This window comes from Haliotis cracherodii, unplaced genomic scaffold (genome assembly GCF_022045235.1).
Source record: "Haliotis cracherodii isolate W230 unplaced genomic scaffold, xgHalCrac1.p SCAF_8, whole genome shotgun sequence".
NCBI lineage: Eukaryota > Metazoa > Mollusca > Gastropoda > Lepetellida > Haliotidae > Haliotis > Haliotis cracherodii.
The window spans coordinates 9,767,423-9,836,950 of NW_027266341.1; the positions used below are offsets into that span (position 1 = coordinate 9,767,423).

A 69,528-nucleotide genomic window follows, 5' to 3' on the forward strand; every position below is an offset into this window, starting at 1 on the left:
ACTACACCCTCCATCATAAACAAGCATTTATTAAGGAGTTTATCATTGTTACATAACGGAAATCATATCATATCTCAATTTCAGTTTTATTCAAATATGCCTCGATTAGTTTACTCCTCATTCGTTTGAGACATTTAGCCTCCAAAGTACTTTACACGGTGAGTGCAACGCGAACAATCATTGAGAACGACAATCCCTAAAAATCTACTCGTGCAATCGAAAATCTAAATGGGTTTATGAACTAAGTAAATATTTATCTTTTTAGAATAAACACATAGGGTATGCCTAGCGCCTCGATTCTGTGCACGTTCATCTCAATTATTGTAACAGAGGGTATTGATTAAGCTGAAGATGGTGAAATTGCATGTAATCACCCGACCCGCGTCACCACCATAGCAGTCACGCTCCGATTTGTTTGCACTCGAGTTTAATCACCGTGTGCTTGTTTGGTAAAGCAACGTTAGGACAACCACATCAGGACGTTTAGAAACTCCTTCGTAAAGCAGTGTCATAGGTTTGATCTTTCAGAATGTAAGGACTGTTAACAAACTGCCGAAAAAACGCCTCCAAGAGCTTCATAAAAAGGTGATGAAGCGGTTGGCATCATGTTGTAGATAACATACCATTCCATCGATCTATTTTTCGCTCATCTGTTGAGCGTTTAACCCCACATTCAAAGTTGCGATGCGATTGCCAACATGCGGCCTTTATCACAGCAATCAATACAGAGAAGGCGTATAGAAATTAACTTTATGAGCGAGTGCCAAAAGTGAGCTCGGACGCAGAGCATCCTTCGCCACCAAAACTCCAACGTGCTTGCGTTTGTTTAATCATTTATGAATATATGTCACATGGGCATTCTTCGGAACATTTCCTGATTTCGGATGGTTTCCTTCTCTTGACAAAATGTAATTTATCTGCTGTGCGTTTATTTCATTATATATCAAGCTTACGACAGCGGTGTCACTGAACACCGTATGAGAAAATCAGTACCGAATCGTGTTGGAGACCTGGCTAAACGTGTGCAGTACTGATTAGGTGGCTCAGTCCAGAATGCCACAATGTTAATATTTGCACACAATTTTCTGCTGTTTGACTTGGAACCGCTGGCTCCTTTCACCCAATCGGCGTCCCATCAATGGCGAGTTCTGCTCATTGAACTTGGGAACTGACATAATCTAGTCGGGACCTTGCAGCATTTTGGGCAGCTTTGTACAAGTTCTACAAATATCCAATTACTTCCTTCATCCAAGCTATCTCGATGGTGCATGTATGGATATTCGTACTCATCTTCATATTTGGTATCATTCCCGAGGGCCACAATTCATCACAGAAAGTACCCATTGGTAAGTACACTGTCCTTTCTTTATATACTTCCTTGCAGAGCAAGACAAGCTTATCCTGTTCGCGAACACCAGGTGTCATCTCTGATTTTCTATGATCCATTCATATAACTGTCACCACTGTTTTGTCTTTTACACCCAATGGGATCTGTTTCGGCAGATAATCGAGACTGATCATTCTCTAGCCTTGACGTTATATATGGTGTCTGCTTTTCCGTTTCTTCACCTCAACATTTTATGGTATATACTGGTAATGCTTATTATGTATAGTCTGGCTGTCGTACCCGGGACAAATTTGTATCATTATATCATCTACATGCATATCATGTTCATATCGGTTTAATATAGAGGTTCTGTATTAATTATATGCATGTCAATATGCCATGTACGATACAGTCACTTTACCTTCGTCCGAATTAACTAAGGACCATCATTTCCTGCTCATGTCGATGTACATAACAGTTCTATATTGAATAGTGTACACAGATTAACAGTGTATCATAAAAAGGAACAAGAATACCTTCGTCCGAATTAACTAAGAACCATCAGTTCCTGCTCATGTCGATGTACATAACACTTCTATATTGAATAGTGTACACAGATTAACAGTGTATCATAAAAAGGAACAAGAATACCTTCGTCCGAATTAACTAAGAACCATCAGTTCCTGCTCATGTCGATGTACATAACAGTTCTATATTGAATAGTGTACACAGATTAACAGTGTATGATACATAGGAACAAGAATACCTTCGTCCGAATTAACTAAGAACCATCATTTCATGCTCATGTCGATGTACATAACAGTTCTATATTGAATAGTGTACACAGATTAACATTGTATCATAAAAAGGAACAAGAATACCTTCGTCCGAATTAACTAAGAACCATCAGTTCCTGCTCATGTCGATGTACATTACAGTTATATATTGAATAGTGTACAGAGATAAACAGTGTACGATAAATAGGAACAAGAATACCTTCGTAAGGATTAAATAACAAAATGCATGGTATGCACATATTAGATTGATCTAGAGGTTATATATTGAATATTATATAGACGTTAACAATCAATGTATGATAAATATGAATCAGATTACCTTCGTCATTTTTAACAATGAAAATGAATGGTATGCCAATACTGGTTTTACACTGGAAACTGCATAGTATGCCCATGAGATTGACGTTCACTGTAGACACCTATGACTCTCTTGACTCACTTCAATGTTCAAATGACGATGATGCAGGACTATTTTGTCATGATCCTTTATAAGCTTATAAGTAATAAGCTTTTATTAATTGTTTTGTTGCCATTATATTGTTTTATTGCTGTATTGTATTACTCCCATACATTTCAAACCAGTTGAATGGTATTGATATTGATACTGACGCATTTAATTATCCATTGAGCGGTGTATGGTATTCGCGATAGAACTTGTGTATAATTAATGGTATTATTGACAGCTTGAATTTACTTCTATACCTGCTTTTGTCTAATAGTACTAAATTATCAATAGCGGGTGTATCTGTCGTGATGGAACCCTTTTGGGTGTAAAATGAATCATGTCTGTAAATGGTTAATGTTTTATTGTCATATTGACATACATGAAAGCAACATACCAAAAAATAATAACATGGCATCTCTTTGTCCATTGTAGAATTCTGACTGTATCATGAACAGAATAGTGTTCAAATAGTGATGATACCAGGTGTTCGCCAAGAGGTGAACATATACTGTCCCAACGGTGACACCTGTGCCAAGCACATGCATGAACACATAGAAATGACATAGAAAGAGTATTGTAAACATTAGATAAAATAGAGTACCTCTTGTTTAGATATTCTGTTTTCCCTGCAATTAACTGCATGAATAACAACACGTTTGCTGCATCCATATCAGCTTCATCAATGCATTGTAGCTTATACTTTCCTCATAGGTTTAAAAAACTATGTGTGTGTGATGCGTGCGCGCGCGCGTGCGTGCGTGCGTGCGTGCGTGCGTGCGTGCGTGCGTGCGTGCGTGCGTGCGTGCGTGCGTGCGTGCGTGCGTGCGTGTGTGTGTGTGTGTGTGTGTTTTAGAGTGATTTCCACATGATTGAGTATGTGAGTAAAGTTTGACACTAAGCAATATTCGATCCATATCTTAAAGGAAAAGAAACCAGAAATGGGCTTCACACATTTTACCCTTATGGGCAGATGACCCATGGTCCTCGACGTGACGAACCAACGCTTTAACCACTGGAAATACCCTAACGTCCCTATGTCCAAACTAGAAACGAACCTAAATTCATCGTCTTTGAGAATACTATTGAACACAACATGATCACGCCATGATCCTCATCACTTATTCACCATAATGACAGCGCGTCTTAAGGGTTAACTCGTGGATATATTTACTGTTTAATAAATATGGAGATAGTCAATACATCAATATCCTGCCGAACAGTGTCATACCATCCCTCAAATGGTGATATCTATGTTACCATACTATTAGAAAGAAACATTGTGAGACGCATTTGCAAACATTTACTGGGGTCCATGGATTATACCAGTTACTCATTTTGGGGGTCAACTATTTATATTCATGGTGAGATAAGGTAGCCGAGTGGTCAATGTGTCATCGTGTCACGCATATGACTCTGGTTTGATTCTGCCAGTGTATGCAATATGGAACGTTTCGCTTACTTATCAGATATGCCTTGAACATATCAGCAACAGAAGCGAGTCTGTTGCCACTGTTCAGAGGACACTTTATTGTGTTACTGCAAGAAAATAAGAAGAGAAAACGTCAGTGCAGACTGGAAAACGCCATTGCAGATACCGTTGATTCAACACAGAAACATTTAATGTATGCAACCACACACGCACGCACACACACCACACACAAACACACACACACACTCACACTCACTCACTCACTCACTCACACACACACACACACACACACACACACACACACACATTACAGACACAGGTGTGGGGACCCGGTTAAGAACAGGGCCACCTCTCATGATCTACGTTTGGTACTGTTGGCGTAAATGGCAAATAAACTGGATGGTCAGTCGGACCCTGTTTACTTGGCTGATTGCGTGTCGTTGTTCCCCAGAATAGTGTTCTAATAGTGATGATACCAGGTGTTCGCCAAGAGGTGAACATATACTGTCCCAACGGTGACACCCGTGCCAAACACATGCATGAACACATAGAAATGACCATGTTTACTTGGCTGATTGCGTGTCGTTTACTTGGCAAATAAACTGGATGGTCAGTCGGACCCTGTTTACTTGGCTGATTGCGAGTCGTTGTTCCCCAGAATAGTGTTCTAATAGTGATGATACCAGGTGTTCGCCAAGAGGTGAACATATACTGTCCCAACGGTGACACCCGTGCCAAACACATGCATGAACACATAGAAATGACCCTGTTTACTTGGCTGATTGCGTGTCGTTTACTTGGCAAATAAACTGGATGGTCAGTCGGACCCTGTTTACTTGGCTGATTGCGTGTCGTTTTTCCCCGTTTTTGTAGAAGGTTGAGGGGGCAGGGCTGGTCCAGTCGTCTAAGGTGCCGCGATTCGCTGTGCAGAGTTGCGTCCCTTGGGCACGCCAGAAACCTATTGTTGTTGGTTCGAATAGCGGTCCGCCCCGATTATGTTTCTAGGTTTGTCAGCACCACACCCGTGTTCGTGGGTTTCACCGAAGTGGTGCATCACTTCGGCCTTTCCTCCCATATTAAGCTGACACGACGTGATATAACTGTAATAATGTTAATAGGCGGGGTTAAACCCAACTCACTAACACTCAATTGTAGAAGGTTGATCATAATATCAACCACTGGTTTGTTTGTATAAACATATGATATGTACACACTTAAAATTCTGTTCATTTGTTATCTGTCAGCTTTACTTGATTATTCCAAAACAACCAGAAAATGACAAAGTGTTTGACCGAGGTTTACAACTCTTTCCATGATCATAAACTAACGACAAATCCTTTTCATAATCATAAGAAATATCTGCAAAAAGCACAGCCCATTGTTCAATACCGACTACATCATATAAAGCATGTGTGTATGAATCACTATCAAATAGGGAATGATACCAGGTGTTCACGAAAAGGGAAGCTTATCCTGCCCATACCGGTGACACACGTCACAAACACATGTAAAGGCTGTAAAACATGGGAATTTAAGGTCCAAGTCCGAATAAGGATTTGCATCGGAAAACATGTTTGTCACTGAGGAATGCGGCATGACTCCAAATGCCTACAAAACAACTTTTTGAAAGTTTTACTGAGACCTTAAATTGAAACCCTCATCATACAACTTTTGACAAAGAGTCGTTTATCGTTGCCTGTAATCTTCTTAGAGAAGGCATGCTCAATTGAAATTCGAGTGTAGACACACCAAAGGCTAGATCTGCTCGAATATTGCTCGACATAAAGGGAAAGATGACATACATATACGTGACTAATGATAGAATAACAGCCTGACGAATCGATGGCACACAATGACACATTTACGAGAGTGAGAAAGAGGAGTGTGGAAGGTGTAATGTTTGGGTCTTCATATATGTACACAGTCATAATTTGATTTGCTTGTAGATTTCGTTATCCAGCGGGTCATAGGCACAAGGGAAATTAAGGTCAGGTTGTGGTTTGGTATGGCGTTAATACTAACCCCATATTATCGACATGATTGATAATCTGAACATGTAATGTATGTGCACATGTGATTGTATTTCGTTGTTGATTGGCCATTGGTCTACAAAATAGACATTCAGAAAACCATTTCCATCATTTCAAAAACAAGGTATTACTTCAAAGGGTATATTCTAGCTAGCACTGACAGACGCAATCCCATGTTGAGAAGCTCTGTACACTTTTCAGTAGCACCCTCTGTGTCATGATCTCAGAGTTTCTCCTGACCTCATGCTACTTGTTGAATAAGGAAGGCTGTCTTTTTAGTAAACAAAGACGACTAAAATGAAAAGTTTAAAATCTTCTACAAATGAATTCGATCTAACCTATAATAACACAGAAAGAAAAACCTGGTGAACTTACACCTTCACTAAAACCAGTCACTCTGTCGGTTGGATACAACCAAGGCTGACTCAAACAGAGTCATTAAACACAGCCAGAAGGCGTGAACCAAGGCGAGAGCTTTGTCTTTAGCAACCAAGGCGTGAAAAACTGGAGTACACGATAAAAGAAATTTTCCTCTCCACCACTTGCAACAGTCCGGGACATATCTGGTGAGATGGTGTTTTGAAAACACACGCTCTTGGGACTATATAATCTTCTTAGGGGTCCATTCGACAATGAATTATTCAGGACTGAATCTAGAAGTCTGGTTTGCTTCGTTACGAGCGATTTGACCTTGATATCAGGATCTGCCACCAAGTACCACCTCTGGAACAGGCTAATTGTCAAACCTCAGTGGTATTTAAATTTAGTTTTAAAATGTAGTTTCATGTATAAACATTTTCTCTATAGGAATTGTTTTATTTTTCCATTCCATAGTTGTCTAAGCCTCTTGGGAAACAAAATAATTGTTTCTGTCATGTTCTGTTTTCTGAGGTTTCTCCTGGGCTTAAAAGTGAATTGGTCATGTTTGCATAGGGTAATAACCGCTCAGAAACAATGAAAGCGCTTACTGCAATAGCAGTACAAACTACACACGTGGTCCCTGGAGAAATGTTCTGAAAGCTTCACTTCTTAAAGATAAGTTGTTTCATAACGCATGTTTACATTGGCCCTTGGATCCACTTCATGGTTGTACAGCTGTGCCCTCATGCTCGTGCTTCAGCTGTAGAGGCCATGTTTGCAATTGGTTGATGTTCATCTGCTACTTTGCTACATTGCTGATGTGTCTTTCTACAAAAACATAAGCGACAAAACCCTTTCATAACCATAAGAAAGTTCTTTGTACGATTCCGGCTGTCACAAGGATGTGAATTACAATCAAATAGTGAAAATACCATGGTGTTCGCGAAAAGGTGAGCGTATCCTTCCCCACTGGTGACAACCGTCACAAACACATTCAAGGGCAAGGTAAGTGTTCACCTGAAAAAATAAAGAACGCATCACAGAAACATGTGTAACAATGGTTCCGCCCAGAAGACAATGACACGATGTGGATCCGAACTTTTTAATTGTATGTGAGTGCGTTAGGGAGTTTGGTTGAACACCACTTTGATTTGTTTGTTGTTTAAAGCCACAGTCAGCAATATCCCAGCTTTATGAATGCGGTCTGTAAAATGAATCTGAATCAGACAAGCCAATTAGGTAAGATAACAGCTCTACACAGTGAAAAGTAACGCCTTGGCCATTGCGTTACCTTATACTCCAACACGATTTGTGACTTTTGCGTTATTTACAGGACCATAACGTGTCAGATACAGCTGAACATGGAAAACAATATATTACAGGAGATTTGATAATAGTAGAGACACGACTAAAGCACAAATAATATTAACTGATTATTTTTCCAGTACAATATTATCCGACAAATCAGGTTCCTTGTCAATATTCACCGCCTCCGTGGTCTAGTAGTAGAGCGTGCGCCCGGTGAGCGGAAGGTCCGGGGTTCTTGTTGTTTAGGGAACTTGTTGTTACCCTGGCGCTCGGCGTTGAGGGGTTAAAAGAAAGACTGGTCGGCTCGGAGTCAGTATACTGTGTCTGAGTGGGGTATTCGTGTTAAACTGCGGCATGGTATCTCAGTGGGCTAGCACTATAAATCGGCATCAGTCCGGATTAGCACGACACACACACACACACACACACACACACACACACACACACACACACACACACACACACGTGCATGCACATCGCTATATAAGTGCAATTATCTTGGACTAAGCTTGAACCCCATTTCATCTCACCTCATCGTGTCAATAATCAGTTATCAATATCACAATGTATCACAATCTCACAATGTGAAAAATCAATCTCTCCTGGGTAACATTATGGGCATCATGTAGCATAACAATTTTAATTACCAATATACAACAATAGTTAATATTTATATACGCTCAATAATATTATCAAAGACATTATTGTACAGTCGCATATACACTTTCTATGACATAGTCAGTGTAGATTGTACAGTCGAGTGGAAACATTGATTCCAAAATCTGGCAACACGGTTCAGCTCACGTTGTCCATACGAGTCAAACTTTCCAAAGCATCACCACCAGATACCGCCCAACAATTGAATTACCACCAACGTATCAATGGCTCATGTCACAAACTTTAACATCCTCTGTTTAATTTGTGTCCTGGTAGGATTCTATATAGGTCTACAGTAGCCCACGCTTGTCGCAAGAGTTTTTCAATATGAGGATCATCTTTGAACATCCCGATCGAATATGTGGATCTCCTGTTGGTATACCAGGACATCTAGGTCTTCAGAAACCCATTCTTGTGGTCACAGGACCCTAATATGAGGATATACTGTTGGTATACCAGGACATCAAGGTCTTCAATAACCCATTCTTGTGGTCACAGGACTCTGATATGAGGATCTTCTGTTGGCATACCAGGACATCTAGGTCTTCAGTAACCCATTTCTGTGGTCACAAGACTCTAATATGAGGATATACTGTTGGTATACCAGGACATCTAGGTCTTCAATAACCCATTCTTGTGGTCACAGGACTCTGACATGAGGATCTCCTGTTGGTATACCAGGACATCTAGGTCTTCAGTAACCCATTCCTGTTGTCACAAGACTCTAATATGAGGATATACTGTTGGTATACCAGGACATCTAGGTCTTCAGTAACCCATTCCTGTGGTCACAAGACTCTAATATGAAGATATACTGTTGGTATACCAGGACATCTAGGTCTCCAGTAACCCATTCTTGTGATCACAGGACTCTGACATGAGGATCTCCTGTTGGTATGCCAGGACATCTAGGCCTTCAGTAACCCATTCTTGTGGTCACAGGACTCGAATATGAGGATCTCCTGTTGGTATACCAGGACATCAAGGTCTTCAGTAACCCATTCTTGTGGTCACAGGACCCTAATATGAGGATCTCCTGTTGGTATACCAGGACATCAAGGCCTTCAGTAACCCATTCTTGTGGTCACAGGACTCTGATATGAAAATCTCCTGCTGGTACACCAGGAAAGATAGTTTTCAGTAACCTACTCTAGTAGGGTCTTCTTAATGAGAACCCGTAGGGATTCAGGGTTAGAATAAATCCCTAGTACTCCACGCTTATCTTTAGATTCTTCTGATATGAGGATATGGTTTGCAGAGAGCCAATGGAGTCTTAGTTAGAATAGGTTTTCATATGCCCCATGCTTATCCATACCATGAGAGGCGAGTAGGCACGTAGGCACGTAGGCACGTAGGCACGCTTGGTGACTAACTTCATTGCGTGTTATCGTACCAAGAAGGAGTGAGTTTTGGACTATGTGTTCATCCACTTGCCTGTATGATCCACGATTATTTGCACGTCGTACTGTTATTTTGGCTTACAAAAATATTCACTCACGCACTCCTTCTAAGAGCTAGACTTGGTTTGGGGACAAAAAGGGTATGAGGTATTATGAAATGTGTGCACTGAGACAGGTAATGTAAAGAAGGGTCAGAAACAGGTGTTGTTACTTTTATGAGTGAGTGAGTATGGTTTTACGCCGCTTTTAGCAATATTCCAGCAATATCACAGCAGGGGACAACAGTAATGGGCTTCACACATTGTACCCATGTCGGGAATCGAGCCCGGGTCCTCGGCGTGACGAGCCAACGCTTTAACCACTAGGCTACCCGACCGCCCCGTTACTTTTATGAACTGAGATGCCAGGTTACATGTATGGTTTCAGCCTGTTGCTTGGCAATACATTGATCTGTTTTCTGTAAGCTTTTTCTGTCATCTATCAGCTGCTGGTTTGTCTTGGTACAGAGAGAAGATATTTCTTATGATTATGGAAATGCCTTGTGTCACTTTTATTCACAGTTTGTACTAATGTAGGGAATCGAAGCTGGAACACGAGGACCGAATGCTGCAACAAAGCTGAGCTAGTCCCAGTAACCCCTTATCAGATCCATCTGCATATGAAGGAGATACATGAGGTATAAGTGTTTGCAAATGAAGCTTCGGTCCTTTTGTCGCTTGTTTCTCTATCTTACGGGCAGTGGGGTAGCCTGATGGTTAAAGCGTTTGATCGTCACGTCGAAGACCCGGGTTCGATTCCCCACATGGGTATAATGTGTGAAGCCCATTTCTGGTGTCCCCCACCGTGATATTGCTGGAATATTGCTAAAAGCGGCGTAAAACCATACTCACCCACTCACTTACATATTTTTAACGCCAGCCAGGAACCTCACGCTTTCTTTCTTGAAACCTGCGAATTATTAAACACGCCAAAGGGTTAACGGCACACAATAGACATCCTGGGGGAATAATTAGGTCGGAAGACGATGATTTAATGGTTCTTGGTTGGTTGCCAAGTATGCCCACGCATGAATAACGAGATATGTAATTGTCACGAGGCGTGCGTGTATCGCTTAAGGTTGGCCTTGGCGTATATTCCTGTACACAGAGGGCAAGTTTCCGAGTGTACAAAGAGTTCATGTTCATGTACAAAGAAGGCATGCTCGTGTACAAAGAAGGCATGTTCATGTACAAAGAACGCATGTCCATGTACAAAGAGTTCATGTTCATGAACAAAGAAGACATGCTCATGCACAAAGAAGGCATGCTCATGTATAAAGAGGGTATGTTCCTGTACAAGAGGACTTGTTCATGAACAAAGAGCGCATGTCCATGTACAAAGAACGCATGTTCATGTACAAAGAGTGCATGTCCATGTACAAAGAACACATGTTCATGTACAAAGAGCTCATGTTCATGAACAAAAAGGGCATGTTCATGTAGAAAGAGCGCATGTGAGTGAATAAGTTGAGTTTAACGCCACTTTTAACAGTATTCCACTTGTATCACAGCGTGTCAGCTTAATGTGGAAGGAGAGCCCGAAGTGATGCATGTCTCAGACGTTTACCCTTTCGATAAAACCCACGAACACGAGTATGGTGCTAACGAACCTAGAAACATAATCGGAGAGAACCGAGATTCTAACCCACAATCATAGGCTTCTGGCGTACCCAAGGGACACAACCCTGCACAGCGAATCGCGGCGCCTTAGGCGACTGGGCCACCCGTGCCCCCAAAGACCGCCTGTTCATGTACAAAGAAGGCATGTCCATGTACAATTATTATGAGGGCGTGTTCATGTGCAAAGAGCGCATCTTCGTGTACAAAGAGGGCGTGCTCCTGAACAAGGAACCTGTGAAGATCAGCCACCAATACTTTCATAAGAGGCAACAAATAGGACCGGCTGGTCAGGCTCGCTGACTTGGTTGATGTATGTCATCCTAACTGCATAGATCGATGCTCATTATGTCAGTCACTGGGTTGTCTGCTCCGGATACGTGTACAAGTATATCTGACAAGTGATGGTCATGTGGTCATGTGAATAACGCAAATCGTGTTGAAGTATCCGGTGACCCAATGGTCTCAGGCGCTACTTTTCACTGTGTAGAAATGTCATCGTATCCCAATTGGGTAGATCGATGCTCATGACGTCAATCACTGGATTGTCTGGTCCAGACTCGATTATTTACAGACCGCCGTCATATAACTGGAATATTGCTGAGTGCGGCGTTAAACAACAATCAACATCCACATACTATACAAAAAGGGCATGTCCGTGTACAAATAGTGCATACTCATGCACCAAGAGCAAACGTTACACAATCCGCGGCCGTGTCCCCTTTGGTTATCGTTATTTATGAAAACATTTAAGATTCAGATATTTTGACATGTTTCGTGACTAGGGGTTTTTCAGAACCTTCTCAATAATTTTAGCGACCAGCTGTCTCTTTTCATACAAATTTGATTTAAATTATGAGCTCTGTGGTCCCATGCACAAACCGCCCTGATTGCCCATTTACTGTCCATTATATTTATGCAGGGAATACCTCATAATGCTGTGGCTCGGAAATTTAATGAATTCTGGCGTCTGCTGTCCACATTGGGCGTCCTTCACACAACGTCATATCGTGAAAACTGACGGAATTATAATAATGTGACATGCGATACTACGAAGATTGTCTGGATATCTTCAAGGACAATATGCAGATGGCGTCATGGGACTTGGAGTAAAGAAATGATACGGAGCCCTTAATGTTATTAAAATGGGTAAATAAGATCCTGGTGGTAATATTTATGAAGCACTGTGTGATCAAATATCAAAATCCCCACTGAACTTCTGTTCAGTGTTACGTTTGACAAGACAGTTATGTAGTGGGTAGATGCTTTATTCGATTCAGCACATGAGTGACTAGAGCTTGAATAGTGTGATGAACGCGATCCTTGGAATGTGGGTTGACACATTTGCCTCTCTCGTATAAAGTACAGTAAACTACGGTTATAACAAACTCAAAGGGCCCACTTATTTTGGTTCGTTATAACCGTAGTTCGTTATAAGCATGTATCCAGCGTATATACAACAAATGAACGGGACCAAAAATATACAGTTCGTTATATCCGTCAGTTAGTTATAAGCGTGTTCGTTTTAACCGTAGTTTATTGTATAAGAATTTAATTTGCACTACAATGTTCCCATACCAATGACGACAATACATTGTAACCCCGGTAGTAAGGATATTACGTCTCGTATATACTAATTCCTCAAGTATATAGTTGCGCATATGTGGGTGTCTGAAATGGGCTTCACACATATTACTAATGTTTGGAATCGAACCCGGAAAGTCAGAGCGTTTTAAACACCACCCCTTATCAGGATCAGCTGAATATGAAGGATATATAATTGTCAGTGAAGAGGTATCCTGATGGCGATAGTTATTATCTCACGGATTACATCTTTCTCAATGAACATTCCACGTTCCCATGAGTCATGTTTTTAGAATACGTCTCCAGCAGTCTATTCCGGTCGTTAGAGGCTAAATGTATGTCAGATGGCTTTGAAGATCCTGGGTGGAATAGGTCTTCAGCAACCCATGCTTGCTGTAAAAGGCCACTATGCTTTCTGTGAGAGGCGACTGACGGGATCGGGTGGTCAGACTCGCTGACTTGGCCGAATGCATGTCATCATACCCTGATCTCCTGGATCGATGCTCAGTATCAATCACTGGATTTGTCTGGTCCAGACTCAAATGCAGCCAGCCGTCATATACATGCAGCTGGAATAATGCTGAATGCCGCGTTTAATAACAAAGCAAAGAAAAACATGTACCTATGGTTTAAGAAGGATCTTCGGCTAACATCCTGATAGGTAGGAGCATGTGAACAGGTTATGTCATTCAGGTAATCCTTCTGCCCCAATGCATCTAGAATGGCGTCTACCATAACACCGCAACTTAACCTCTGGAGACTTGGAAACCCAATACTGTTGAGGTATGGTATCTCTCCAATCTACTCTCTGGCATTTTATTGGCAACCACGAACGATGCGTGTCGGGAGGGTCTGGGTCAAATAGAAAGATCTCCAACCATTGCCAGCTATTGGCCACCTTGAATTGGAAGAGGCTCTTGAAAGGGCAGAAGGCAGGGCTATGTTTCATCCTGTAAGAGACAAACGTTGTCCACGTCAAAGGCAATGAGGTTGCTGACAAGACAAGATTGATCTGTGTGACTTTATTGCTCGCAAACATTAACGGTTTCATCATTAGTTCCTTGTGCACATATCAGAAGTCATGAATCCTTGTCAGACCGATAGGGAGACGTGACAGTTCGTCTTGTTCTAGAAATCGATTCAGGACCTCACCACACTTCTTCACGGAAAATTTCCCATCCCATGTTGCAATATCTTCTCAAAGAAGTCAAATATTTGTCAGACTCTCTCCGAGAAGACTTCCTCATTCCTTTGACTTGAATACAGCTGCTATTGGAATATTCTGGTTTCCAGATGGCCCTCTTTCCAGTTGTGCTTCCTTCAAGTTGTCATATTCTGTCAACATTGAAGGTTAGGAATCAAAGCGAGCCTAAGCCTATCGCATTTGTTTGAATGTTTTATGAAACGTAACTGAAGTTTTAAAAGCACATTTCGCCTGTCACGCCGAAGGCCCGAGTTAGATTCCACACAACGTGTGAAGCTCTGTGTCAGTTGCCGTGATATTGCTTCAATATTGCTAATAGTGGCGTAAATCCAAACTCAGTCGATCTGAAAACACAAATCAAACTCAAAATGCATGGCAATGAAGAAGCCTTCACGTAACTAAAAGAAGGTAGCATCCCCATTATAGATAAATTGAAACATCAACGGGGCCATGCAATAGATTCAGGATATTATGATGAGACAGCAATACGATTTGCTGAGCCTAATAGAAAGTTTGTCTGTTAACGCCGATTTGCACATTATATCACGGCATGTCTGTTTAATAATGGGAAAAATATCTACGTGGCGTATGAAGGAAGTATAACGGCAGATCATAATTAGGGAGAATCTAAGAGTCGATGTCTTGTGCGGAACCGTAGCGACATCTGAGACAATGTGCCCAACTCCCCCTCCCACCCCCTACCCCGTGTTCCATTGTATACATTGCTATAACGTCTGACGTTTATTTAAAGGTGATCAGATTTGCAATAGATTCTATGAACTTCCTGTTTTCTTTCATCTTTTTGGGAACACTTGCGAGTGGTTGAAATTGTGTACTAACGAAACTATGTTTCATTTAACTCATCATCCATCTTGACGTCAAATTTCTTGTGGATAGTAGTGAAACGTAACTGTCGAGCAAAAGAAATAATACACTTAGAAATTGTATTTGACCACAAAAATACTAACGCTTTAAAAAAAAAGCCCACATACTGCAGTCCTGAAGTTCAAAACACAGTTATGAAACCCGTAGCAAACACATCACAATCGAATAATCATTATATGTTTATTTCATAGTTAGCCACCATCAAACATATGTGTATACGCCTTGTGCCCGGCAGTTTATAATAAATCATACGTGTCCACAAATGTCCATCTATGACTGATTTGTGTACACAGGAGTGACCCTCTGTGACCCTCTCTGAAAAATGTTTTTTTGCTGACTGATGTTTGTCTGCAGCAGAGACCTTTGATGATAAATGTTCACGTGTTCTCTTATCTGTTACTCAGGTGTGATCCTTGACGATGCCTCCTCCGAGGTGCGAAGGGAAATACAGAAAGCTATTGACTTCAACAACCTCAACAACTCTCGCTCCCGTATCATCATCAACGCTTCATACAGCATCATCAACATCCGAGACAGCTACCAGCTTAGTGCCGCCAGTGAGTCTGTAATGTCAATGATTACAAATTCATTACGTTTTTGGCTGTTTCATTTTGTATTTCAAGCATTTATCATCTTGCGAGAAAACATTTCAACTTACACTCTGTGACATTAGCAGCGTGTAGTTGAAGATTGTCGTATCCAAGAACTTAATCCAGTCAAGGCACAGAGTAGAGTGAGTGAGTGAGTGAGTTGGGTTTAACGCCGCTTTTAACATTATTCCAGTTATATCACGGCGTGTCAGCTTAATGAGGGAGGAAGGCCCGAAGTGATCCAGGTCTCAGAAACCCATGAGCACGGGTATGGTGCTGACAAACGTAGAAACATAATCGGGGCGAACCGGCACAGAGCAGAACGTCCCAAGAAATAGGGGCTTTGATGATTTCAATCATAATTAGTTGTTCCTGATTGAGATTCTTGACGTGAAGCTCGAATAATTTGTGAATGTAATTATTTTTTATTTGTATTGTTGTTTTCATTTAATTTGAAGTCCCTTTGTTCCTCATGGATGATGGGAAAAGGTCCCTTGTACCACATGCTTGTTGAAGGAGCCGAGCAAAATAGCTGTGCGCGACGTGGTTGATCTGGCTGTTTGTGTGACATCGTACTCTGATCACAAGGTTGATGGTATAGGCTTCTTGGTGTCCACACATGGCGACATCATTGCCAACAGTGGCGCAAAAAAAATCAGTCCCTCAAATTCACGTTATCACAAGTGACAGTGATAACAGAATTAATTATTTGATGATAATTGTGTATTAATAGTAAGACCCGCGTGACCATCCAGGTTAGAGTTAGTCTTAATCTTCAGCAACCCACTGTGAAGCGTTACAAAACAAACAAATACACAAATTTACAGAAAGAACACTTAATAGTCTGTTTGCATTATGTCTGATCTTCATAGATCATGTAGGTATTGCTGAAGCAATAAATCAAAAATGAATTTACATTACCTTAATGCGTATGCAAATATGTTTACATATCTTCAGATATTTCAGAAAAAGATTGTGTGATCCTCAATTATCATATCTCTTTTTGTGTATGTAAATGATCTTTATTAACCAAGTTTAAATACGAGGTGAGGTGAGGCGAAATGGGGTTTAATGTCGCGTCCAAGATTATTTCATTTGCATGCAGGTCTGGACTGATGCCGATTTAAAGTGCTAGCCCACTGAGATACCATGCCGCAGTTTAACATGAATACCCCACTGAGACACAGTATACTGACTCCGAGCCAACCAGTCCTTGTTTTAGCCCCTTTATGCCGACCGCCAGATAGGGCAACAACAAGTACCATCTTTTAACGTCTTTTGGTATGACGCGGCGGGGGATCAAACCCCTGACCTCTGGCTCTCCGGACGGAGGCTCTACCACAAGACCACGAGGCGGTCTTTTAGAAATGAGGATCTTTTGGGCTTCTTGTAGGACATTCGAGAATATTGCTCGCTAAGCATATACACAATTCAGTTTTGCGGTGTTCCAAGATTTGTTTGAGTCTATACATTTCACACATGTGCATTGGTGGCACAATTGTCGCCGGAATTAGCTGTGCGGTTTCCCTAATTATGGTTCTAGGTTGGTAAGCACCATACCCGTGCTCGTTTCACCAAAGCGGTAAATCTCAAAGACCTGCATCACTTGTTCAAGACAGCGTTAAAACCAACTAACTCACGACCCTACAAACTCAGATTCTTAGTGGGGCGGTGGGGTAGCCAAGTGGTAAAAGCGTTCGCTCGTCACACCGAAGACCCGGGTTCGATTCCCCACATGAGTACAATTCATTTCAGGTGTCCCCCGCCGTGATGTTGATGGAATATTGCAAAACGCGGCGTAAAACCATACTCACCCAATCATAGTCATTGCGTTATACCGCAATCACTCATATGTATTATAAATGGGAAAAGACAGCCTCGTCGTGTAAATTAACTCATAGCTGTTCGACCCATCCTCACTACTGTCAATAATTTAATACAAGTGATGGACCAAAACGTGTTTTTTCACCAGATAACACATCATTAAAACTTTACACATTAAGATACATGGGTTTCTTGGACGTGTTACGAGAAGGTTTCAGCGGTTCCTTGAGTTATGACTTAATCTCTCCTCTCGAAGAATATTATTTGATAAATTCAATGGTTCAAGTGTTTCAGAGATTATTGAGTCCATCACTGTGCAGCCATAGATTTTTCAGAAAGATATAGATGTCTCAGCATCAGTTTCAAACCATCTTGGTGTAACAGTAATCGTCTTTTTCCGTCAGATAAAAATAATTTGAAGTCAGAAATATACAGCGAGGTGTGTTTGAAATATTGACTTAACTCTCATAATTTACAAGTCCACATATTGAGTTGGCTTTTTCTATACATGAGTTTGCAAAAGCAATCAAAACACGCTCAAGAAAGTTCACAGAAATCAATACACTTGGCTGTAAGTCCTCCTAATATGTGAAAGCTGCCTTCATGGATATTTTTGTTTGACATTTTGAACTTTCAAGCTTAGCCCACATGGGACTGTGAACGTACGAAAGGTTAAAGTTTGTTCTTGATGGATGAACGACGGTCGATGATGAAAACAGGCTTCTTACAGCCTTAGATAAAAAAAAAGGTGTAGAGGGACCTACTTCTTGAAACAATAAACATGACTTGTTCTTCGTTTAGGGTACACAATTGCATATATATATATATATATATATATATATATATATATATATATATATATATATATATATATATATATATATATATATATATTGGATGAGTGAGTTTGGTTTAATGCTGTTTTTGGTCCAATTCGAACAATTCAGTCGCTGCGTTTTGACCAGCTGTGTGTTGGAGGTTAAGCACGAAGTGATCCAGATCCTAGACGTTTACCACTTTGGTGTACATGGTTTATTTGTTTGTTTATTTGTTGTTTAACGCCGCACTCAGCAATGTTCCAGCTATTAGATATGACGGCGGTCTGTAAATAATCGAGTCTGGTCCAGACATTCCAGTGATTGGCTTCGATCATGAGCATCGATCCACGCAATTGGGATACGATGACATGCATCAACCAAGTCAGCCATCCGATCCCGTTAGTCGCCTCTCACGACAAGCATAGTCGCCTTTTACAGCAAGCATGGGTTGCTGAAGACCTATTCTACCCCGGATCTTCACGGGTCAGGTGCTGACAAACCTAGAACAAAAGTGGTTCGAACATCGATCAAAAGGAACGCAGTCAGCACATCGTTTTACGCCGCCTTAGACGGCTGTGCCATCCGTGCAGCATATGTATGGTGCAAGTACCAAAACTCCAAAACATAATTGTTGTCATATCATATCACCAAAGACCGGAATAGCAAATGGTGTATGTATTTCTAAAATCATAGCTATATGTATATATATTCCTATTTCATAGTGTTCATAGTTTCATAGAATATTTGTCACTTTCTTAAAATCCTCTGCGGACGCATTGTCTTTGTTATCTTACCTGATATTATCAAACAAAAATTATTTCATAGTATACTTGGGACATTATGTCGAATCCCTTGGATTATATCTCTGCATTTACTCTTCCTTATACATTCCCCGTTACTGGGATTCGACCCCTGACACACCGGATGGCATTTCGCCAATGATTTTTCAACTTGCTACCATTTTGGGCACTGGAACCTTGTGTAGAGTCGGAACGTTATATGTATTGGTGGTGTGTGCAATAAAGAAATTAGTTTTGTGTTTTTTAAGGATTCAATTTGCAATAAACTGATATGCGCAATAGGATATGAACTATTCAAACAGATACACACCGCCTTCAACATTGTCAGGGGAAATTTGCACCGGAGATTTGGCTCCAGTCATCTATTGCCAGATATTTCACTTGTTTAATAACTTAGATAAAACTCTCAAACTCTTATTTGTATTAGATGAAAAACTCGCTTCCTCGGGACATTCATGTGATGCGGGATTTTTAATCTCATATGAGCCTCGGACGTTTTTAGTTATCCTTCAGATATATCCTCTGAATGATATATTGTATGGTGATAAAATCTTTCCCTCGTACGTATCTGTCTCCAGAGGCGATTAAAATAAGGATCAGATAGATACAATGTGTATCATGGTAAATGTATTTCATCGGACCCCAATAGTGTACATCCATACTCATCACCACTGGTTTGTTTATTCCAGACTCGAGCATTTAAAGGCAGTCGTTACCTCGTTACCTCACTCTAAATGTTCTACCCGTGCATATTCCGTGTAAGAAAACGTTCCTAACAGCCTACGGATCGGTTGGTCAGGTTCGATTACACATTTGGTAGCATGTCATTGTAGCCCGACGGCTCTGGATTATTTACAGACTGTCGTCATATAGCTGGAATATTGCGGCGTTAGCAATGAACAAAGTTAAATGGTTTACTTATGCGCGTTAAAAAACGTCTTTTCATTTCAGTATGTGATCAACTCGACAGGGGAGTTTTTATTCTTTTCGGGGCCAGCAGTGCGGCTTCTTACAACACAATCCAGTCGTACAGCCAAGCGTTAAAAATCCCCTACTTTCTATTCACGCCGACAAGGAACGAACCAGGCGACGGCTACGCTTACGATATCAGCATCAGTCCCTCGTACACCAGTGCAGTCATCGATATAATCAAATTTTATGGATGGTCAAAAATATATTTCTTGTTTGATTCCGACGACGGTAAGTTAATTTGGGAGTAATGTTCTGTTCGCGCTGTTTGTATTTTCTTATTGATTAAAGACTTGTATGTGGCGCTTAATGCCATGCAATCAGTGAATAGTTTTGCGATTGATTTTATAAAACTGTCTCTTTACTGAAGGGTTTTGAGTGCATTATTTACGGTCCCTTGGGATCTAGATTTGTATAATCGTGCTGGTAGTTGGAATGTCTGAAGTATACAACAATTGACTTTATTAGATAAATTTAAAAGTTCTAATTAACAAATCGACAAAAAAGAAAATGAATGCAAACTGTAATTGTTTGTCAAGCCATGAAGTTACATTTATCAATTTCAAACATTAAGTTGATTAGTCTCTCGTGATTAAAGCTCGTTTACTTTAACACTTTTTAACACTGAGCTCGTTGCAAGCAGTTATAAGGTCCCTGGGAGTCTGAAACTGATTGAGAAATGGTGGATAATGTTGAGAGAATGTTTATGGTGCTTCAGTCTAAAACAAGAAATAACAACCATTGTCATGCATTTTGTTTCAAAAACCTTTTTTGTAGGGCTTTGGCAATTACAGAACCTATATGATGCCTTTAGAGAACCCAATACAAGTCTAGTTGTGGATGCTCAGAGACTCCGCGCAGTGACAAAGTCACGTGATGTGCTGCGAAAATTAGACAGATCTGAACTTGTCTACAAGAAGAGAATTGTCGTCTCCTTAAGGAACGTTTCTTCTTACCAAGCTTTCTTGAATCAAGTGAGTTTATTTCTGCATTATTTCGTGTTTGTTTTTAAGAGACTAGTGCTGTACACCGTTTTCAGTAATTTTATAATGAGACCTTTATTAAAACTGAAAAACAAAATAGAAAGTTGTCGAAGAAAAATATCACATATCCACCGAGACAAATCCCATTTACGAAATGCACATTGAATACAATCGCCATCTGTAAAGGTATCCCACCTCCAGATAACACAATTCCCACCAACATGTAGGTCAAATCCACCCTCCAGGTAACACAATTCCCATCCACGTCTAGGTCAATTCTAACCTCCAGATAACACAATTCCCACCAACATGTAGGTCAAATCCACCCTCCAGGTAACACAATTCCCACCCACGTCTAGGTCAATTCTAACCTCCAGGTAACACAATTCCCACCCACGTCTAGGTCAAATCCACCCTCCAGGTAACACAATTCCCACCCACGTCTAGGTCAATTCTAACCTCCAGGTAACACAATTCCCACCCACGTCTAGGTCAATTCTAACCTCCAGGTAACACAATTCCCACCCACGTCTAGGTCAATTCTAACCTCCAGGTAACACAATTCCCACCCACGTCTAGGTCAATTCTAACCTCCAGGTAACACAATTCCCACCCACGTCTAGGTCAATTCTAACCTCCAGGTAACACAATTCCCACCCACGTCTAGGTCAACTCCAACCTCCAGATAACACAATTCCCACCCACGTCTAGGTCAATTCCCCCACGTCTAGGACAATTCTAACCTCCAGGTAACACAATTCCCACCCACGTCTAGGTCAACTCCAACCTCCAGATAACACAATTCCCACCCACGTCTAGGTCAATTCCCCCACGTCTAGGACAATTCTAACCTCCAGGTAACACAATTCCCACCCACGTCTAGGTCAATTCTAACCTCCAGGTAACACAGTTCCCACCTACGCCTAAGTCAACTCCCATCTCCAGGTAAGATAATTTTCACCTACGTCTAGGTCAATTCCCACCTCAATTTAAGGCAAATCCCATCACAAAATGTCAGACAATTCCAACCTGCAAATGAGATGAATAAATTTACAATGAGCATCTAAACAGATGAAAACGCCAATGAAATGTTCTATTTATCGTATAACATTCTTCTGTTTATAACATTCCACGCCAGTGCATTTATGAAACCTTGACCTCCCTTACACTGACAACTCCCTTAGGTAATCTTTAATTATAACCTTGGCAGCTTTAACTAACTCTACATAGTAAATTAGCATAGTTGTAATTTACAGGCCGACAGTTGTCAAAGATGGGAATTGTCCAAGGCGACAATTGTACAAAGTGGGAATTGTCCTGTCAAAATTAGGCAGATGTTAATTTTCGTGTGGAATTTGTCCTGCTAGGTTAAACAGGACATTGTAAAAAAATCACTAAATTTGTGACGCGATATATTTCAACAAACAAAGAAACGGGAGCAACCAACAATATCACATCACACTCGCCATTGTTAAATAAAATACTTAACACGTTAACAGCCTCGCTTATCCGCCGAAACAAATTCAATTGGGCGTAAAATCCAAAAGTGTATGAATGGGTCACTGAAAATCAATGATGACACCAGGTGTTCGCGAAAAGGGTAAACATGTCCTGCCCTATGTCCTCCTGATGCCATGTTGACGATGATTTCGATTTTCTTCATTTTCCGTCTTTTCTATTTTATATTTTATCACGTATATTTTAATTATAGCTAGATGTGATGGAACAATTTGATTTACAGTTGACACCGTACAGTGAACGTCATTAACTCGAAGACCAGGGACATTCTAAAATATATGGAGCTGTACCGTAGTTCTAGACAAGCTTAGTGTTGTTATGGCTTCATAATGACAGCACAGTCATAAATGTATGATATAAATATGCATTTTAAATATAAATAGCATCATCAATGAAATATGTGTGTGAGCGTGTAAAGGAACGATAGCAGTACAGGAATGTCTCAAACATGTTTTATTGCATTGCATGCCTTGTTGAAAAATCTGAAGCTTATTCACCATCACCGCATCATTGTTATTTTCGCAGATGAATTATAGAGCGAGATTAGCCATTTAATCCAGACAATAAATCCTTTCAAGTGACACAAGGAAAATTGCTGGTGGCGTTTACCATATAATTATATAACCTGTTTACTATAACCTAATATGACACTTGGCCTATTGCTCACAGACAAACCAAGTAATGTTGGCGACTGGGCTCTCTGGAAAGAAGTGCCAAGTTGCACTGTGTGACATAAAAAATGCAAGACCTTTGTTCGCCATATGTAACCATCTTTGATTAACATGTCCTTGATAACGAAGGAGTTATTGTTTTGTAGCAGCACTGTGTGAGTGTGAATATATATATATATATATATATATATATATATATATACACACATATATATATATATATATATATTCACACAGCAGCACTGTGTGAGTGTGAATATATATATATATATATATATATATATATATATATATATATATATATATATATATATATATATATATATATATTCAAGAGTTATGTAGATAGATAAATGGACACATATATGTGGCTGTGTTATGTTTGTAGAATATTTGATACAGGAGACATGTCATATTGACATACATGAAAGCGACATACCAAAAAATAATAACATGGCATCTCTTTGTCCATTGTAGAATTCTGACTTTATCATGAACAGAATAGTGTTCAAATAGTGATGATACCAGGTGTTCGCCAAGAGGTGAACATATACTGTCCCAACGATGACACCCGTGCCAAGCACATGCATGAACACATAGAAATGACATAGAAAGAGTATTGTTAACATTAGATAAAATAGAGTACCTCTTGTTTAGATATTCTCTGTTTTCCCTGCAATTAACTACATGAATAACAACACGTTTGCTGCATCCATATCAGCTGTTGTTACCTCCATAGCAAACGAACCTTCATCAATGCATTGTAGCTTATACTTTCCTCATAGGTTTACAAAACTATGTGCGTGCGTGTGTGCGTGTGTGCGTGTGTGCGTGTGTGTGTGTGTGTGTGTGTGTGTGTGTGTGTGTGTGTGTGTGTGTGTGTGTGTGTGTGTGTGCGTGCCTGAGTTATATATGTAGAATATTTGATATAGAAGACACAGACATACATGTACGAGAGTTAAATAGATAGCGTAATGGACACAGGGGACACACAGTTTCATAGGTAGAATAATGGTACAAGAGACACATAAATATATGTGCCTGAGTTATATAGACAAAGTAATGGACACAGGAGACACAAACATTTTTATATGTATAATATTTGATACAAAGGTGGGACATACATATGTTTTCCTGAGTTATGTATGAAGAATATTTGATACAGGAGGCACATAAAAATATGTGCCTGAGTTATATAGATAGACTAATAGACAAAAGAGACACATTCATATATGTGCCTGAGTTGTATAAATAGGGTAATGGACACTGGAGACACAATATATATGTCCCTGAGTTATATAAGTAGAATATTTGATACAGGAGGCACATAAATATATGTGCTTGAATTGTATAGGTAGACTAATGGACCCAGGAAACACATATATATGTTTTCCTGAGTTATATTTGTAGAATATTTGATACAGGAGGCACATAAATATATGTGCTTGAATTGTATAGGTAGACTAATGGACCCAGGAAACACATATATATGTTTTCCTGAGTTATATATGTAGAATATTTGATACAGGAGACCCATAAATATATGTGCCTGAATTATATATGTAGAATAATGGACACAGGAGACACAATATGTATGTGCCTGAGTTATTTAGGCAGAATAATGGACACAGGAAACACATAAATATATGTGCCTGAGTTATATAGACAGAGTAATGGACACAGGAGACACACATTTGCCTGTGCCTCAGTTATATATGTAGAATATATGATACAGGAGACCCCTAAATATATGTGCCTGAGTTATATATGTAGAATATTTGATACAGGAGACACAGAGTACGAGAGTTATATAGATAGAGTAATGGACAAAGGTGAGACATACATATGTAACTGAGTTATATAGATAGCGTAATGGACACAGGGGACACACATTTGCCTGTGCCTCAGTTATATATGTAGACTATTTGATTCAGGAGACCCATAAATATATGTGCCTGATCATGACTTATATATGTAGAATAATGGACACAGGAGACACAATATATATGTGCCTGAGTTATATATGTAGAATATTTGATACAGAAGACACATACATATATGTGCCTGAGTTGTATAGATAGAGTAATTGACACTGGAGACACATACATATATGTGAGTTACAAGGAAACATCTGCTGTGAGCATACTCCAGTGTACGATTCCAGCAATATCATGAGAACACCATTTTATTTTTACCATCTTGTTAATCACTTGACAAATACGCGTATTAATTGTAAAATATTTCCCTTTTGAAAAATCACATCAAACATTGCAAAACATGAGGTGAAACCAGAATGATCGGCTCCACTATTGAGTACGTTTGTAGTGCAATATATTCCCCTGCATGGAAACGTTTCCCATTTACTGAGACATTACAGATATGAAAATGATAGCCCGGCTGTCAAGTTACTCAAACTCGTACAAAAGTGAATGACATTTAATCAGCCACAATATGAGATATTTGTTGATTCCATTATACACGACAACGCGTAATAGCGAGGGATTTATTCGTATTAATTTTGATATCAGTTTCCAACAATAAGCGCCTAATCAAACTGACAGTCACCAAATAGATTGAGAGGTTGTCAAATTGACCATGAGTGCGATATTTTGGCCTCCAGTGATTCCATATGCCAGACCGTCTAGACTAATAAAGATTTTATATAGGTGTATCTAGATCGTTGAAGTTAGTACACTTTAAAATAATGCTGGGGCTAAGTGTTGATGCAGATGGCGATAACAGATTGATCGTTGCAGGGCTTGATGGCAACGGTCTGGAGCATGACATGACTATCGAAGGTTTCATTCAAGATAGTCGTGTTGGTTATTCTTTTTAAATAGCTTCTATTTGGTTGGTTGTGTGAAGTGATATGTGCCTGTCGGGTGGGAGACATTAGGGGAGGCACATCATTGCGTTTGTCACATGGAATTCGTGCTTCTTTCGTACAGATCTTGAGAGACAGGGATATATTTGGCCCTTATGTAATGTACATTAAGATTCACGGTGGCTACTTTAAAAGGATGCTGTGTGTTGTGTTTATCGAGACGTAGCCTTAAATCATTATCCAGACTTTATTCAATATATATCCCCTAGATTGCAGTCATGCCCATTGTATTACTCCAACGAGAATACAAACGAGGGAAGCTTACTAAAATCATATTACAATATCCCTAAATATGCATCATGTTATGTTATGTGAAGTAAACGGCTTAAAAAGGCCAGTAGAAATTGTCGGGGGCGTGGTGAAGTCCGTTCTGCTGATAGACTTGTTACCTAACTCGCCTAAACATTCTTGAACATATGTGTTGAGACTAGTGAGCCCCATCGGCTCAGAAATCTAAAACAATATTGATATTGTTGAACATGCAACTTTTGATATAATAATCAGACCATGAAATATTAATATCTGCCAAGAAATATTTGTGCTATAGAGGATAAGTCCGTCACTTTTGGAGCGAAATAAGAAATGTTTCAAGGATACCAAAGGAAACATAATTTCATCTGTTTTAGTAATTGATTCAATTAATTTGCAGCTATCGTCCAATATTTCTCTACTTTGTCTACGTGAGAAAGAAATGTGTAACTCTGTCAATGCTGATTGTGTTACTGTGTAAAAAAGAAAATAATCCCCCTTAAAGGGTGCTACCTGGACCGTACAAACCCCTGACGTGTTGTGTGAAACGTGGTATTTCTTTTATTTTTTTTCCATTTTTGTCTGTACTTACACCACCATCGTACACGCAGTACCTTGCATTGGAACATGGACAGGGCAGTTTGATCTACAGCAAATGTAAAATACACTGGTAAATAAAATATTTTGATAAATTATTTCTTTCGTTTTCGTTAACAAATACATTTCGTTAATGTGTATTGATGATGCATTTAAATGCAAAGTGTGATCCCTTAACCGTTTAAGGTTCGCTATTTTTCATCATCCTTGGTTTGACAGCATTTTACATTGTTGTCCACGTCCCTTTGGCGTTCCAACTATTTGTTTCCATGCCTTGCGATGCATATTGTTTAAGGTACTGTTAAACATAATCAGTCACTTATTAAATTAAAACGTATCAAATTTGAATGTATGACTTTCTTGTAAGTTTTCGCCCTTACTTTCAGATTGTGGACGTCGGTATGAACAGAGAGGACTATCATTACGTCATCGCCGGCCCGGTTTGTGAGCGATTCTTTACAATGTTGATCTGCTCTAATGTCTTTGATATCAGTTTTACATCATATCAGGACCGCCTCCGTGGTCTAGTGGTAGAGCATCCGCCCGGACAGCGGTAGGTCCGGGGTTCGATCCCCGGCCGCGTCATACCAAAAGACGTTAAAAGATGGTACTTGTTGTTACCCTGTCTGGCGCTCGGCATTAAAGGGCTAAAACAAGGACTGGTCTGCTCGGAGTCAGTATACTGTGTCTGAGTGGGGTATTCACGTTAAACTGCGGCATGGTATCTCAGTGAGCTAGCACTATAAATCGGCATCAGTCCGGACTAGTACAAGCAGCCACACACACGTGCATGCACGTCGCTATATAAGTGCAATAATCTTGGACGCGACGTTAAACCCCATTTCACCTCACCTCACCACATCATTTCATACCTGCGTATTGGCTGTTTTAATGTACCATTGTTTGAAAGATGAGTTTGTGAATTCCACAGTTAGCAATGTTCCAGCTGTATTAGTGTTGATAGTCACATCAGGACGACCTAGTGGTTGATACTATGAACACCGATTATGTCAACGGGTTACGATGAATAAGACAAGTTCCCAATTGCAAATTATAATCATGCACATGTCGTTACTTTAATCGGCTTTCAGTAGGCGCCGGAGTTAGTTGTGTTGAGTGATGCCCCTTTGGCGTGCCAGAATTCCGTGTTTTCGAATCCCAGATTCATCAATACGTCAGAATTGGTTAGCACCACCCTCATGGCAAGCGTCAACAACGTAAATAATTATATTCAGCCTGATATTTAATATACCTAAACGTCGTGATATGTCTTGAATAATATTAAAGCTACGTAAATCCAAACTCTTCCTTGGACGGTATTTTGTCGTCCTTTACTGTCTCGAAATTCCCACGGAGGAAAAGCCGACGGATATATGAGCAATTAAGAATAGTACATACAAAAGAAGCGCAGACACCGCCTCCGTGTTGGACGTGACCGTGTCCTTTGCGACTCAGCATGCCATCATCAGACTCGATTGATAGAACCTCCAAGAGATACTTGAAATTATGAATTTATTGCAGGTCTTTGTTAAAGTCTTTTAATTATATATCTATGGCAACCGTTCTTAAACTACGATTTCATTTATGTAACGACATGGTTCTAGATGTATATACCCCAATTCAGTCAGTTTTATTGTAAGGATCAAATATAAATAAAACGTCAGTGCCAGAGACTATCCAGTCTCGCTTATCCATTGGGCGTAAAATGTATAACAGTGGTGAAATTATATGAATGGATCACTGAAATTCACGAATGCAAGTTGGCACATAGTTTGAAGTACAAAGCGTACATCATTGGTTACAAATTCTGATTTTTAAAGCTACATTAAAGCACAAAACCAGACGCCGCAACACATTTTCAGTAACAGTAAACAGTTGCCATTAGACGGATCCCGTAAACACAAGTATAACATCAATGTGGATTTACTCCCGTGATCAAAGTTGCATGTTATATGTTCCAAACATATTTTTACACATCGCGCAACAATTTCTTGTGTTTCAAAATGCGGCAATATCGCACCATTCCTATAGTCCAGACTGTCCGCTTGATCTTCAATGTCATTCAAATCAGGCGTTAATAACAAGAAGGCACCCATCAAAGCGTACGGTTTTGACGTTTACTCTCCACGAAACGTATTCAACCATGTCTATTTCATATCGGTTGTCCGACTCACGTCAATCATATCATTAGTGAATGGCAGTTCCAGGTCAATACAAATCTATCATTCATAAAGCACTATGGTTATGAGTTAAAAGCAACTACAAACATGCCTTTACTAGAACTTGGGTGACAAGTTGTGCATTTGAGCCGTTTTATTCATTGTCCGTGGGTTCCTTTCGGAAATCTCTAAGGGAAATGTGTTTTTGTTTTCAAAGATTAAACATCACGCATTGTCAATCCTTCATTGTTAAAACAAGGGCTAAAAAACTTAGATCGCGTGGGCGCGAAATAAGGTGGTTTTCACACGGGAACTGATTACTTCCTTGGTCACGAACCTTTCGATGTGCTGTGTGTCTCTTTGAACTACGGTTTCCTAAATTGGTCAAATTAGCTTAAACGAAAGGTTTACATGCACATGACTTTGATCACGAACATGTTCATATAACATCACTCTATTTAGATTTGTGAACTTTGAAAGTCAAACAAATTGTCCACGAATCATTGAATCGTATAATATGGCATCTCTATCTTAAGTGTTATTAACGTAACGGTAGTAAGTCAAACATGAATCATGTCTCATAAATCAATGTCCCGCTACTAATCAAACAATGCACTAATCATATCAATGCATGTATATTTCTCGTTTTCATCAATACTGTACATTGCAGGATATCGAACTACTAGACCTCAAATCATTTCTACACGGAGGGGTCAACGTAACCGGTTTCCGTTTGCTTGAGCAAAGCCGTGGGGAGAGCATGTCTGAAGATATGAAAGCTGGCATCACCCATGGGAGGAACCTAAACCGGTTTGGTAAACCGACACCACTGAAGTTTCGAGAATCGGTGAGGCTGGACATGAGTTTTCTATTTCGAAAGTCAATAGCATAATGGAACCAGGTTTAGATTCCGGATTGGTTGTCTTGTGTCTGATGGGATTCGAAGGGACACGTTAATTCCATTTCCAGAATCATTTCACGGGTGCAAGCAGCTTTTGTATGGCTTAACCCCACAGCACGTGTTTAGAATGTCGCCTTCCTCTGGGAGCGGAGTGAGTGATTAATGTTTGATGGCGATCTGTGTACACCTCATGCCCAGTGAATTAACAGTGCTCATCAAAACAAACCGATTTTCAACATATGTCGGAAAGCTTTTATTATTAGGACAATATTTCCCTGAGATTGTCCGAGATAATAATGTGGACTCTCCGATGACCGACACTTAAAACCCGTTTTAGAATAGATGAAGTAATGTGATGGGAATGGATTTCAGTGTTTTCTTTGTTGACAGAAAGAACTGAAACGTCAATTTGGAAATAACGCGGTTCCTAATTTAATTACATCAAGCACAATCATGTGTATTTGTGGAGAATCAAAATATGTAAAAAAAATAGTTTTAAGTACATTGAACTTTATTTTCACACAAGAAGTGCTTGGGGATGCTGATTTCATATCTGCATCAATATGAAATCATACAATCCAACACAACATAATCACCATCAGTACTTCTTGTTGGATGTGATCACATTACTTTTACTAATGACAGATTCTATCCATTTACAGTAAATAGTACTACACAAACCAGCGGTAAACCCACTGACATGCTCACTCACTCACTCACTCACTCACTCACTCACTCACTCACTCAGATTGCTTGAATGTTCTCTATCTTCTCAGACTGAAGCCGCGTTGGCCGCCGACGGCATCAAGGTGGTGTCCCGAGCGTTCAACCTGCTCCTGGACAGTCCAACTGACCGTTCCATCTATCGGACGTTCCGACACGGACAAGTGTACAATGATGGCACCCGAGGAGTCAAGTGCAGGGACTTCCCCATAAAACCCTGGACGCACGGCTTCACCATCAGGAAAGCCATTACCAAGGTGATGGACCATCAATGTCAGCATTATGACCTAATTACCAATAGGTATTGGCACTGGGCGATTATTTTGACCCTACTAATGGTTATCCTGCATCTTTTCAAGATACAGGAAAGTAAAAGTCTGTGTTTTATCGATCACTAAGACTTATGTAGCGTTTCTTGTAGCCAGTAAGTCGCACTTGTCTGATATTCTCTGAAGCGATATTCAACACAATAACTCATTGCCACTAATGTTCGTTTGATTATAGTGGTGGGGCCTTTGCGTTTGTTCTATATGCACATTTACATTACAATTCCAATATGGCAAATGATACTCCAAACAGCTATCAGATTTACGCATATACCGTTTAGACAAGAGTAGCGACACGTATGGACGCGCCCCGAGGGATCTGGGCAGAGGATGCAGGTCTTCAATATCCTACATGTATGTCAGACGCAGGAGCCGTTTAATGAGGAATGATATGTCACAGTCTGTGACCTGATAATCTCACCAGTACTACAATACTTAACTGTACACAACTCACATGCTTAGTTAAAGACATAAATTTGTAATACAATTTATGGTTGTCACAGTTTCATATCAACAAAGACCCAACCTCCCCAGGGACGTACATGATCATGAGTATACGACTGGCATAATGGTCTAAGATTCCGAATTCGCTTTGCAGATTTGCGTGCTTAAAATCAATAAATGCAAGATCGTGCCACTGGATTTTCGGTTCAGTCACTTGATTGCCTGGTTGTTGACAGACCGCCACTGCATGGAAGGGGTACATGGCAGGGGTACGGCGTCAGGCAACAAAAACTTACTTTTTTTGCAAATTGTCGCGGGTGCTACCGGCAGGGCAGGACATGCTTACCTTTTTCATGAAGACCTGGTGTCATCACAGATTCAATCCTACGCTTGCTCAGCAGCACAAAACCCCGTTGTTTTGGACTAGACCTTGTAATCAGTACCGCATGTGAAAATTAGACATTGCCTCTGTCTATATGGGGAGTCGAATAATTGAAATGAAGTTGAAATCGTTGTTAACCCCTTCTCACTTACTCACTCACTCATCTTTCTCCTCAATAAGTAGAAGAAAATGTATTTTGTGCAATTAGAACCATCCTTGAAAATCGTCAATACGTCATGGGATCGTAGACACTGTGTGGAGTGGGAACGTGGTGGACACAGACATGTGAAGTGAACACGTTGCCCCCTTGCAAGAGCACATATTTGTATGCTTGTTTGTTGTTTAACACCACACTCAGTAATACTCCAACTATATGATGGCGGTCTGTAAATGTTCGAATCTGGAACACTCAGTCCAGCTACTGTCATCATGAGCATCTTATTATACAATTGGGATACCATGACATGCATCAAGCAAGTCAGTAACCATCCGAACCCGGAAGTCGCCTCTTACGACAAGCATTAGTTGCTAAAGACCAATTCTAACCCGGGTCACACAAGCATGTAAACAACCTAGATAATGAAGAATGTTCACATTATTATTCTATATATTATCATACTGTCTTTCATGCAGGTCAAGATACGGGGACGCTCTAAAAGGATTGGTTTCCACTCAAGTGGTATCCGACAACGTCACAAGCTGGATGTGCTGCAATTGGAGTATAAACAGAAATTAAGGAAGGTGAGTCTTTCTAATATTGGACGCTAAAGATCTCTTATTTGCCATAAAACCGCTTTGTGGTCAATGTTTAGTATCTCTATATTTGGCAACGATACATTTCATTTGACAGCGGACATGGACACGTTTTTCGTCATTTAAGTATCACAAGGATTCGTTCTACTTTAGGGTGGTTGTGCTGTTGTGCGTTCGACCATTGGGGTAAAAGGTACTGACGAGTTGCCACTCAAAAACAAAAGGGATAATAGAAAAGTAGTATTGATTGAAAATTACGAAAAGTAAGCTTAGATGAAAATGGAGATATTTAGTAAGGCATATCACGGTATGTCAGCTTCACACGGGAGGAAACCCCAAGTGATACTGGTTATAATGCACCAAATTTCGAAGTGGCACGTGGCTATTTTGCAGGTAGGAACCTGGTCCAAGTCTGACGGCTTCAATACAAGCATGGCTCGACCTGAGAAGGAAGCGTTCCCCTTACCAGCAAACAGAACGAGGATAGTCACCACCATACTGGTCAGGACATACTGCATCGTGTCCCGTGGGCATTATTTTACATGTAACAAAACATAAGCCCACTTAAAAACGTGTGGTAGAAATGTCGGTCATGTCGAACTGCGAATTCGACACAGCGGTGTTCCAACAGTATTTTGATCCTTTTCACTACTTCTACCAGTTTCACAAACTAATTAAAGAACGGATTGATGATATTGATGGATTTAGTTGATTATATGAGAGTCCAACAGTAGTCCATTATGTTTAATAATATATTGAAAATAAACATATTCGATAAATATGAATCAAATTCGACCATTCTACTTCTTGACAGTCTACAGTCACTAATATACTGATACTGTGGCAAACAGTTGATTGATGTTAATATAACAGCTAAGTTGATATGACATCTTTCACAGGTCGATCCGTTTGTCATCAAGGATTGTCCACCTAATGGATCCCCGTGCACCGGAAATGAACGTTTCCAAGGCTACTGTGTCGATCTCGCCAGACAGGTGGCGGAGATTGTCAAGTTTGATTACGTCATCAAACTGGTGAAAGACGGAGGGTACGGTGGACGCCTGCCTAACAACTCGTGGACAGGCATGATCGGGGAACTCATCAGAGAGGTGGAGTCAACTTGCAACATGATATCGTACACTGTAATAGCACCCACGTCCAAAATAGAATAAGAGTAATTGTTTAACGTGAATGTGATAGGTATGAAATTGTGAGGGTTTGGTGTAATTCAGTCTGAAAGTAGTGCACGCGCAGCCGCTATAAAACGAGAGAAAGACGTTCAGCTGATATAAAAATGAGTAACATTGACATATAGGGTGAAATTAGTGCAGTTGATATATAGTGAGTGAAAGTAGTGCAGCAGGTATATTGTGTGTGAAAGTTGTGCAGCTGATATGTAGTGAGGGAAAATAGTGCAGCTACTATAAAGTGAGTGAAAGTTGTGCACCTGGCATGTAGTGAATGAAAGTTGTACAGCTGGTGTATAGTGAGTGAAAGTACTGCAGCTGGCATATAGTGAGTGAAAGTTGTACAGCTGACATATAGTGAGTGAAAGTTGTGCAGCTGGTATATAGTGAGTGAAAGTAGTGCAGCTGGTATATAGTGAGCGAAAAAAGTGCAGCTGGCGTATAGTGAGTGATAGTACTACAGCTGGCATATAGTGAGTGAAAGTCGTGCGGCTGATATATAGTGAGTGAAAATAATACAGCAGTGCAGGCTTGGGCTAAAAAGAAAGTGAAAGTAGTCCAGTAGACTTTTCATGTGCACGTAGAGAGGCCGGGATTTCGTTTTCAAAGTGCTATATCTCATTCATATTGCATTGCCCACATAACAGTTTGTTAACGCGAGATGGTATGAATGACCTGCTACAGTGTAAATGAAGGGAAGAGGAAAGGACTCCAGATGTCTGGCCTTAAACACTAATGGCTGACTGAAGAAGCACGCGCATGTACACGTGTTCCTCTGGAAATTAATGAACAGCTGGACCAATTGCACAAGAGAAATTCAATTTGTAGAATATAGAATAGATGCAGGTGCATTAGACTCCATAAACAAAATCAATATTAAGTCGACACAGAAGTGAGAAATCTTGCGATTCAATTATAGAAGTTATTACATGCACGGAAGTCAATATTGTGAAGAGTCCTCAAAAGGGACATAATTCGCGGATGTTAAGAGTACTTCCCCGAAACTCTTGTCAGTGGTGATGGCATCATTGGCGACGTGGTCGTTTTGACCCTCTACCGTGACTTGGGTGAGGATATAACGTAAGTGTAGATGGTATTTCGGATCTTGTACTTTTGATATCTTCTTTCCGCCATACCTATGTGTATCGCGGACCTTATCATTAAATCATGGTAGTCAACATGAATCATTAACGAAACAAGACAGCAGTTTCGATATCAGTTAAAGGGAGATAATGTGTCAGTTTGTGCATTTGAATATATCCGCTTGTCAAAGGGAGACAATTTGACACTTAATGTAACTATTTATATCGTCACCAGGGAAAAGAGTTTTCGAACATTGAGAGGATATCGGAATCATGTAGATCTATCATGGTCATAAAAAAAATAATTAAAAAACATATTGTTGATAAGCATACCCCATTCAATGGAGATGGGGGCACACATACAGTTTCGTCCAAGAAGTAATGGTCTGAAACTAGCAGATACTTTTTCGAGTGAGGTGATTGAGGGTTTACATTGTCTGTGAGGCAATGCATGTATACACGTTCTTTGAAAACGTAATTGTATCATCCTAAAACTTTGTATGTGTAACTAATCGAGAGAGATAATCGTGTTATATACGTTCATCTTACTGATTAACTATAGCATACATTTGCATGAAACACATTTGTATTTTAATTTGAAATGTACCTGGGTGATTTCTAATGTACAGCTGTAATGACAATATTCTCAAATATTACAAAAATGTATAAAACGTTTATATTGTTTGAATTGTATATTTTTCTTTAAAAGGAAGCCGACGTTGCCATTGCACCACTGACGATCACAAAAATACGGGAGCGTGTAGTAGACTTCTCCAAGCCTTTCATGAACACAGGAATCAGTATCATGATCAAAATCCCAGACAAGCAAAAACCAGGCATATTTTCCTTCATGGATCCTTTCTCCAAAAGCATCTGGCTATGCATTACACTTGGATTTTTAGCGGTCAGCTTTGTGTTGTTCCTTGTGGGAAAGTTTTCTCCCTTTGAATGGGACGTTGAATGCACAGGTGAAGGTCAGAGTGCAAGTACAGCGTTTACCCTTTGTAACACCCTGTGGTTTGCGCTCGGGGCTTTGATGCAACAAGGATCCGATATATCACCAAGGTAGGTGAGCAACGAACAGCATAACACCTTTTTTCCTGCTTCGAACGTCTGTGTAGAGGACAAGGCATCATAGTGGAAAGGTTCTTTTGTGGCCCAGATTTTCCGCATAATTAACGTTACGAACAAAACCGTCATTAAGTACTATAAAATTTAGCAGATGTTTTCATATGAATGAGATGAAAACTTTGTACTTTCAACATTTGCGTAACAACACCAACATTACAAAAATGATGATTTGAGAGAGATTTTTCAGTCGAGCAAATATTTCATGTAAGTAAGATTTGTAAGATTGCATCTTGAATTCGAAAACGTACTGTAACTCCTTTTTTCTCTTTCAGCCAATATTCTGTATTTAATTATATCATACACCAAACAAAAGTACATTTTGCAGGGATTAGAAATAAAACGATTAGGCGTCATTGCAAATCATATAACTGTGTCCAATAACTTTCATAAAAATATTTCACAATTTTCCATGGAGCCAAAAAGGGTGATTGTTACATAACGTCCATGTCCGTGAATGCACGTTATTTTGATGTAAACAATCTCTCTATATTAACCACTGTCTCGTGGGTCTGCGCAGGTTACGTCTGCAGTCGAAGCACAAAGGTAATCTACATATAAAACATATATACCAGATATGATTCGTCAAGGCGTTTCATCGCATCTCTAAAACGATTCTTTCATTCATCACCGTCATAAACGGTTTCAATCACAAATGACCACCAAAAAACCTTCAAATTCGCACCTATGCAAACTGAAACCCTTAGTGCATGAGTTAAATCAGTTTACTTCAATGAAATAAGATAACTGTGTGTGGAGATTTGTGGAAGGGAGCAAATAATCACGTTAAAGACCCAATCTCAATTTACCGTGTAATTTCACGGCCGAATGCCTCCGGTTAAAGGTAGCTTCTGCCTCAGCTGTTCAATCCAAGCCCTAATCAGTTTGTATCTCCGAACGAAGAGTTAATGCGGCGTACTGAAAGCCAGTTATCGCACGCCCTCGAGCTAAATCCACTGCTCCAGCTTATGGTGCCAATAGAGGCTGGTAATGATGGCACTTCTTCAAGATGTCTCGTGGAGATGAATATTGCGCCAAGAACAACGTGGGGCTTGCAACGTATATGTTAAAAATCTTCTGAAATCGATTGGCAATGAACTAGAGACAATCATATATTCGAATTGCGATGTGATTTATGGATGTGTGTTAAGATGAAGGTTCGGTCTGCCTTGTTCTACATGACTGTGAAGAATAGCTATGCTTAGATTGGACATGATATTAGGTGCCGGGGGGTAGACTAGTTGTATTATGGTTGTCTGAGTGGTTTACCGTAAACACTCTTATAAAGCAGAACATCGTTGAGACAAAAGGATTATGGACATCTGATTGTAAGCAAAGTCAAATCAGAGGTTCTGCACTTACGGATGGTCGTTAACAAACTGCATCCTCAAGTCTTAGTATGTGATCCAAAACATTACATGACAATGGCTCACACAAACACGGTCCTTTTTTCTTTGTGAAATCATCTCCTGAAAAACATAGAAAACAATTCAAGCATTATTCCGAGATCCAATACCCTTTTACATTCGAATTTCGATTATTTCATTATGGATTTGTATTGTTTTAGTCGAGTCTTTCGGTTGGACACAATGAAAATGCGTCAGGGCATTTTCTCAGGGGTAAATGTTGAATTCGTGTACACTATTTGTGGATAACGGTATCTTAAAATATGCAAAAATGAAATACCCTAGCTATTGCTGTATGGCAGAGAAATACGTTCTGTACCATGATGTGATAGTGTAAATGTCTATAATTACGAGATATTGTTAACATGATTGGCAGAAAGAAAATATATGTGAGAAAAGCTTTTCCATAATCATAAGAAATCTCTGCTATAAGCCGAGTTCATTGTACTTTTCTGAATATATCAAAAACATGTGTTTATGAATCACCATGTAATAGTGATGATACCAGGTGATATGAAAAGGCGAGCGTAGCCTGTCAACCGGTGGCACCTGTCACATACACATGCAAAGGCAAGTCAATTGTTTACCTGAACATCTGTTACATCTGATGCAAGTCAAAATTTGGTCACTAATGCGTCAAATTTGGAAATGTCCTCCTCATGTCTACCACACATCTTTTGAAATCTTTGGAATGTTCGGAATGTTGTAACCCTGATTAAACAACTTTTGAGCAAGAGTCACATTTCACAAGGAAATTCAAGCAATCGATAATATTTTAAACCAATAATTAGGGCAACATTCTTCGTGTCTCTGATCGTCTTTAGTTTGAAGAACTGGATCTGGCTCTTAGAAGAGATTTCTTATGTTTATGGAAAGTTGTTTTTTCGCTTTTATTAACTTAACGCAATATATATTTATAAATTTTACAAATGTTATCATATTACAGCACAAAGCCATTTGTTTTGGCACTGTCATTTCAAAGACATGTCACATTTTTACATTAATTAAGGCGCTTAAAACATAAATATTTCCGAAGAGTGCCCATCACCCTCATCATGTGTTAATGTATACATTGAAACCTATATAGCTAATTTGTCTGGAAACCTCTTTCAGCGGGCCATTACGGCTGGGTGTCTCTATGGTAATTAAGGCGGTATTACTACCAATCCGTGAATCCTGCTCGGAGAATAGGGTGTCCATGTTAAACTGAGGCATGGTATCTCAATTGGCTAGCACTGTAAAACCGGCTTATGTGTGGGCTACATAGAGAGAACACACACACACACACGCACTCATGCACGCGTGCACACACACTCACGCAAGCACACACACACACACGCAGGCATGCACGTACACACGCGCGTGTAAGGATCTTGAAGCCGACGTTAAACCCCATTTCACCACTACTCAGTCAGGAATTTGTCAATCTGTGCGATTTCACTATAACAACCGGGTTATCATTGTGTACAAAACAATTTTTATGACATTACATTAGTCTTTGTTCTTTGTCCTCAGATCTTTCTCGGGCCGTATAGTGGGGAGTGCCTGGTGGTTCTTTACACTCATCCTCATATCCTCCTATACCGCCAACTTGGCAGCCTTCCTCACTATAGAGCGGATGTTCACACCAATAGACTCAGCGGATGACCTCGTTAAACAGACGGAAATCAAATATGGTCCCAGGGAAAATGGGTCAACATACGAATTCTTTAGGGTATGTATTTTTATAATATTTGTATGAAATTCGAAGCTATTGTAGATTCTTTTTTATTTAATTCATTGTACATTATTTTATACATTATTGCTGGCATTGTTTTGGGGTGAGGCATATTACTTTTTAAAACAAGTCACTGCTGTCTGCGTACATTAACTTCGGCTTCCCACGTGGGGATCGGGTGGTCGGGAAGTCAGCCTCGCTGACTTGGCTGATTGCGTGTCATCGTGTCATCGTTGGTCGCTGCTCACAATATCGGCGTGGTGGCAGAGGTCGTATTCCGCAGATCATGATTATCGGGAGGATTTCATTCGTCACCACTCGCCCCTTTCCGTAACCTGCATGAAGACTCGTCCCCCTATCGATGAATGTTATGTGCGAAAATACGACAAACCAATCAGAATTCAAGTTCTTCGTCAAAGAATCCCTCAGAAATAATTTTGATTTTAGATATGTCTTGCATCTAAAAATATACCAAAGACACAGTTAAATGTGGTCAATCATACTGTATAATTCTGCACGTTCCGATATGCTTTAAATTGCAACAGAAATAGATATAATACAAATATATAAAATGTGTGAACCATTACGCAACGAGTTGACAATTGTTTTAGGTATACCCGTTTGCGCTAAGACGGAACCCGGTCGCAAAAATGGCCACGAGAGGGGCACGAGTCGCTATTCCGTTTGGCCCGGAATAACACGAGTTTGTCATGAATGTGAGGATTTGTGACATATACATATTTAATATTCGTTTTGAATCGTGTACTCTCACAAAGAAAGTAGATCATGAAACATAAATGTTATAATCGGTCGTCAGAAGAACGATTAGCTTTGAAAAATGACTGCCAAGGATAGAACTGTTTCGGAACCAAAACCTACCGTCCAAACACGCCGCCAACATTGCACGTGGACATGCGCAAGGGGTTATACTTGATTTTTTGCACTTCAGTGAAAGTCTGATCGCTCTCATCCATTAGTATTTTCATTATCCTCAGTACCACGTATGCTTTCCACTTCAATTGCTTTAATGCAGTATTTGTGATCAGATTGGGAATGCGTCGTCTACAACGTGATGAACGCCTTAGGGATATTAACATGCTTCACAGAGTTACAACTCAACAAGAGGTAGCCATTATCTTCAATTTGTCTGTGACTTGCAGACTTTGGAACAGGTTTCTGCAGACATAAAATGTTAATGAAAGGTCCAGGGTCAATTAATCAGAAGAAATGTTTAAGACATCGAGCCAATCAATTCGCGTTTCAATTGTGCAGGGCCATGGAGGCATTTAGATTAGAAATCGTCTTCATGCAGCTGATCTGCATGGTCGGCGACCACATGTAGTACTACCGTCAACAAGTAGACACATTCTAGCCGGACGCCAAGGTGTTTAGAGCATAGGAACTGGGAATCACTGATGGACTCGTGTAATGTTTCCAGATGAGTCCAGACTCACTCTGGGCTTTCTTGATTGTCTGGGGGCGTCCGTACGAACGTCATGCCAACGTCAATGGAAGGCAACATGACTCATGTTGGGGTGGGTCTTTGATAAAATGGGGTGGGATCACTATGACTGTCGTTATTATATTGTTTAAATTTTGTAACATTGAAGACATGTAATCTAATCAGTGGGTTACACTCACGGCCAGTCCCCAGCAACAGCTTTGTAGTGAGTGAGGCCTGGTTTGTCTAACGGTGGTTTGAACACTTCTTTCAGTTATAGCACTGGGTGTAAGCTACATGTGTGAAGAAATGTCTTAGACGTTTACCACGAACCGGGTATGGTGATATGTGTAAGTTCGACTGTTAGATCGGAGTGCTGGAATAGAATTCAATGTCAGTAACCTGCTAGAATATCCACACTAATTATATACGACCGCCTCCTTGGTCTAGTGGTAGAGAGTCCGCCCGGGGAGCGGAAGGTCCGGGATTCGATCCCCGGCTGCGTCATACCAAAAGACGTTAAAAGATGGTTCTTGTTGTTACCCTGTCTGGCGCTCGGCATTAAGGGGCTCGGAGTCAGTATACTGTGTCTAAGTGGGGTATTCATGTTAAACTGAGGCATGGTATCTCAGTGGGCTAGCACTATAAATCGGCATCAGTCCGGTTAGTACAAGCAGCCACACACACACACACACACACACACACACACACACGTGCATGCACGTCGCTATATAAGTGCAATAATCTTGGACGCCACGTTAAACCCATTTTCACCTCACCTCACTTATTATATAGAATGCCTCATTTCAGGATATCAGGAACATGTTAAAATTGTATTCTGGAAGATATAACTTAGTGTTTTAATTCAGAGATTTTTACTCGCACGGTGAGTTTGGTTTGGTGAACAGTGTTCCAGTTATTTCACGGCTTTGCAGTTATATGTTGGAGGAAAGCCTAAAGTGACGCAGGTCTAAGACGTTTTCCACTTTGGTAAAGCCCGCGAGTACGGGTATGATGTGAACACCCCTTAAAAACAAAGTATGGGCGAACCAGGATTGGAACAAACGATCATAGATTAAGGGATCATAGGGACGCAACTATACACAGTGAATTTTGGGTGCCTTAAGTTAGATGACTGGGCCACCCGTGATCCCTTACTGACAAAGAATTTGCGGGTCTTGTTGTAACTTCTCACCTTTTGACAACGAAATTAGTACAATCAATATCAACATTACTTTTCCTTTATTAACAATAACGTTCACGTAGCAACCGTGTATCGCACTTGATATCTACCCGTGTTATCATACCCGTGAAGATGCGGGTTAGAAATGGACAGTCTCGCTGACTTGGTTGATTCATGTCATCGTATCCCAATTTCGTAGATCGATGCTCACAATGTCAATCACTGGATTGTCTGGTCTAGACTCGATTATTTACAGACCGCCGTCATATAGCTGGAATATAGCTGAACACTGCGTTAAACAACAAACAAACAAACAAAACATGTTATCAACTGTAAGAAAAAAACAAAAAAAACATAGTTTTCTTTCTAACTTATACAAATTGTATATCATATATCATTGTATATTATTATTGAGTATATTTGATTTCATGCCAACAAAAATATTTACCGAAGTATATCAAACACATCACTGACTGTGATTAACAACAGTTCAACATATAATTTTCTTCAAACATGACAGCAGATTTATTTCAAAAGACCCATATACCATTAGCAATAAAATACATTCCGATGTTAACAGAGTCATGGGTACCATCGCATGTCCAGTCCATGTTTCATGCACAGGCCACAGACACATGTATTGATTTTTCATCACTGCAACAGCTCTGTGATGTTACCAAGAACCCAGACCACTTATATCGTCATTTACTGTATGCTAACAAGGAATTAAAAAGGGTAGAGTGTTTTCAAGGCTTACGACTGTCTGGCAAACTAATTTTATTATTGGGCACCTTTGCATTGCGTGACATATCCCGTGGAAGTCAAACTTCATAGCAATATATACAGCACTGTCAGTCAACTAGGAAATTAAATGTCAAAGCTGGTGTGACCTTTGATTGGTGGTATTTGCACAAACCTTACAATCATTTTTGTGGGCGCCATTGGAGCCTGTGAATACTCAAAGTCACATGATGTTACTTCATAACCAACACTTTATAGTCTACATGATGAACCTTACTGTCAAATTGGAACTAGTAAAAAATATTTTATATACTTATCAATATTTTTCAAAGGCGTGATCTCATATAAAAAAAGAATAATGCTCATTTTTATTCCCTGGAGTTAGACTATAGGCGTCCCTTTTTAAGATGTCAGTTTTAGGCTATTCAAATCGCTACAAACTATGTTTTTAACCCTGCATGTCTCTGTCAACTTTTTTAGGTGAATGACTGTTCCTATTCACATACTCATGTCAGTAACAGAGTGAGTGAATATGGTTTTACGACGCTTTTAGCAATATTCCAGCATTATCACGGCGAACCCGGGTCTTCGACGTGACGAGTGAACGCTTTAACCACAAGGCTACCTGACCGCCTCGTGAGTAATAGAGCATAGAACGGTTGCTTGTACTTGAGAACAAACTCATCACATTAATGTGTCTGATACCCTTCCCAGTGATCGGCGTATATGTTTTGATTAAGCAAATATTCTACACCACATCATCGAGTTAAAGCAAATGTCAGCCTTCGTGCCTCATCAACTTTCAATAACGTTATACAATCTATTTCTACTGTATGCATTGAAGTAACTGATGTTCATTTCTGTCGAATCATTTCAATGTCTGGTTAACTGGACTTTTTTTATTCAGGTTAGGAACAGATACAAAGGAGACAAATAGAGACTGGACCCGTGTAGATTCCGGGGTAGAACAGGTCTTCAGCAACCCATACTTGCCGTAAAAGGCGACTATGCTTGTTGTAAGAGGCGACCAACGAGATCGGGTGGTCAGGCTCGCTGACTTGGTTGAAGCATGTCATCGATCCCAACTGCGTTGATCGATGCTCATAATATTTATCACTGGATTGTCTGGTCAATACTCGATTATTTACAGACCGCCGTCATATAGTTGTACTTCTGCTGAGTGCGACGTAAAACAACAAACCAACCAACCAACCAAATAGACACTGTATGGGTAGATTGTATGTGTCTGTTGGCCTAAAGAACAAATTGTCAATGATAACATGACTGGACTGCAAGTGTGTGTACCTCAAGCGGTGAAACAATGAAACTACTACATTCCAGCTATATGACTACGACCTGTAAATAATGGAGTCCGTACCAGGCAGTCCTGTCATTAATATAGCATTGGTAGGATGGCACAATCGCCTCGAACGAATTTTGTATAATATTTACGTCAGCCTAAGAGGGCTTCAAGATGTAGGGTGGTGGTGGTGGTGTGTTTGTGTGTGTGTATGTGTGTGTGTGGGGGGGGGGGGGGGAGGGGGGGGGGGTTGTCAGATTGTTCTAGTGTTATTTACGCTGTACATGCGAGACTTCTGAATATAACGTCATTGTCCATCGGGCTCACGGGTCGGACTGATGTTGGAGATTTTACGAACACTTCCAGTTGGAAACGATTTTGCACCTAATTCCTGTAATCATTCAAAGCGTACAGTTGGATAATTCATCAAACCTCTAAAAATGTGTGTTTGTTATTAACAAACGATTGCATGCTCAATCTGACTGTGACAAAAATAAACATCCAAATTAGCTTGACGCTTTCATAGGCCCCAAGGGGAGAGGTGACAGGTTTGAAATTGCCCCTCTATATTTGTGAGGTCTCGTTAAATCTCGCGCTATTTATAGTGCAATTGCAGGTTTATATATTTTACGGATGCCACAGTGCAGTCTGCTGGATATCATGGAATGCTTATTTGGTACGCGAATGGCAATATCTATATTTCGTCTTTTTTTCTTGTGAGGAACAATAATATATCTAGCCCTAATCAAGCTTAGGAACAAGCGGGGTCATACATTCTATATGAAAATAACTGTCTACTGTACTCATACCATCTGAGTACACTGATATGACTCAATAATTCTTTAACTGACGCCAAGACAAATTAAGTAGTATGCTTAGGGTGGGAGGTGGCACCCTCGGCGTTATGTTTAAAACTTTCCTTCAAGTGAGTGAGTGACCTGAGTTGGTTGTCAGTCTGGGTACAGAGTGTGAAGCTCATACATCTCGTTCACAAAAAAGTGCTAAAAAGTTGCGTCCAACCCTACAACCTTAATCATTCAATGGACTCTGAGGTCGAGGAATAAATACAATATGATATTACAGGTTTTCGTTGAATTTGGTATCTGTATTATATTCTGCAAAGGATGGGTGCATCAGCTTTGGAACCGTGAAGATCCGGGATAGAACATGCTTGCCGTAAAAGGCGACTATGCTTGTTCACTCGTCTTCACTCGTCAGGATTATTGATGAGTGCGGCGATAACAAACAGAACAATAAATACAACATCAAGGTACACATATGTTCCATAACGGGTGTATTTTATATTTTTGAAATATATTGTCATTGCTGTACCAAGGGAATGACTTCCATCTTGTCTTGCCCATTACCAAAGGGACCCGTGAAGATTCCGGGGTAGGATAGGTCTTCAGCAACCCATGCTTGCCGTAAAAGGCGACTATGCTTGTCGTAAGAGGCCACTAACGGGATCGGGTGTACAGGCTCGCTGACTTGGTTGGTGCATGTCATCCTTCCCAATTGTATGGATCGATGCTCATGATATTAATCACTTGATTGTCTGGTCCAGACTCGATTATTTACAGACCGCCGTCACATAGCTGGAATACTGAGTGCGGCGTTAAGCAACAAACCAACCAACCAACCAAAATCCGCTTTGTTCATCTCAATTCTGGGGTACGGCTGGTACATTTGTCTGAGCAGAGATGCTCGCTCACACACTCAATCTCTCACTCACCCACTCACTAACTCACTCACTCATTCACTCCTTTGATGTAGGATTCAGAAGTGACGGTGTACAAGCAGATGTGGAGCTCTATGAAGGATGCTGTTCCCTCGTCGTTCGTGTCCAAGGTGGATGAAGGGGTGGAGAGAGTCCGGTCATCTAAAGGAAAGTTCGCCTTCCTGCTGGAGTCAGCCATGAACGAATATTACAACCAGAGGAAGCCGTGTAACACGATGAAAGTCGGACGGAACTTAGACTCCAAGGGCTATGGAATAGCTACAGCACTCGGCTCCGATTTAAGGTATGGCATGTCCTAAATTTAGTACTCCCTCTCGAAGTGACCAGAGCAACGTTTCACAAACCGTGTCTGAGAGTTACGACAGCCTAGGCCCTGTCCACAAAGCGACTATTCGCATACGTTAATAAAGACTTACATATACATATTTGTTGCCATTCTAAGATATTTTATGGAACGACACCCGGTACTCTAATAGAATCATTCATACTTACATTCCATATTAATAATTTATTTTTATATTGTTCAACTTGTATTATCAGTACATACAAATGGGCGTGATCTTACTCACAGCTTATACGAATTTTGTTTGTTTGTTTGTTTGTTTGTTTGTTTGTTTGTTTCGTAATGCAGCAATATTCAAGCTTTATCACGGCGGCTATAAAATACTTGAGTCTGGACCAGACCAACCAGTGATTAATATTATGACACGACATCAGCCATGTAACAGAGCCTGACAAAACTATAGGGTAATTGGGAACCAGTGGTCGAAATACGCGAATGACTGTAGGCTCGTGGCAGGCAGATCTCAAGTAGGACCCAGAGTTCAAATGTATATGTGTCTTTGTGGCCTGCAGTAAATTTACATGTCCATTTATTTGTCACAATAAGCTTCAGGATTTGGGGGATGAGGCCTGAAGAGTTTGGTCAGGGCCTGCAGCTTCAAAAGAATGTGAGTCCGTATGACAGCCAGACGATTTGAGTTTGGTTTTTTTATTGATTAGGGAACAATTTCGCAAATAAAGCGACAACATGAAGGATGCATTTATCAGAGTCCATGATACGATTCCCACTATATCAAATGCATGCGTTTATGAAATCAAATATTGATGACGCCAGGTGTTCGCGAGCTATGTACGTTGATTATAACATATGCATCAAATGAAAAGTTGCATTTATTGTTTGTGTGTTTGTTTGTTGTTTAACGCCACACTCAGGAATATTTACAGACCGCCGTCATGTAGCTTGAATATTGCTGAGTGCGGCGTTAAACAATAAACCAACCAACCAACATCATGACATTCCTCTTCCAGAGACGCTATAAATATTGCTGTGCTGGAGCTGCGTGAGGTGGGGGTCCTCCACAAGATGGAACAGAAATGGTGGTACGATAAGGGCCAGTGCGGCAAGGAAGGTGGGGGGAAGGTAATAATGGCGGATGAGGAAGCACCACAATACATCATACATCGAAATTCCGGCTCAAATACTTGCCCGAGTTCTTAATGGCGAAGATAGTCAGCGCAGTGTTGTAGTCGATCAGCAGTCTGCCAATCCAGTGACAACTCAGACCTTTGGTGTTAGTTTATGTCTTAGGATTGCCTCTGGGAACAACGTTATGAATATATTGTTGATCAGTATCAAGTTGCGTATGAGCATAGCTGAGAATAGCTGACTCAGAGACATATTTGTGGATGCCTTGATTGCAGTATATGTTCTGGAACTATATTTGTCAGCAAACGTGTAACTTGTTCTTTGTGGTTAAGTGAAGATGCCATTTCCAGATTTGCCAATGACAAATATTCATAGGAGGTTAGCATGAAATACAAACCTGAATATTCGAGTGGTATGTATTTTATATTTTCAGTACATAAGAATTGTCTGTGGAACATTGTCATTTTGGCACTCCTTGTTAACTTAAATTAAAAAGTACATATATTATGTAAACTTATATATTTTCTGATACACATACGCAAATAATGTCATATGTCATACACATAACATAACACATGTGAACCTATATCAAAATTCATAATTTTGTTTTAACATATCCCAGCAAATAAAAAGGTTTACGAAAGGAATTATAAATAAGTGAATAAAGGAGATCAAACAAGGGAAGTTCTATTCCGAACACGTTGATAAGGATATGCAATATTAACAATGCTTTTACGGGTTGACAGTGGACTTCCTGATGCCTGACTAACCATATCCGGGCTGTGTCAGAAAGTGACATGTGTCTGGCAGTGTTGTTTGTTAACGAGAATATAATACATGCCTGTAAAATGCCTTTAGTTCACCCTCAGCTGTAACCTGAAGTTGATTAGAGTATAAATCATCAGATTTCAGAGCATAAGGAGCCCCTTGGTTGAGCTTGTAGAGTTAGGGGTAGCCACCAAACGCTCCTTCAACGAACGACTGGGAGTAGGGACTGTAATAAATTGCTTTTAGTGATATACTTTCAATCAATATTGGGCTGGTAATGTTTGCAGAAAGGGAATTCCACTTCGACGTATCAAATCCACGTGTTACTTAAGGTCTTCCAGCCTTTTCAGGTGACTCGATGGCTATCTTTGACGATGTACTTCGTCTTTAATGTTTCTGTCGAAAGGAATTTCCTTCGTTGATCGTTCTAGATACTATTAGGTTATACGTTTTCATACTGAGACGTCACGAAGACAAATGCTGTTAATGTTCGTACCGTTTCATGAAACAAAGAGTGAGTGAGTGAGTTGGGTTTAACGCCGCTTTTAACAGTATTCCAGTTATATCACGGCGTGTCAGCTTAATGTGGGAGGAATGCCCGAAGTAATGCAGGTCTCAGACGTTTACCACTTCGGTGAAACCCACGAGCACGGGCATGGTGCTGACAAACCTAGAAACATAATCGGGGCGAACCGGGATTCGACCCCACTATCATAGGTTTCTGGCGTGCCCAAGGGACGCAACTCTGCACAGCGAATCGCGGCGTCTTAGACGACTGGGCCACCCGTGCCCCCTCATGAAACAAAGACCAACAATTGGATGAACCTGTTTGAAATCTGTAAATTATAAAATTTGTAAGTTTCCCGTCGAAGTAGACATCCCCTACACAGATCCTGCTGGTCGTAATTTCATTTCTCTAAACATACCGGGTTTTATTTTCGGAAGAGAGAATAATATAATTTCACCATTACCGTGAAACAGGCATGCATGTGTCCATTTTAAACGGAAGGATGGGCCTTAGATGTAACCTGTTTCCAATTTCCAATCTGACTGGCACATACACTATCAAAGGTCAAACAAGTTTGCATTCATTTACTTCGGTAATGTTTGCTTTCAAAGTAAAAAAGGTTTTGATATTTTTCTTTGATCTCTGCAAGCGAATGTAAAATGTGTTTTTGTAATTTACTTTAAGGCTCAAGAAAGAAAATGTAACTTTCCTTGTGTATATGTACTTGTGTATGCCGCGACTGTTTAAGAATAATGTATTGTCCATTTTAGGACACAGCTACAAGCGCTCTGACACTCAGCAACGTGTCGGGTATATTCCACATCCTCATCAGCGGTTTAGTGCTGGCTATTCTTGTGGCGTTTATGGACTTCCTGATTAAGAACAAACTCCGGGGAAGATCCTTTAAGGTGCGAATCTTTGAAGTTTGGGTACTTTAATTTTCGTTCATAATAAAAAAAGATTTCCTAAGAGAATGTCTTGAAATCTAATTATGAAAGCAATTGATTTTCCTTTGAAACAAGAAGTATTGCGATTTATTGGAGTGACTATCTCACATACAAATGTTTCGCGGATTTGACATAGGGCTGTTGCTAGTTTTCAGGAACACCCAACGCCACTGAAAATGTATGTGCTGGGTGTAGAGTTCATTTCAATTGCCGTGAATGAATATCTTTTAATCAGTTCACCGGACATTCATGGGAAGATTCTTATTGCTATTTTAGTTGTAAGTCTATATGGCAGTCACACGTATCGTATAATGAAAAAGAGTTTATTGTTTTCGCTCATAACTCTTTATTCCCCGTTTGACACAGGATGTGTTGTACACACAAATAAATCGCATTTCAGACTGGTTCTAGAATGAAAGGCACTGCGGTCGTGGAACCAAAGAAAGGGAGACAACTCACTAGAATGCCGCGATCACCGTTGGCAGAGACTGAAGAAAACGGAACGGTAGAGTATTGACGTTTTATGTTTGACTGTGATACTGTGTCAAGGGACCCGGCATGATCTGCGTAACCTTGGGGCATCGTACCGTTTCCATTGTATTGCTGAAACAAATTAATGCTATAAAATATCCCCCTCCCACCCCACAAATTAGTTTGTCTCTAACACACACACACACACACACACACACACACACACACACACACACACACACACACACACACACACATTCATAGAATATGAAATGGTCTCTACTGTCATCACAGATATAGACGCACTATATATACTCAATGTTAGTATCCGATAATATATTATGTGCAGCATACGCAGGTCGCTGGCAAAGGTGAATTTATTTATTTCATTTATTTTAAAAAACTGCATACTCGCTCAGTCAACCTGGTCAATCAAGGTTCATAGAGCGCACATGGATTTCCTTTGACACACATTGTATCAGAGATAATATATTCATGTTATTCGTCCCCATGTTCGTGTTTATGTGTTTAAATTAATTGTATTAATTATATGACGTCTTGAATTATTTCGCAATTCATTTACAGGTATATGCAGTTAATTTCATACTTATAGAGATCAAAAGGGCGCCAGTGGCCAATACGTCTGAGGCGCCGCAACTTGTTGTGCAGAGTTGCGTCTCTCGTTAGAATCCTTCGACCGTTGGTTGGAATCCCAGATGATGCGATTAGATTTGTCTACGCCATACTCGAGCTCCTTTCAATAAAGAAGTAAATGTCTACGATCTCTTCAGGCTGTCCATCTTCAATGAGCTGGAACGACGCGATAGAACAGATCTAGAACTAGTCTTCACTGTGGTGTCAAACACAACTCACTCACAATGAGCGGACGTGAAACTGACTCTCTGCTCGATCACCAATCTGATAATTACTACAAATATGATAAACACAACATAAATCGGGATGTGGTCCCAATCCAGTGTAAACAACAGTTGATACCTATTTCTGTCTGTTTCAGTGTTCATTCAAGGACCCAACAGATCGTCAGCTGATATCCTTCGATCCCCTCTCAGATGAGCCGATTCATTTATCTTGACCAGTGCGGCAGACATTTTTGCCGTAATCCGACCTCGACGTGCTCAACGACAATGAGGCGAAAACAATGTCGTAAACGAATGTGATATGGACAATTGCTGGTTAGAATATGTCAGACACAATAACTCGTGTGTGGCAACAGAACAATAATCAATAGTGATAGCGTATTTGTCATAAAGGATTTAGTTATTGAATACATGGCAATACACTTTGTGAGGTAAATAACAGAGACATTCATGAGTGTCTGATAAAATAGATACTGTTTCAATTCAAATAAACACATATCATGTCACCTTACTAACTTTAAATTTGGTAATATGCAGAGATTTGTGTGTGTTTTATACAAACGATTCCTCATGCCTCATCGCAGTTTTAAATATGAAATCGTTATCGCTGACCATACGCACATCCAGTGAGGTGTGTGTGTGTGTGTGTGTGTGTGGGGGGGGGGGGGGGGGGGGGGAGCTGCAGGGGTGGTCACTCCCACCTCTTTTATTGATCATAATATTTATTAAGGTATAAAACGCATATAACTGAATTATTTGTTGTCATAAAATAACAATTAATTGACTTTTTTTTTGCATCCATTTTGCAAATGTTTTATTGTTAGTCTACCTCTCACCTTTCCAAAACCTGTTCAATTTTACCTCACCTCCAACGTCCTTTTTGTCCAAACATCTGTATCTGCGATTGGTATTCAATGGAACATCATAAATATAGGGCAACTCTAACAACGTTCAGTGGACCTCTTAATTATGAATTTGATGACCTTAAGAGTATTCTTATTCTTAGTGTCAATTGAAATAAACGGTGTGTTTTTTAAAATGGATCGACTAATCCAAGTATTACAGAATAGAATAGTATTTCTCACAAGCATATTTCATTTACCATCAACGTTAAACGTCACTGGTGGTGATTTTACTTTGTTTTGTTACGTTCAACTTTTGAAATTGACTATGCAGTCTAACCATAGATATATCGGTCGGTCACAAGATTATGTCCTCAGTATGATTGTAGTAAGGGCCGACTAAGAAGAGGATGGGATGGTTACAATGTCTCACATGTGATCGTGATCTGACAGTGATGTTCATTCTATCGACCACTTGTTTGTCGTGTTCGATTAATTGTGTGATGTAGGTGTAATCTTGTCGGATATGGTCTACAACAATGTCCGCTTATTCACTTGTAACTGACGATCTTGTATCAGTCGCCACGCTGTGTTCCCTCACAACGAAAATAACATTGAATTTGAATTTGTTTCTGTACATATCCAAATATTTATTAGAACGTATGATATGTATATTATTTAGAAACGGTTTCGTTGTGAAATGTACATATACGATTAACATATCAGTATCTCGTGCAATAGAGCTGCCAGAAAAGACTAAAATAAAAAGTAAAAAGTTGAATGCAAGTTTGTGAAAATGTTGGTACCATCAGATTTGTTTTGGGGGGAATTAATGCACTTTTGATTTGACCCCTGTTGCACACAAGACTCTACAGCTATTGAGAGTCCTGACTGGTTTGATAATGCCCACATGTAAGTGAAATGAGTGACTGTCTCGCGTGATTGGTGCATAAGATCCCCGAACAAACCATTGGACTAGATGGGGTTTTTTAACATCCATATTTCCTATCAGGTCTGGATATATGTAATATGGATACCATGTACCCCTTTGTTGTTATCCGAGTGCAAGCAAATTACAATCATGAAAGAAGAAACGATTTTTTCATATCACCAAAATCAGTTTTGGACAATTTTCCTGCACCTTAAAAACGATCAGTTTTATATTTAAGTGGCGATAAAACATTCAGGCTATTCTGCAGAGGCATACTAAAACCGGGAACCCTTCTATCCAATATTGGTTATCGTTGCATTTATTGCCCGAACATATCCTTAAAATTGACATTTGTCTTCCAAGATAAGCATTTACTATCCTAAAAGTGACACGCGTTCGATAAAAACGACTTTTCCGAAGCCAATGTTCCAGTGAAGGTCAGTCTTCTTGAAACTAGTATCTCATTTTTTATCTTCCTGTCATTGCCTGTCGAATATGGGGGTCAAGGAAGCCAATTCTCCGTCTTAATAGCCTTTCACTGTACTTGTTATAGAACACAACATCCCTGATATATTGACCTGATCATTCGATTTATTCGGGGCAGAATATGATATATCCATACGCCTAAATTTGACATCAACCGAGATGGGGTTCTGTCAAAGGACGAGACTGAAGTTCGATTCATAAATCATAATCAGACATACAAGAGCTTTTCTTTACTATCTGCAGACACAATATATAGGATGTGCCCTGGGTGTTATTATGGTAATCCCTGTTAATCCAAACTCCGATTACTCGATGTAAAGTTACAAGATGTGTCTTCAAGGTCCTAGGAGAATCTTGTGAGATTATTTGAACATCGTTTGTCTAAGTCGGATACGACAATACATCGCATAAGCTAGCATCGCAATACGTACAAGATGTACCTTCAAGGTCTTGGAAACATCTTTTAAGATTTGACCCTCTTATTTCAAAGTCGGATACGTCAGTACATGCATAAGGTAGCACCGCAATACATAAAGCCTAACCTCGTTACCTCGTACATGTTATCTCTATTTAATTAGAAATGTTTCAGATTGTAGAACTTGTTCCAGTAAAATCAACAAACACTGTTATTTATGCCAAGTCAGCGGATAAAGAAGTTATCCGTTGGGGACTTCTAAAAACAATATATTTAAACAAATTCGTCGTCGATGGTGCTCAAGACTTGGATATTAAACTGTAGTAACTTAACCACAACTAAGTCCTCGGCTTCCAAAAATATTTCAGGAAACCAACCTTTGACCTCTTCTGTTGTTGGTGATATGTTCACTGAACATCTTGAGCGTGTCTCCAACTCCGAATATACCGATATAGCCCATAGACTTCGAATTAAGAAGATTTGCTTTTAACAAGTTAGGAAACCTCTACATGTTTTGGTGATTTTTTTAATTTCTATATTTATCAATGAAGATTTCAGCGTCTGCAAATTGATATGTTTATGAATATGGGATGGTACTGTCATCATTGTTAATATCAACCATCACACATGTCAAAATAATTTTCTTTACTTTTAATGTTGTTGACTGTGTCTTCTAAAGAACAAAACATACTACCCACCTTTTGATAAGGGTATGCCTATTTATCTTATTATTTATTTGTGTATGTAAATATCAAATATTAATACGCCAATCAAAGGTTAAACAGGATAACTACATCACATTTCTCACCCTCATAACACGCCCCTGTATAGGGATCTATTCCAGATCGAACCATTTACCATTGGCACTGACTACTACTCTATTAAGCCTTTATAGACGGGTCTTTCAACCTGTAATTTAGTGCTACGGCGAACAAGGACTGGACAAGTGCCATAATTGCATAGCCCTTGGGATCAACAACAGAGCAGCGGTGAGTCGACAGCGGAATTACAGCCACTATTGACCATCGGCTTCTCTGGGAGCGCCATGACCACTTCATCAGCGACCAGAACAGTCTTCATCACCCTCCATTGTTGCACGCTATGCTCAACTGTCACGGACACGCTGTTTAAAGCCCTTGTGGGTCCTTTTCCCATTGAAACATGGCTTCCACGGGGAAGTGGGGTCTGTTAGGGAAAGAGGGTATTGCTCTGCTCGAAGTTGCTAAAGTACATAATGCTTCAAAGCTGTGATGTTCTTGCTCTGGGGACCAGTTGACAGATCATTGAGTCTTGTGTACCAAGTAATTCTTAATTCTAGTGTGTTTTGTAACATCGAAGATCAAAGTGAAGGGTATTTTATTTGAAATGGGTGTAAATATTTTAGTGAAACAAGTGTGAATGAATCTATTTTTGGCAGATTTTACGAGGTATGAATTAGATACAACAGGCGATTAGTATGTGGTGTATATAATTTATAATATTTCTCCATCTATTAATGTCGATAATATAATTAATATTCAGTGTCGCTTATCGGAATATTAAATACTGTCACTTTATTTATATGTAAATATGATCACGATCTTTACTGCACATACTGCGTCCCTGAGTCATACCAGGATCAGCCGATCATTGCTTCCTATTGTTTCGCCCCAGTTATGAGCCTTGTTTTATCTGCACCATACCTCTGCTCGTTCTCTTAAACAAAAGACCCGTGAAGATCTGGAGTAGAATAGCTCTTCAGCAACCCATGCTTGCCCTAAAAGGCGACTATGCTTGTCGTAAGAGGCGCCCAACGGGATCGGGTGGTCACATTCGCTGACTTGGTTGATGCATGTCATCGATCCCAATTGCGTGGATCGATGCTCATGATATCAATCGCAGTGTTAAAACCAACTCGCCAATTCCCAAATGCACTCATATCTCCACGATTGACCAACACCATATTTGCATTCCACCAATATGTCTATATATGGGGAATGGTTGGTCAACCCGTCTAAGCTGCCGCATTTCGCTGGGCGGAGGTATGTTCATTTGTCTTGCAAGAAACATATGATCGTGAGTTCGAATCCCACATTCGCCCTGATCAAACTTCTTGATATGCCAGCTCCATCCGAGTTCCTTGGTTTGACTGTAATTCGACATGCTTCACTTGGTCTTACCTTACACAGTAAGCAGAAATGCCGCAATATAACTAAAATACTGTTCATAGGCATTAAACACAATTTACTCTTTCACAAGCTCACACGTAGCTTTAGCATATTATCTCATCATCTCATATCACAAGCTAATGTTGATAATTCACACTTTTCTATGCAATATGTATATGTATTCACTATATCGTAAAATGTATTTTACTGTGAATGAATATGTCAGTTTCAATGTTACACAACGTCCGTGTGGCTTCCTTGTCAGAAGAACCAACGTACAGTAAACTACGGTTATAACGAACTCAAAGGGACCACTAATTTTCGTTCGTTATAACCGTAGTTCGTTATAAGCATATATACTAGAATATACTGTAACAGCATATATGCAGCACATGGGCGGGACCAAAAAGAGTTCGTTATATCCGCCAGTTCGTTATAAGCGTGTTCGTTATAAACGTAGTTTACTGTACTTCGGTAGTCATACAATGTCATTTACATATATGATTCCTTTTCTCTTCGATTTTGAAAATAAATGCTTTCAGTTAAATTTGAATGTGCGATTCTCTTATTTCGTCACAAGGAACAATTAAAATACGATATTCAGGTCAAGAAATGAACATGTTCATACCACGTTTAATAACCATTCCTATTAAAATGAGCAAACAAACAAACCATAAAGACATTTTTGATAAATCTTGAATTGTGATTATCGACTGTGATATAGAGACCTCACCCAAGTGTCTTTTGTGATCCGTTGTGTCATCACGAGTCCATAAAAGTATAAATGTCCGAGGCTTTTACTTTTATCGACGAATGGTAATATATTTGATGTCATAAGACACGAGAGTGAGAGTCTATTAAAGTCATTCGTCCGACTTTTCATTGAGTAAACAGTAATAACCAGTGTCTTGGGTGTAAAATGATTTGTTTGTTTGTTGTTTAACGCCGCACTCACCAATATTCGAGCTATATGACGGTGGTCTGTGAATAATCGATTCTCAACTATCCAGGGATTGACATCATGAGCATCGATCCACGCAATTAGGATACGATGACATTCATCAACAAAGTCAGAGAGCCTGACCAAGCGATCCTGCCAGTCGCCTCTTACGACAAGCATAGTCGACCGTGTAAAATGTACGGCTAACCAGCTCGAGCGCCAGAGAGATTAGTGATGTTATTTGATTGTGACGTCATGGTAACCGATGTGGTCACAATGGTCTGTAAAGCGATATCCTTTTGGATGAAAAAACAAGTATAGAACTGGGGGACCGACAGGATATTATTCGGGGAGGGGGGTCTTTGTTAGAGATAGAATATTTCTATCGTTGCTTCAAGGCATACTTTTTTTTCTGAAAGGAACAGCAACAGAATTGTTTCGAGACCCACAGCACAATTTTTATACACCCAACATGAGACTTGAACGGGAATTAGCGTTTGAAATCCACCAAAAGACATCAATGGATGGAAAGATTTCTCCACCGCTGGAAGGTACAAGAACCGTGTGGTTTGACAATGGCTTCCTTTTCATAAAAATTTCAAAGGTAATTTTTTCATTGCATTGTATTCTTTTGAGTTTATAAGCTGGAGCATTATTTGTGCTAAACGAAATAATCTATAACCTACACCAAAATTCGAACAAATATATTTGACGTGTTATTCCAAGCTGTATATATGACTATGTAAGGGGGGGAGTGAGTGAGTTTGGTTTTACGCCGCTTTTAGCAATATTCCAGCAATATCACGGCGGGGGACACCAGAAATGGGCTTCACACATTGTACCCATGTCGGGAATCGAACCCGGGTCTTCGGCGTGACGAGCGAACGCTTTAACCACTAGGCTACCCGACCGCCCCGTAAGGGGGGGAAGTAATGTAATGAAATCGTTCTTTGCAAGCTCAATAATCCTTTAAATATGTACTTTTATACTATATTTTTTATGACCACATGATCAAGATTCCATTCCATTGGCAATACGAAATAATTGAAAAAGATGATTAATTTGGAATAAATGTGGCATGTGCGATGTTTGTCTTATTTCAACAATGTTTTCATTCAGAATCATCTTTGACTGTAAATAGTGAACGCAAAATTTAACAGTTTGAATAAACAACGCTTTCTTGTCATATGAATTATTCAAAACAATGATTGTGATTCTATATTCAGTTTGTGTGTACAAGTTAAACTAAAATACAGAATACTCAACAAAACTCAACACTTGATGATGGTAACAAACTCCAAGAATCAGATAAGGAATAAAAGACAGAAATAACGATGACCTTTCCAACCTATTATGTCAGGGCTGTGCTAATTATACAGTAACTTCAGTCTTTGCTGGACTCGAGTGACACATTCCGGTTCAGCAGAATTCCTCGTTCACATCGCAAGTCTCTCCTAGTTGTTGGAGTCGGGGAGTTCTATTTCAAATGACTAACAAACCAATTTGGCACGTAACTTCCCTTCTTTTAGAATTTGATGTAAAATACTATTTTTGAACAGACCAAAAGGTCCACATTGCTTTGGGTTCGCTTTCAACCTCCCACAGCGTTACCTTGTTCCAGAGTTCTTCAATATTATCGCTGCCACCTCCACAACTCTGACTTCAGTCATCTCTGAATCTGACGGTCTGCAACCATTCATGGAGTTGAACTCGCAACCAACTCCCCGTTACCTTTACAATCGATGACTCCAATGAAGCAGAACACATTTCCCCAAATCCATTGATGATCCATTGTGATGAGAATGTATGGTAGAAGTAAATGAGTTTACATGCCTTAACCTATTTTCTAAATTTACTATAATTATTATGGTTTGGTTTGGTTTGTTGTTTAACGCCGCACTCAGCAATATTCCAGCTATATGACGGCTGTCTGTAAATAATCCAGTCTGGACCAGACAATCCAGCGATTAATATCATGAGCATCGATCCACGCAATTGGGATCGATGACTTGCATCAACCAAGTCAGCGAGCCTGACCACCCGATCCCGTTAGTCGCCTTTTACGACAAGCATAGTCACCTTTTACGTCAAGCATGGGTTGCTGAAGACATATTTTACTCCGGGATCTTCACGGGTCTACTATAATTACATTCAACAGAGATGCAAAATACATGTCAACATTTTCCGTTTGGGTCATATCAAGATCCATGTAATGGCCGCATGGACACTAGTCACTGTGGTAGCGATGATAACGGGAGGTATCTAAAGAGTCTGGGTGGGTAGAGTTAGTTCTATTCTGATCCCGGGCTTATCCCGCTACTACAAACATGTATTTAACGTTGGACTGAGACGAGCCGAATGAGCTTGCTCTTCAACAGGGGAAGGGAGATAACAAGCTTCATCAGTGAAGATGTAAGGGTATGAAGCCATGCTTCCCGACAGTGCTGTAGTGTATAATGATCGTGTGATAATATAATATTAACACGGAATCAGTGATGTGAGGTGAAATTGGGTTTAACGTCCCGTCGAAGATTATTGCACTTATATAGCGACGTGCATGCACGTGTGTGTGTGGCTGCTTGTTCTAGTCGGGACTGATGCCGATTTATAGTGCTAGCTCACTGAGATACCATGCCGCAGTTAACATGAATACCCAACTCAGACACAGTATACTGACTCCGAGCCGACCAGTCCTTGTTTTATCCCTTTAATGCCGAGCGCCAGACAGGGTAACAACAAGTACTATCTTTTAACGTCTTTTGGTATGACGCAGCCAGGGATCGAACCCAGCAGCTTCCTCTCTCCGGGCGGACGCTCTACCCCCGGCTCGTCCATGATATACATACCAGACATAAAGGCCACAGCTTCATAAAGATACAATCATCTGTACCGACACGTCGCTTTGAAGTTGAAACCCATGTCTCTAATGCTACTACAGTTTCTACAATGCCCCACCTTACCTTGTTTATAGCATACACACCATACACAAATGTCTAGACACATTCACACCTTACAATGAACATTGCTGGAAAAGTGTCCACGTTATGATATCGATCAATCCACAGTTAATGACATCCCTAATTAGTCACAGATACTATCTGTATCACACATGGTGCCAATTACACCGTCTAGACCCGAGCTTGAAATGGGGGTTCAGACCATAAATTGACTCCACATATGTTCAGATGAAGTCTTCATCTCACTACACTTTAGACCATCCAACCGCCCACGCCCCCAAAATACTGAATTAATTATCCTCATTGCATTAACTTTAATCTCGTTGTCGGAAAAGCGTTAAATAACATCAAACTTTCTTACACTCGTGCTATACAGGTATAATCCAATATCGCTAATCGAATTAAACATATACTGTTGGTCTTATTGCTGGCATAACAAGTATCTATAGTCGTGTCATTAATACATCGGATGACATAAGATCAGTGTAGACTACCAATGCCTTCTTCTCCTCCACTTCGAGATTCCACAGAGAAGATGATTCATGTATTTCAGTTCACTCGCACTCATCCTGGATTTCTTAAGGGCTTATTTTCTAAGATCACATTTCTGAAAAAAATCGTTTCTCGGAAATGTCAACAATTTTAAAAATCGCCTTGCAGAAACTTCCGGGGCCGTTTTTAACGGCAATAACAAATTTAGACCCATTTGGTTGACAAAAGATATGTTGTGTGTCACCCAGCAAGGTGGCATCGTATCTCCGAGAATGGGTCCATCCGATCAATGTACAACTCGATGCCCATTACCAAAGTCTTGAAATCCTCTGGCTCTTGGACTGTCTTGTTTCGACCCAACACCCATGGGATGAAAGGAAATTCTAAAGAATAATTTGCCCTCAAAGTTTCAAACTGACGTGACTGGAGTTTTTTCATTTGTTAAAAGAATTCATTTGATCTAAGGCTCCGTTTCTCAAAACCTCCGAAAAGCCTCATTAAATCAGAAAATTAAAAAAACAACACCGGTTTGGAACAGAGCGACTGCAGACTTATTATAAAAAGTATCATTAGATGCTAATTAACGGAGCTTTTCTTGCCCGACTAAGTCGCCGATAGAGGCAATGCATCTTTAACATTCGAAAATAAAATAGAATGTCTGTGCCAAAACGATTTCAAGTCATCGGAAAAAAGAAATCCTTGGCTGCTTGAAGCCGTAGTGAATGCAATGTGAATAAGAACGCTCGGATCAACAGCTCCAGTCTGTTACAACAAGGGCTTAGCAAATACTCGCGCCATGTTCTACACATCGCAACTTCCTCGCTGAGATTCCTTATCCCTTCAGACGAAACCGCCAACAAATTAGAAGCTGTGGACATTAGCTTGGTATGGAAACACTCCGATCGAAAATCAATAGGCTTAGTGGTCTCATCTTTTCTAGAATAAACACCCCTAGGAATGATAGATTAGCAAGTTGAGACTCGGTGTAAATCATATTTTCAATTACCGCCTTCGGGTCGGCCCCCTGCGATGATTACAGTCCGATTTCCGGCATGTCGTTACGAATGGCGTAAATTTTGCTCGTCCGATTCGGTTTTGTTCCTTGCCTCATTAACGCAGGAAAATACCAAATTGAAATTCAATCGAGCAAAATATTCAGCCTGGATTTATGGGTTCAGTAATGCGCAATCTCGGCACTGCATCGGTTGCTGTGAAAAGTGAGCCTGCCATCCAGTATCAGCTATCGACACAGACATAACATGATCTACCTGCCGTAAGCGTGAGACCATAGGAAAGATCGCATACCACTCCCGCCCATACAGGTTTGCAGTTTCCTAGATATGTCTTTGTAGGTTGTACAGGAATTAGTTGAAGCTGACAATGATGAATGGACGACTCTCCCCAATGTAGCATCGTGTCTCATTATAGTCGGTCGACTTGACAATAAAACAAATACATCATTCTTCCTTTCGTGTCTGGAAGACACCATGCAAAGAAGACACATTCAGTTCAAACTTTCAGAATGCTTCTGGTTTCAAATGAATAATCGGCCTTTTGCGTTGCTGCGAGGATCGTTTTCACCATGTTATTGAATGCAAGCAATGTCCATATCAGTCACTGGCCCATCTTTTCACCATTGGCAGGATGGCGACAAGAGGGCAAGTGATTTCAGTATTTGTCGTATGGAATGTAAAGAAACTCGTATATCAAGTCCAAGACCTATAGTAATCCTCTCGCCTTTAATTACTCCAATTTGCGTCCTGGACTGAGAGGAAACGGTCTCAAGACACAAGGCAGATTGTATAGACTCCAAGCTCGTTTTCCATGGTATCCTGGAGGCAATCAATACCACAGCGGCTATGTGTTTAAATCTACAGGACTGCATAAATTTAAATATGGAGGAATATGCTGCCGACGTTATCATGTCCATTTTGCGCCATCAAACTTGCAAAAACCTATTTCGGCTTTACCGTGTTTCTCTCATCCAATATATAGCAAGAACGACTCACGATGGTTTTTGACAGAAATATGTTAGGCTTTTTAGCGTTCTGGTAGAGCCTTTTCAGAAGTTTGTTGTTAATATGTTTATGTCACAGCTGACCGCCTCCGTAGTCAAGAGGTAGAGAGTTCCCCCGGAAAGCGGTAGGTCGGGGGTTTGTAATCGGCCGCGTCATTCCAAAAGACGTTGAAGATGGTACTTGTTGTTACCCTGTCTGGAGCTCGGCATTAAGGGGCTAAAACCAGGACTGGTCGGCTCGGAGTCAGTATACTGTGTCTGAGTTGGGTATTCATGTTAAACTGCGGCATGGTATCTCAGTGGGCTAGCACTATAAAATGGCATTAGTCCCAACTAGTACAGGCAACAACACAAGCGCGGTTTACGAACGTCGCTAAATTTGTGCAATAATCTAGGACGCGACGTTAAAGCCAATTTTTACCTTACCTCAATTTATGTGACAGCTGTGAATATTTGCGTTGATTCTGAAAGATTAACGTCCTTGACTTTGGAACCGCACAATGATTTTGCTGAGACTTCACTCTACTAATTCAGAACGACCGTTCTCTGGTTAATAATTCATACATGAATTACACCTTCTAATTATCTCGGAAATAATTATTTGTCAATAACTATGTCCCCTGAGATTCAATAGAATTTTACTCGACATAAAACATGTAGTACCTTCCGCCAGAGCCATGAAGATCCGGGGTAGAATAGGTCTTCAGCAACCAAATTTTGCCATAAAAGGCGGCTATGCTTGTCGTAAAAGGCGGCCAACGGGATCGGGTGGTCAGACTCGCTGACTTGGTTGATGCATGTCATCGAATCCCAATTGCGTGGATCGATTCTAATGATGTCAATCACTGGTTTGTCTGGTCTAGACTTGATTATTCACAGACCGCCATCATATAGCTGGAATATTGCTGAGTGGGACATTAAACAAACAAACAAACAAATCCCTGCCAATTTCCTAAAATAATATATCTGAACTAACAAATCCAAAGTGTACCTACATATCTCTACCATAACTGAAACAATTAACAGATCGGGTTAAATTCGTTTACTCGGTTCTGGTACCTCTCTCCGCCAAGGTCTGACAGAGCGTCGGGTATGAGGAGAACTTTGACAATCAGCATGAATGATGCGAGGGGTCTTGAGCCCGTCATACAGTCAGGTTTCTAACACGACACGGCTTTATTGTGAAACTGGCGGCCTTGAACGGCGATTTATGTTCAGTTTTACTGATGCTAGGTGTGTGGAGAAATATTATTTGATTGATTGAAATATAAGCGACAAAACTTATATCATGATCATAAGAAATCTCTGCTAAAAGCAGAGTCCATTGTACGAATATTGTGCCGAAATGATTTTGTCGCTCTTATTCATTGTAGCAGAGGTTCAGGTCACCCTGTCAATACTGAAAGCAAATGTCATCTGAGGTTTACTGAGAAAACAGTATGTGAAATTCTGGACTTCATCAATGACATCAAATACGTAAGATTGGGGGGGGGGGGGGGTAAAACATCTATGCAAGATGTAGGCATCAACATGGGATGGTAATGTCAAAACAAGGCAATTTTGCCAAGAAATGTAACTTACACTTCAGGCATTGATGTTCTGATGTCGCTAAATAACCAGTGAATAGCCAATTACCCACCTGAACTTGAAGTAAAGGAGAACAGAGAGGCCGCTTCATCTGTTTTATATTTAGATCTATGCATTATATTCAGAGTGACGAAACACGAGACAAATTGACAAAATTTTCAAGTCAATTTTCCCTTCATGTCGAGCAATATTCCCGCAGCTCGAGCCCTTGGTCTCTACATTTCACAACTCTCGAGGTACAATCGAGCATGCTTTTTCTACCAAGATTTGATAGAGCGGCATACAACTCTTGCACAGAAGCTGTTTGATCAAGATAACAGCATTCGATGACTCAGTAAAGCTTTCAAAATGTTTTATGGGAGACATGTCGAGGACATTTCCAAATTTGACGCATCAGTGATGTCCGATGCAAATCCCTATTTTGACTATTGCCATATGTTGCGGTTTTTTTCATGTGAACAATTGACTTGCCTTTGCATGCGTTTCTGACGGGTGTCACTGGTGGGGCAGGATACGCTCACATTTCTGCGAATACCTGGTATCATCACTAAATGATAGTGATTCATAAACACAATTAATGCTCATGACAGTGTCGGTACCGTACAATGGGACCGCCTCCGTGGTCTTGTGGTAGAGCGTCCGCCCGGAGAGCGGAAGGTCCAGGGTTCGATCCCGGGCCGCGTCATACAAAAAGACGTTAAAAGATTGTACTTGTTGTTACCCTGTCTGGCGCTCGGCATTAAGGGGCTAAAACAAGGACTGGTCGGCTCGGAGTCAGTATACTGTGTCTGAGTGGGGTATTCATGTTAAACTGCGGCATGGTATCTCAGTGAGCTAGCACTATAAATCGGCATCAGTCCGGACTAGTACAAGCAGCCACACACACACATACACGTGCATGCACGTCGCTATATAAGTGCAATAATCTTGGACGCGACGTTAAACCCCATTTCACCTCACCTCACCGTACAATGGACTGTGTATTTGACAGAGCTTTCTTATGAATATGGAAAGGGTATTGTAGCTTTTCTTCTTATCAAAGTGTATTACACTATTGTTGCTTATCGATAATGACCTCTACAAACAAGACTGTCATGTTATACGAAAGCTTGGTGGCGGGATATGGCCTTACACAGTTTACAGTGGACTCGTGCAATATTACTAATCCATTGCTGCCCGATACATCATCGAGGTGGCGGAACACGCAGAGTGGACCCCATGACGGTAAACATCAAAACCAGCTTTAGACTATCTGATAAAAGAGTCAAAACCATTTCCATAATCATAAGAAATAAGAGTCCATTGTCCAAGCAAAGTCCAGACTATCCCATAAACATCTGTATATGAATCATTATCAAATAGTGATGACACCAGGTGTTCGCGAAAATACTTGTTCTGGAAACCGGAACAGTTAATATTTAAGCCAAATGGCAGGATTTAGATTTTTAAGATTTAAAAAAAACTTTGCTGCAACGTTAAAAAAGTATATGAGTGAGTTGTAAATATTTTCAAATAGCAATTACTTAATTTTCTACTTACAAATGTTATTGAATTATTTGTATCATCTCAAGCTGATTCATCAATACATGCATACGATACCGTCTGGACTCCGACAATGGACTCTGCTTTTAGCGAGGATTTCATATGATTATTTAAAGAGTATTGTCTCTTTGATTTATCAACATAACGGTCAGCTCTGAGTGTATAATTTTACATAAACAACTCCTTAATACGAAATAGGTTTGTATTATCAGTGTTTGAACAACCATGACGCAGTTTTATTCAATAAAAAAGCTTTATTAACCACACAGGCCAAAATATAAAATCCCCATGTTTCATCAGTTTAAAAAAGCACTGACTACACAACATTGCAGAATAATGGTACAACGTAGGGTCAGGTCCAAACATTCATAATCTGTTTAATCATAAACAGATATGCAAAACAAATTATATTTCTGGCTCCATCCGCATCCTTTTCAAGCCTATCGTGGCACATTCGGGTGATTTTAAACCAAAAATATGTAGCCTATTAGTTGCAACCCGGAAGTGAAACGGTGACATGGTGCGTTGTGTCATTTGTGCTTTTGAGCTGTTTCGGCCACGATGTATGTAGTCGGCACTCTGTCATTTCTTACTCATTTAAAAATATAAAAAAAACAATATTTTCGGGAAAGGCTTCAAAATTACTCAAACAAACTTTCATGATGCAGTTACTATAGAATAAACGTACACTATCGGTACCATCTAGAGGTAGTACCAGGTACTTTCTCGTCTTCTGTCCATGCGTCATTGAAACGTCCGAGTGATGGCCAATTTGTTCACTGACCATTCCAGAGACGTAGTGCAGCGTGATAACTGTTTGACCAATGGTCTCCGAGGTGCCAATTTGTTAGCCTGACCCATCGCCTGATCCATCATATTTCACGCTGGCCAGTCAGAAATGGCTACTAAATTCTCCCGGGTCACGCTTATATGACAGGAATGATTAACGACCAAATAACCACCCGATGCCAGATTGAAGATACAATACAAGGTCAGGGCTGCCAATTAGAACCCATGGCCCTGACGCAGGATACTGTACCTTTATTAACTACAGTCGTGCCCCGCTTATACGGACTTCAGATATCCGGAAACCTCGGTACACAAAGGGACACATTGTTGTAAATCGCTTGTGATATATGGAGTAGGCATGGATACCTACGGACCAGTGACAGCTCATAATATAAACATTACGATGACCAGTGAACACTGAGATGTACAAGCAAACATGAACACCATAGCAATGACAATAAATGAAGTGTGTAACCCCTTTAACAAATTATTCATTCAAAGAACAAGGCATGATAAGGGTCTATTTTGTCCCAGGGGATCGGCATAATTTAGAAAATGGATAAACCGTTTAGAAAGTCTGTGGAAACTTGTCTGCGTTGATTAGATTGAGAATTAGAGGGGTTTTTTTAATTTCAGCACTTGCGTGTTTTGATTTTAATTCTAATGTTTGATTATGATCAGATTTGACAAAAGCTGATTTTCTTAGAATACTTCTTTATGTAGATCATGACTTGCGAGAGTAAGAAAAATATTTGGCACTTCCAGTAGACCCTAAAAAGGCTTATCCTATCCTACCTCGTGCAAGCGTCCTCCTATTGAGGGAGCGTTGATGGTGACAAGCAAACCTACGCAGAGCAGGACATACTTAACCATCACTAACATTCAGTGATTCATTCAAATAATTTGCATCACTATTTTGCTTTTCGACGAATGGAATTTGTTCGGGCATAAAGTCGTCTGGCATTGGCGTTTTATTTTTGCTTGTTTATTGCGGGTTCCGTCGGCTGGGCAGGATACGCTCACCTTTATGCGAACGTTTGGTAGCATAACTGTTTTTATAGTGATTCAAAACCACATGTTTTTGACATAGTTAGGAGTCGGAGTTAGGAGTGATTTCTTATGATTCTGTAAATGTGAAATGTTTGGTCCCTTATATTTTCAGTGTCACAATCGGAATAAAATATTATACCATTTTCATTGATAAGGGATGCATGACCCAGTTCCGCGTCCAAGAGGTTGCCGAATCTGGTTAAGTGGATACTCCAGTAAACATGAGAACAGCTGGGATTATATCAACTTATGTACAACCTACAGCATTTCCAATTGATTACCATCATTTCATACCAATCTCTACCGCAATCAATTATTTCCATCTTCTTTTCCAAACCCCCTTTCGGCGTTTCTGTTCGAATCCTATTCAAAGCTCATTCAAAGTATAGGTATTTGGAAGTAAGTCATTTAGGAAGAGATTGGTCAATACATTTTAAAAATATCATACGATTTGTAGCCAATGGAAGATGAATAATGTCGCAGTGGAAGGATGAAGAGATAAGGTAATTGCAGCAACACCATGGTAACAGAAGGGACTGGAAGTGTGCATAGTAACATTGTCTGACATTAATAAAGTTACTGGATGATGGGACACAAACACACTATAGCCACCATGCCACTCACAACCTTCACCCGTAAATGCCCAATTCTATTTCCATTGTTATAGAGTGACACATATATTAGGCCCGAGGGAATAGACACTATTCATGGACTGTAGTGTATTAGCGTAAAAATGGTAGAGGTGAACCTAGCCCTGATAAATTATTCATGTAAATGCACAACATATGTTCAGTTCATTGTTGTATGAAACATCTAAATACATATATGTATACACAAGAAAAACTGATATTAGGTACAGTGAACCCCGTTAATCCGGACGTTACCGTTAACAAATGTCCGGATTAAAGAACAATAGGTACCTAATAATTACCTTAAATTGTGTAATAAAATTCCAAACAGTAATCGTCCAGCTTGAGTAATCGTCCTTTATGTCGAGCAATATTCCAGCAGCTCCAGCCATTGGGGTCTAAATTTCACGACTTTTGAGGAACAATCGCAAGCATGCTTCTTCAAGATCTCTGTGAAGATTTCAAAGACCGGCATATGATTCTTGCTCAAAAGCTGCTTGATCATCTCATCTCACCTGATAAAAATGTCGGTTTCTCCGAATTGTATACAAAGCAGATTTTTTTATATGCATGAAGTTTCCAAAGTATATTATCAGTTCAGACATAATATCGGCAATATCAGCTGCGATTAAGCCAGAGTCCACAATGAATGTACGTGCACGGAATTCCGTGTGTTTGACGCCATCACACGGATATGCCAAAGGCCTTCTCCAACATAACTACATTCAACTACATAATGACCTAATCACTTAACATCTGTCGCATACATAGAACATCACTGATTTTATCACTGTGGACGTGTGCTGGTCTGTTACACCATCGAGAGCTTCATACTAGAATTTGAACCCAGAACACGTTTGAACCGAACGAAACCATGAAACTACCAAATAACGTTCGATCGGGTGTCCTTAACATATTTTTCTGTTTAATCTGGAGGTCGGTTTTTAATAACACTAAGTGACACAAAACTCTTGGAAACATAACAGTATTATTATGTGTTACCGTTTATTGAAAGAATGCAGTAAAGCTTTAAATCTTGTGTTCGTAGGGCTTTACCAAAGTATCCATATGTGTCACTTCGAGCTTCTGTATCACATGACGCTGGCACGTCGTGATATAACTGAAAAACTGTTCAAAGCGGCGATAATCCAAACTCACATACACACTACTCGAACATATATTTGAAGGTTAAAGCCTTCACTTCCTGCGAACACAAGACAAACCCGAATCGATATATTTTCTTGACATTTGCATGAAAATGATATGAGACACACTATCTTGTTCTGTAGAAATGCCCTGATACGGCAACCGAGCAGCAACGAGAATGAGATGAACCAATGTCTCTTCGCTTTACCCAATTACAGAATTTTTTTCTTGCTCATGTTTGTAACTTTACACCACAAAAACAGCTCATACCTCTGAGGAAAAGTCTTTCCCTACCCTTATTGCTTGAAACAAGGAATCGGCAGTTGCCATGGTTACAAGAAGTCGTGGAATGTTTTACCCCAAGCGACAATGAGTAAGCTGGCATTGTTACCGGTCTAATGTCTCGGTAATGGGTGTCGTTATTCGGTTTACGCGTAAAATAAGATTCGCCTGGTATAATTTCAATCCCTTTGGACACTAAGAAAAAGGAAGCGTAGCTTAGCAATGATGAACGATCGCCTCACAAGCCGAGCTATCAAATAAGCTAGACCTGGAAGTATTCCAAGAACTGCAAGGACAATGCGGAAGAAGGGATCTTTCTCCTCGAAACGGAGATGAGATGTTTCCGGTGCCTGCTCCTATACAATTAGAGGCTCCAAGACGGAGGGTCCAGTAGGAAAAACTAACACAGCAATTAGCGAAGCGCCATTTGTCTGTTCTCCTGACAAGATGGCGATGTCAAGTTTGAAAACATTATTGATTCACTGCAGGACGTATCTGTAATTGTTGTCTTCTTATGTGAATAGTTTTGATTTTTTTACAAGGAGCTGACTGTATCCACTGCATATATTATCATAAGCTTATAAATATGACCGAGTGAGTTGGGTTTTCCGACACTTTTAGCAAAATTCCAACAGTATCACACTAGAAATGGCCTTCACACATTGTACCCATGTTGGGAA

General features: G+C 40.1%; 1 protein-coding gene across 1 annotated transcript; it reads left to right on the forward strand.

The window, feature by feature from the left end:
• The first annotated feature begins 811 nt into the window (after nt 1-811).
• On the forward strand, nt 812-51,211 carry LOC139450788 (glutamate receptor 3-like). Its single transcript, XM_071232623.1, has 17 exons — nt 812-1,346; nt 15,486-15,638; nt 20,065-20,313; nt 20,860-21,056; nt 27,371-27,424; nt 29,814-29,990; nt 30,821-31,024; nt 32,553-32,660; nt 33,066-33,173; nt 33,572-33,781; nt 35,651-36,006; nt 38,991-39,189; nt 45,631-45,878; nt 46,907-47,018; nt 49,071-49,208; nt 49,648-49,752; nt 50,734-51,211. Exons 1-17 carry the CDS (start codon nt 1,262-1,264, stop codon nt 50,809-50,811), a joined length of 2,781 nt encoding a protein of 926 aa, XP_071088724.1. The 5' UTR covers nt 812-1,261; the 3' UTR covers nt 50,812-51,211.
• Nucleotides 51,212-69,528: the final 18,317 nt, after the last annotated feature.

What these genes read in the sequence shown, in the direction of transcription:
- LOC139450788 (XM_071232623.1), top strand. Translation starts at nt 1,262, where the DNA reads ATGGTGCATGTATGGATATTCGTACTCATCTTCATATTTGGTATCATT. An exon ending in GGATAGTCACCACCATACTG is followed by an intron (nt 33,174 to 33,571) that starts GTCAGGACATAC and finishes CATCTTTCACAG; the next exon opens with GTCGATCCGTTTGTCATCAA. An exon ending in GCACTCGGCTCCGATTTAAG is followed by an intron (nt 45,879 to 46,906) that starts GTATGGCATGTC and finishes TTCCTCTTCCAG; the next exon opens with AGACGCTATAAATATTGCTG.